Below are 66680 nucleotides of genomic sequence, written 5' to 3'. Positions count from 1 at the left end.
ACTGCAAATGCCTTCCCTGAAAGACATTCCAAGTGGGAATGATGCCTCCCAGGGCAGAGCCATCCCTGGCTGGGTGTTGTGGATCATCCTGGGACCTGGGAGCAGGCAGCAGAACCTCCTGGGGGGAAAGGAAGGATTCCTCCTGACTCCACTGAGCTGCAGCAGCTTCCAGGAAAGGAGGAGGTGGAAACCAATTCCATTTCAGTGCTGCAGTGAACCCCCAGGGATCCTGCTGCACCTGGGCTGGAAGCAGGATGAAGAGGAGGTTTAGGGCTCTCCAGTGGCTCAGGCTGGGAATACTGGAGGGGAGAATCCTCTCATGGAATCCCAGCGTGGGGCAGGCTGCAAGGGAGCTCTGGAGCTCACCCACTGCAGCCCCTGCCCCAGCAGGGCTCCCCCAGCAGAGCTCACCCAGCCCCTGCCCCTGCCCCAGCAGGGCTCCCCCAGCAGAGCTCACCCAGCCCAGCCCCTGCCCCAGCAGGGCTCCCCCACTCCAGCTCCTGCCCCAGCAGGGCTCCCCCAGCAGAGCTCCCCCAGCCCCTGCCCCAGCAGGGCTCCCCCAGCAGGGCTCCCCCAGCCCAGCCCCTGCCCCAGCAGGGCTCCCCCAGCAGAGCTCACCCACTCCAGCCCCTGCCCCAGCAGGGCTCCCCCAGCAGCTTGCCCAGGGGCACAGTGCCCAGGGGGGGTTGGAAGCTCTCCACCCCAGCAGACTCCACAACCTCTCTGGGCAGCCTGCTCCAGGCTCCAGCAGCCTCACCCCAAACAACTTTCTCCTCCTGCTCAGCTCCAACCTCCTGCCTGCCACTCTCTGCCCCTTGCCCCTGGGCACCACTCAGCAGAGCCTGGCCCCAGCCTCTTGCCCCCCACAGCTCCTTTAGCTCTTGCTGAGCATTGCTCAGCTGCCCTCTGGGGCTGCTCTGCTGCAGGCTCTCAGCCCCAGGGCTCTCAGCTCCTGCCAGAGCTGCTCCAGGCCCCTCAGCAGCTTCCCAGCCTCCCCTGGGCTCTCTGCAGCACTTCTCTGTCCCTCCTGAGCTGGGGAGCCCAGAGCTGGCCCCAGGGCTGCAGCTGTGGCCTGGCTGGGGCAGAGCAGAGGGGCAGCAGAGCCTCCCCTGCCCTGCTGGCCACACTCTTCTCCATGCCCCCCAGGACCCCCTGCAGCTCCTTGGCCATGAGGGCTCCTTGCTGGCTCCTGGGGACCTTGCTGGCCCCCAGCACTCCCAGCTGCTGCTCCTTGGAGCTGCTCTCCAGCAGCTCCCCCCTCAGCTGTGCTGCTGCAGGAGGTTGTTGCTGCCCAGGGGCAGTTTCCTGCCCTTGCCCTGGCTCAGCTTCCTCTCTCCCCCAGCTCTCAGCCTGGCCAGGTCAGGGAGGTCTGCATCAGCCTGGGGCCATTCAGCTTCATCAGGGACTTAGGGTCTGGAATGCTGGTGGAACTTCCCCCCTCCCTTTCCATTGTTTGGGTTTTACTTCATGGACTCTCTACTCACCAGCACAGGGAGCACCAGAGCCATGAACCCCCCACAGAACACAGCAAAGGCCACCACATAGGCCATGAGCAAGGGGAAGGTGGTGGCCAGAGGACACAGCAGGTTGGTGATGCCACAGAGGACAAGGTAAGCCACGTGGTAGTGATACTTCTTGGTCCAGTTCTGGTCAGCAATCCAGCCTGAGAGCAGCTGGCTGAGGGTCTCTGTGATGCCTGGAAGGGGAAGAGGAGTTCAGAGCCTCACAACAAAGGACCTTTCTCCCACTCTGGGCCCCTTCTCCCACTCTGAATCACCCAGGTTCCACCCAGGGCTCACAGAAGGAGACCACAAAGGGCTGGGGAGCTGCAGGAAGAGGTTTTGAGGCTGCTGTAAAATTGCTGCTGCTTGGTTTGTTCTTCTTCTCCCTCTGGGGGCACCAAGAGTGCTCTGGGAAAGGTCCTATCAGGGTTTTTATGCCCCAGGAGTGTTCTGGGAAAGGTCCTGTCAGGGTTTTTATGCCCCAGGAGTGCTCTGGGGAAGGTCCTGTGAGGGCTTTGTGCCCCCAGGAGTGCTCTGGGGAAGGTCCTGTGAGGGCTTTGTGCCCCAGGAGTGCTCTGGGAAAGGTCCTTTGAGGGCTTTCTGCCCCAGGAGTGCTCTGGGAAAGGTCCTTTGAGGGCTTTGTGCCCCCAGGAGTGCTCTGGGGAAGGTCCTTTGAGGGCTTTGTGCCCCCAGGAGTGCTCTGGGAAAGGTCCTTTGAGGGCTTTGTGCCCCAGGAGTGCTCTGGGAAAGGTCCTTTGAGGGCTTTGTGCCCCCAGGAGTGCTCTGGGAAAGGTCCTTTGAGGGCTTTGTGCCCCAAGAGTCCCCTGGAAAGGTCCTTTGAGGGCTTTGTGCCCCCAGAGTGCTCTGGGGAAGGTCCTTTCAGGGCTTTGTGCCCTCAGAGTGGTCTTGGGAAGGTCCTTTCAGGGCTTTGTGCCCTCAGAGTGGTCTTGGGAAGGTCCTTTCAGGGCTTTACTCTGGGCTTCCTTCTGTTTTCATGAGCTGAGGCTCAGAGCAGTGCTCACTGCCACCTAAGGTCTTGCTGACCTGTGTCCTGCCTCTTACCCTTTTCCACTGCTGCCATGGCAGCTCCATCCCCTTGATCCTAGCAGCAGTGCTGAAGGGAAATCAAACCCTCTTTTTCTGCAATAAAGTCTGGGCTGGTGACCATCAAAGACCCAAATTGTCCTTGGTTCTGAGCAGGGGCCTGAAAGGAGCCTGCAGGAGAGCTGGGGAGGGACTCCTGCCAAGGCTTTGGAGTGCCAGGGCAAAGGGGCAATGGCTTGGAGCTGGGAGAAGGGAGACTGAGGCTGGGGATGAGGAAGAAATGCTTGGCAGTGAGGGTGGGGAGAGCCTGGCACAGGCTGCCCAGGGAGGTGGTGGCAGCCTCCTGCCTGGAGGTGTTTGCAGCCAGGCTGGAGGTGGCTGTGAGCAACCTGCTGTGGTGTGAGGTGTCCCTGCCCATGGCAGGGGGTTGGGGCTGGCTGAGCCTGGAGCTCCCTTCCAGCCCTAATGATTCTATGCCCCAGGGGAAGGAGGCTTGGGGGCAGTGGAGGCTGCCCCTGGCTCCCCTGAGTGGCATCCCTGGCACCTGCAGTGAGCATCTCTGCTGAGACCACACCTGCAGTGCTGTGTCCAGCTCTGGAGCCCTCAGCACACTTGGAGCTGCTGGAGAGGGACCAGAGGAAGCTACACAGATGAGCAGAGGGCTGGAGAAACCCTCCCTGTGGGGCCAGGCTGGGAGAGCTGGGGCTGCCTGGAGAGGAGAAGGCTCCAGGGAGACCTCAGAGCTGCAGCTCAGGAGCTGCAGGCAGGCTGGGCAGGGACTGTTCAGAGGGGGCTGTGGGGATAGGACAAGAGGCAATGGTTTGAAACTGGAGCAGGGCAGAGTCAGGTTGGACAGCAGGAGGAAGCTGTGCACAGTGAGGGTAGGGAGACACTGGAACAGGTTGCCCAGGGGAGGTTGGATGAGGCCCCATCCATGAAGCCCTTCAAGATCAGCCTGGCTGTGGCCCTGGGCAGCTCCAGTTGGAGCTGTCCCTGCTGGCTGCAGGGGACAGGATGAGCTTGGAAGGTCCCTGTGAGGAGAGGCTGAGGGAGCTGGGGTTGCTTAGCCTGCAGGAGAGGAGGCTCAGGGGAGACCTTCTTGCTCTCTGCAACTGCCTGAAGGGAGGTTGGAGCCAGGTGGGGGTTGGGCAGCAGCAGAACAAGAGGACACAGTCTCAAGCTGTGCCAGGGGAGGTTCAGGCTGGAGGGGAGGAAGAAATTCTTCCCAGCCAGAGAGATTGGCCCTGGGGATGTGCTGCCCAGGGAGGTGGTGGAGTCCCCATCCCTGGAGGTGGTTAGGAAGAGCCTGGCTGAGGCCCTTGGTGCCATGGTTGGGTTGATCAGATGGTGCTGGGGGAGAGGTTGGACTTGGTGAGCTCTGGTTCCAACCTGGTTAATCCTATCCTCTCCCCTCTCCTCTCCTCTCCCCTCTCCTCTCCTCTCCCCTCTCCTCTCCTCTCTCCTCTCCTCTCCTCTCCCCTCTCCTATCCTCTCCCCTCTCCTATCCTCTCCCCTCTCCTATCCTCTCCTCTATCCCACCCCATCCCATCCCACTCTGTCCTGGGTCCCTGCTGAGTGCAGAGGGGAGGTTGGACAAGATGCCCTTTGCAGGGTCCCTCCCAACCCCCTGCCAGCCTTGAAGCTGGCCATTTCCTGGCAAGCTCCCTGGTGCTTTTCCTCCCTCTCTGTGCTGGCATCCCTGTGGGTAGAAGGGGGGCTGCCAAGAGCTCCTTCTGCCTACCAGCTGCTGCCATGAGGTAGGAGGCCTCCATGCCGCTGATGCCCAGCGTCCTGGCTCGTGCCACCAGGTGGAAGGTGGGCACGAAGTAGGCCAGGTGGCTGAACAGGAAAGACCAGGTGAAGATGGCAAAGACAGGATCCCTCAGTGGGGAGAGGTCGAGGAGAGGCTCTGGCTGCTCTCTTTCAGCTGCTGGAAGGCATCTGCAGCTTCTCCTGGCCTGGCTGCCTCTGCCTGGTGAGCTGCTCCCCACGGGGGGGTTCTCCAGGCTTGCAGCTGGAGCAGAGACCTCTCTGCCACAGGACATCTTCAGCCCCTCCAGGGAGGGCAGGTCCTGTGCACTGTGAGGCTGTGCTTCCCTCAGAGGGGTTTCACCTGAGCATCCACCAAGGCTTCCTGGATCCTCCTTTGGCCCTGCTGCCCCAAGGTCTGGGGGGCCAGCAGAGGAGGCTGGAGGGGGCTGGGGGCTGGCAGGTCTCAGCAGCAGGCTGGAAGGCACCAGGTTTAACATGATGCCTCCAAAAATCAGGAGGGTACCTGAGGGGGGGAGAGAAGATGATTTCTTCTTGGGGTGGGAAGGGAGGAGGGGTAGGAAATGGCCTTCCTAGAGCAGGGTGCAGCTGGCCTTGAGCGTGGAGCAGGCTCTGCCAGGAGGAGGAGATGTCCTGCAGGAGCTTCCATTCCTGTCTGCCTAGCTGGAAGTGGGGTGCAGGCAGCAAATCCAAAGCTGCTTCAGGGCTCCCAGCACCCCAGCCTGGTGCAGCTTGGAAGGAGCCTCTGGGCACCATCCAGCCCAAAGCCCTGGCTAAAGCAGGGCTCCCCCAGCAGCTTGCCCAGGGGCACAGTGCCCAGGGGGGGTTGGAAGCTCTCCACCCCAGCAGACTCCACAACCTCTCTGGGCAGCCTGCTCCAGGCTCCAGCAGCCTCACCCCAAACAACTTTCTCCTCCTGCTCAGCTCCAACCTCCTGCCTGCCACTCTCTGCCCCTTGCCCCTTGGCCTGGCCCTGGGCAGCACTCAGCAGAGCCTGGCCCCAGCCTCTTGCCCCCCACAGCTCCTTTAGCTCTTGCTGAGCATTGCTCAGCTGCCCTCTGGGGCTGCTCTGCTGCAGGCTCTCAGCCCCAGGGCTCTCAGCTCCTGCCAGAGCTGCTCCAGGCCCCTCAGCAGCTTCCCAGCCTCCCCTGGGCTCTCTGCAGCACTTCTCTGTCCCTCCTGAGCTGGGGAGCCCAGAGCTGGCCCCAGGGCTGCAGCTGTGGCCTGGCTGGGGCAGAGCAGAGGGGCAGCAGAGCCTCCCCTGCCCTGCTGGCCACACTCTTCTCAGCATCTTTGTGGCCCTCACTTGGACTCTCCCCAGCACTTCTCTGTCCCTCCTGAGCTGGGGAGCCCAGAACTGGACCCAGGACTGGTGGAGGGGGCAGTGGTCCAGCCAGGTACCCAGCAGGTCACATCCTGCATCCCAGCTGAATGGCTGCCACCACATCAAGTGCTGGGCTGCTAGTCCTCTGCTAACCCATGCCAAGAGCTGGCCAAAGCCAAGCCCCAAGAGCTGAACCATGACCTCTACCAACCCATGCCAAGAGCTGGCCAAAGCCAAGCCCCCAGAGCTGAACCATGACCTCCCCTAACCCATGCCAAGAGCTGGCCAAAGCCAAGCCCCCAGAGGTGAACCATGACCTCTACCAACCCATGCCAAGAGCTGGCCAAAGCCAAGCCCCAAGAGCTGAACCATGACCTCCCCTAACCCATGCCAAGCGTGACCAAAGCCAAGCCCCAAGAGGGCAGATCTCCTCAACCCCTTTCTGAATGACCCAATGAGAGGAGCCTGGGGCTGTCCTCACCTTGCCAGCCATAGAGGTGGATGAGCAGCTGGGTGAAGGGGGCCAGCAGGAAGGTCAGCCCCATCCCGGCGCGGGCCACGGCGTTGCAGAAGGCCAAGCGCGAGCCGCAGCGCTTGGCTGTCATCACTGCTGCCGCCTGGTACAGGCAGGCAAAGCCCAGCCCTGGGCAAGGGCAAGCAGGGCACAGGTCCACAGCCTGCAATTCCACCCCCAAACACCCTCCCCACCCCCTCTGGAGGTGTGCAAGGCCAGGATGGAGGAGGCCTCTTGGCCCCGGTGCTCGCATCCATCTCCACCCTCCCTCCGAGCCAGGGGGTCGGGAAGGGAGGGGTGGGGAAGGGAAGGGGAGGGGTGGGGAAGGGAGGGGTGGAGGAGAGAAGGGTGGAATTAAGCAGGTTGGAAGAGACCTTTGAGATCACCAAATCCAACCTCTCCCTCAGCACCATCTGATCAACCCAACCATGGCACCAAGGGCCTCATCTTCCTAAACACCTCCAGGGATGGGGACTCCACCACCTCCCTGGGCAGCACATCCCCAGGGCCAATCTCTCTTGCTGGGAAGAATTTCTTCCTCCCCTCCAGCCTGAATTTCCCCTGGCACAGCTTGAGACTGTGTCCTCTTGTTCTGGTGCTGCTAGCCTGGGAGAAGAGCCCAACCCCCACCTGGCTCCAACCTCCCTGCAGGCAGTTGCAGAGAGCAAGAAGGTCTCCCCTGAGCCTCCTCTCCTGCAGGCTAAGCAACCCCAGCTCCCTCAGCCTCTCCTCCCAGGGCTGTGCCCCAGACCCCTCCCCAGCTTTGTTGCCCTTCTCTGGACACCTTCCAGCAGCTCAACCTCTTTCCTGCCCTGAGGAGCCCAGAGCTGGCCACAGGACTCCAGCTGTGGCCTCAGCAGTGCTGAGCACAGGGCAGGATGAGCTCCCTGCTCCTGCTGGCCACACTCTGCCTGCTGCAGGCCAGGCTGCCCTTGGGAGGTTGTGGATGTCCCCTCCAGGCCAGGTTGGAAGAGGCTTTGAGCAGCCTGCTCTAGTGGGAAGTGTCCCTGCCCATGGCAGGGGGTTGAAGCTGGAGGATCTTTAAGGTCCCTTCCAACCCAACCCATTCTGTGCCTCTGTGTCCATCTCCTGAGAGCAGCAGCACCTGGGGACAGGCAGCAAAGCCCTGCAGAGAGGAGCTCCCAGGGAATGGAAGCCAAGCAGCTCCATGCCTGGGGTCTGGGGGGGTTTGGGGAGACTCTGGCACAGGCTGCCCAGGGAGGTTGTGGCTGCTTCCTCCCTGGGGGTGCTCAAGGCCAGGCTGGATGAGGCCTTGAGCAGCCTGGGCTGGTGGGAGTTGTCCCTGCCCATGGCAGGGGGCTGGAGCTGGCTGAGCTTTAAGGTCCTTTCCAACCCAACCCACCAGAACAAGAGGACACAGTCTCAAGCTGTGCCAGGGGAGGGTTAGGCTGGAGGGGAGGAAGAAATTCTTCCCAGAGAGAGAGATTGGCCCTGGGGATGTGCTGCCCAGGGAGGTTGGAGCTGGATGAGCCTCAAGGTCCCTTCCAACCCAGCCCCTTCTTGGTTTGTATGAGATTCCATCTGCCAGGGGCTGAATGGGATCAAGGTTGGGGGGGGGAATCTCTGCCCAGCTGTAGGTCCCAAGCTGCTCACCCAGCAGGAGTCCCATGGAGACACAGAGGAAGGGGACACTGGTGGCCTGGGTGCTGAGCAGGCAGCCCCCTGCCACCAAGCCGGCCCCGGTGATGGAGGTCAGCCTCTCGCCCAGCCTCCTGCAGACCACGGCCACCAGGGGGGCTGGAAAGGAAAGGGAAGAGAAATGGTGGCTTGGAAGTGGCCAAGGCTGCTGGGTAGGGCTTGGGGTCATTGCACCTGCAGGGGGTGGCTCAGGGGAGGGGGCAGTGGCATGCTGACCTGCTGGGAGGGGTCCAGAGAAGGGCAACCAAGCTGGGGAGGGGTCTGGGGCACAGCCCTGGGAGGAGAGGCTGAGGGAGCTGGGGTTGCTTAGCCTGCAGGAGAGGAGGCTCAGGGGAGACCTTCTTGCTCTCTGCAACTGCCTGAAGGGAGGTTGGAGCCAGGTGGGGGTTGGGCTCTTCTCCCAGGCACCCAGCACCAGAACAAGAGGACACAGTCTCAAGCTGTGCCAGGGGAGGTTTAGGCTGGAGGGGAGGAGAAAGTTCTTCCCAGCCAGAGAGATTGGCCCTGGGGATGTGCTGCCCAGGGAGGTGGTGGAGTCCCCATCCCTGGAGGCTGAAGGGCTGCCCCAAGCCCTGGGGAAGGCCAACTCACCTCCTAGGAAGCGCAGGGAGGACATGATGGAGCCAATCCAGCTGAGCTGCTCAGAGGAGCCCCCCACCTCCTCCTGGAAAGCCACAAAGAAGATCCCAAAGGTCTTGAGCATCCCCATCACGAGGACATTGACCTGGAGTGGGAGCAGATGGAGCTGAGGGGCTGCAGGGCTGGGGCAGCAGGAAGAGCTTTGCCTTCTGCTTGCCCTGGGTGTGGGTAAGAGCATGGAGTCCTGGCAGGGGTTGGGCTGCAAGGGACCTTAAAGCTCCTCCAGTTTCAAGCCCCTCCACCTCCCCCCAGCCCAGGCTGCTCAAGGCCTCATCCAGCCTGGTCTTGAGCACCCCCAGGAAGGAAGCAGCCACAGCCTCCCTGGGCAACCTGTGCCAGAGTCTCCCCAGATCCCCCCCCAGACCCCAGGCATGGAGCTGCTTGGCTTCCATTCCCTGGGAGCTCCTTTCTGCAGGGCTTTGCTGCCTGTCCCCAGGTGCTGCTGCTCTCAGGAGATGGACACAGAGGCACAGAGTGGGTTGGGTTGGAAGGGACCTTAAAGATCCTCCAGCTCCAACCCCCTGCCATGCCCAGGGACCCCTCCCCCCAGCCCAGGCTGCTCAAGGCCTCATCCAGCCTGGCCCTGAACACCTCCAGGCAGGAGGCAGCCACAGCCTCCCTGGGCAGCCTGTGCCAGGCTCTCCCCAGCCTCACTCAAGAATCTCTTCCTCATCTCCAGTCTCAATCTACCTCCCACCCAACACCTCCAAGCCCTCCCCAGCTGCCCCCTCAGGGGCTGGAGTCTCCACCACCTCCCTGGGCAGCTTGTTCCAATGCCTCCAAAGCAGCCTTTGCCTCTGGGGAGGGCAGGGGGAAGCAGCCTGCTGGCAGCACGGTGCTGGCCCAAGGCTCAGCAGCAGCTCAGTGGCTTGTGGGGAGGATGCTCAACCTGTTCCAACCCTCACTGCCCAGAATCTCTTCCTGATCTCCAGCCTGCATCTGCCCTCCTCAAGCTTAAAGTGCTCCTGAGATGCCTCCCCAGGGAGGGTAACTGGGGGTGCTGCCTGCACTCTGAGCTGCTCCCTGGGGACCCAGCTCAGCTCAGCTCTGCCACCCCCCCAGGCTGGGGTCTTGCCCCTGATGGAGGTCCAAGGCCTCCCCATGGGCTCTGACAGCCTGTGGGTGGTGAGTTTGGCCAGAGCAGAGTCACCTCCTGGCTGCCAGCTGCCTTTTGGCTCTGGGCTGCAGGCTGGGCACCCTCTGAGGTGCTCTCAGGTGGCATCTCCTGGGGTGGGGGGAGCTGTTGTCTGCTCAGCCCCTGCTGCTGGCACAGAAGGCTTTTGCCCTTAGCTCGGTGGCTGCAGCCCCTCCTTGGCCTCTGCTGTGTGGGACTGAGGCTCAGGGCTTTCCCCTGAGCCCCAGCAGGCTCTGGGGAGGTTTGGGCTGTGCTTACCAGGAAGAAGTGCAGCACCACTCCCCATGCCCACCCTGCTGGGCTCTTCCTGGCTGCTGCAGCCTCCAGCTCCTCCTCCTTCCTTTCCCCTGCCAGGGAGAATTTCAGGGCAGTGTCAACACTTTGCTCCTTGGCTGCTGCACTCCAGGAGCTGCTCCCTGGGGGAGGGCATCAGCTGCCTCTGGACCCCCCTGAGCTCCTCGGGCAGCAGGACTCTGCAGCCAGCTTGCAGAGCTGCCGGAGCAGCCCTTGGCCGGCAGGTGCTGAGTTTGGGCACCCTTGCAGCCTGCCAGGCAGTGCCAAATCCTTCCCTCCTTTCCCACCAGCCAGGGGAGCTCGGAGGGGGGTTGCAGTGACAAGCCCCTGGCTGGGGGCTGCTTGGCTGGCGCCAGGAGCTGTCTATTCACCTGGGAGCTCTCCCTCCCCTCTCCCTCTCCCATCCTCTTCCCCCATCCCACACCTCCAGCAGGGGCAGGAGTCTGCCCCGGGGAGCAGCTGGCCCCTGGGGCTGCTGGAGCTGAAGCTTTTCCTTACCCCCTTGCTGCTGCATGCTGGCAAACGCTCCCCGGGGCAGGCGGTGGTGGAGAGGATCCCTCCCTGCTTGCGCTCCGGGGACTGACTGCCCCCTTCCTGCCTTGGCCCCCCCAAGGTCTGCTCCTGCATTCCCCTCCGCGGAGGAGGAGGAGGATGAGGATGGTGTGTCCCTTGTCCCCGACAAGCCCTGAAGCAGGACCTGGAGCCCTGCCAAAGCTGGGACTGAGTGGACGGAACTCAGCCTCCTCCTCCTCCTCCTCCTCCTCCTCCTCCTCCCCCGGAGGCAGAGCTCAGCTTAAGAGGTCCCAAAGCCAGGAGTCCCTCCCCTTCGGAGGCTGGGAGCAGGAAAGCCAGGAGCAGGAACCCTGCCGGGAAGGAAGAGGAGGGGAAGCCTGCGAGGGCTGCAGCTCCAGGGCCGAGCCTGGGGCTCGCCGGGCGCTGAGCGGAGCAGCAGCTGGCAACGGCGGAGCGGAGCCAAGCCCGAAGCAGAGCTCAGCTCCTGCCTGTCCTGCCCTCCCTTCCCCCGGCCAGGGAAACCCACACCCGCCCGAGTCCCTCCCCAGCCTTCTCCTTGGCCTTCCAGGAGCTGCAGGGGGCTGCAGGAAAGCTGGGGAGGGATTTGGGAGGGGGTCAGGGAGGGATAGGGCTGGGGGGGATGGAGCAGAACTAGAAGTGGGGAGATGGAGATTGGCTGTGAGGAAGAAGTTGTTGGCCAGGAGGGTGGTGAGAGCCTGGCACAGGCTGCCCAGGGAGGTGGTGGAAGCCTCCTGCCTGGAGGTGTTTGCAGCCAGGCTGGAGGTGGCTGTGAGCAACCTGCTGTGGTGTGAGGTGTCCCTGCCCATGGCAGGGGCTTGGAGCTGGCTGAGCCTTGAGCTCCCTTCCAGCCCTGACAATTCTGTGATTCTCTGACACTGTGGAATTTAGCAGGGACCAATCTGGAAAGCTTCAGGGTTTGCAGGGCAGCCCTGAGCAGAGCTGGGAGCCCAGCAGGGTTTGCCTTGGCACAGTGCCCCTGGGATAAGTATGCACAAAGCCCTGGGCCAACACAGCCCTCATGCCCCCTGCCCCTGCTCCTGCCCCTGCTCCTGCCCCCTGCCCCTGCTCTTGCCCCTGCCCCCTGCCCTTGCCCCTGCTCCTGCCCCTTGCCCCCTGCCCTTGCCCCTGCTCCTGCCCCTTGCCCCTTGCCCCTGCCCCTACCCCTGCCCTGCCCCTGCCCCTGCCCCTTGCCCCTGCCCCTACCCTTGCCCCTGCCCCTGCCCCTGCCCCTGCCCCTGCCCCTGCCCCTGCCCCTGCCCCTGCCCCTGCCCCTTCTCCTGCCTGACCTCCCACCTCCAGCAGCCCCCCTGAGGCTTCTTGCTCTCTGCAACTCCCTGAAGGGAGGTTGGTGCCAGGTGGGGGTTGGGCTCTTCTCCCACACACCCAGCACCAGAACAAGAGGACACAGTCTCAAGCTGTGCCAGGGGAGGTTTAGGCTGGAGGGGAGGAGAAAGTTCTTCCCAGCCAGAGAGATTGGCCCTGGGGATGTGCTGCCCAGGGAGGTGGTGGAGTCCCCATCCTTGGAGGTGTTCAGGGGGGGCTTGGATGTGGCCCTTGGAGCCAGGGTTTAACTGTCAGGAGGTGTTGGGTGAGAGGCTGGACTTGCTGAGCTCTGAGGTCTTTTCCAACCTGGTTGATTCTCTGATTCTTCCTCTTGAAGGTTGTCCAGGCCTGGCCCAGGCTGCCCTGGGAGGTGGTGGAGTCCCCAGCCCTGGAGGGGTTTCTTGTGCTGGGGGGTCCCAGAGCTGGGCACAGTGCTCCAGGTGAGGTCTCAGCAGAGAGGAGCAGAGGGAGGAGAATCACCTGGGGAGAGGAGGGGTTTGAAAGCTGTGGTGCTGAGGGCCATGGTTTGGGGGTGCCCTGGCAGTGCCTGCCTGAGGGCTGGACTCCATGAGCTGAGATCTCTTCCCAACCAAAAGGATTCTGTGATTCCACATCAGGCTTGAGGCCAGCCCCAGGCCCAGCTCCTTTGCACTCCCTGATGCTGTGGAGTTTCCCTCCCATGCAGGATTGATTCCCCAGCTCACCTCTGAGAGGGGGGAGAGAGGCCTGGGCTCATGAGGAGGCTCTCAACCTCCATCCCCAGCTCAGGTGGGGACCAGGCACGTGGGGGGTTTGAACTTCAATCCAAGGCAGGGTAACCAAATAACTCTGGCACAGGACCTTGACCCAGGGGGAGGCTAAACATTGCCTAGGAGAAACTCCTGGGGAAGGGAATTTGTGCCCTGGAGCAGCCCTCATGGATTCAAGCCTTGATGCACTCCTCCTCCTAGACCTCAGAGCTGCATTTCAGTGTCTGAAGGCTGGGGAGGGGCTGTGGCCAAGGCTTTGTGGGGACAGGGTGAGGGGCAAAGGTTTGAAACTGGAGCAGGGCAGGCTCAGGTTGGACAGCAGGAGGAAGCTCTGCACAGGGAGGCTGGGGAGGCACTGGCACAGGCTGTGCAGAGAGGTGGTTGAAGCCCTAACCCTGGAGGCATTGAAGATCAGCCTTGATGTGCTCCTGGACAGCCTGCTCCTGTTGGAGGTGTCCCAGGTGGCTGCAGGGGATGTGGGCAAGATGACCTTCAAGCTCTAACCCTGGAGGCATTGAAGATCAGCCTTGATGTGCTCCTGGACAGCCTGCTCCTGCTGGAGGTGTCCCTGGTGGCTGCAGGGGATGTGGACAAGATGACCTTCAAGCTCTAACCCTGGAGGCATTTAGGATCAGCCTTGCTGTGCTCCTGGACAGCCTGCTCCTGCTGGAGGTGTCCCAGGTGGCTGCAGGGGATGTGGACAAGATGCCCTTGGAGGGTCCCTTCAAGCCCTAACCCTGGAGGCATTTAAGACAGGCCCTGGACAGCCTGCTCCTGCTGGAGGTGTCCCAGGTGGCTGCAGGGGATGTGGACCCTTGGAGGGTCCCTCCCAACCTTTTGCCACCTGTGAATCACAGAATTGTTTGGGTTGGAAGGGAGGCCTCTGAGATCCTCCAGCCCAGCACCAACCCAACCCCACCATGGCCAGGAAGCCACATCCCCTGTGGCCACCCCTTGCTTGCACACCTCCAGGCCTGGGGACTCCACCACCTCCCTGGGCAGCCTCTGCCAAGCCCTGGGCACTGAAGAAGGCACTGGGGGGAAGATCCTTCCCTTGGCTTTGGGGAGAAAGCAAAGCACCCAGAGGAGCCAAGGGGTTTGCAGGTCATTTATTGATCTCTCCAAGAAGCCAGGGCCACACACACACACACACACCCCCCTTGTAGCATCTGCTCATCACACCAGCTTGGCCAGTGGCTCCCATTTCATCCTCAGCAGCACAAGTGCTGAGGTGTGAGCTGCAGAGCAAGACCCTGCCAGCTGCAGAGGAGCTGTGGAGAAGAGGAGCCCAAGTGTGGGTCTGCAAGCAGAGGCTGGCACTGCAGCAGCAGAGGAGAGCTGGCTGTCCAGTGAGGAGGAGGGAGGGAAGCTGTGGGCAGGCTGCTGAGGGTCAGGATGCCAGCTTGTGCACTGCTACAGTGATGCTGTCGTGCTTCTGGATCATGATGTTCCTAGAACATGGAAAGTGAGGTGGTTGAGAAGCCAGCCAGGAGGAGGAGGAGGAGCTGGAGCTGAGGGGAGTGGAAACTGGACAGGAATAGCATTCTCAGGAGGCTCAGACCCCTGCCTGGCCATTGTGAGCCTGGGCAAGCTGCTGTGGGTGCCCTGCTTTAGCCAGGGGGGGTGGTCTGGATGATGCCCAGAGGTCCCTTCCAGCCCCACTCCATGCTGGGCTTGTGGCTGCAGCCACCCCCAGCTCTGCAGCAGAGCTGTCTGCCTGCTCCCATGAAGAGTGCTGGGGGAGCCTCTGCCTGCCCCACTGATGGCCACAGCTGAGCTTTGTGACCCATGAGGATCCCAAGAGTGGAAGGAGTACAGAGCTGCAGCAACCACCTCCCCCTGCAAGGTTTGCTGCTGCTCTCCCAGCTGCTGCTCCTCGAGCTCCCAGTGACCTCCAGCCTGTGGCAGTGACTGCCTTGTCCCCAGGGCTCCAGGGCTGAAGCTTCCTCCACATCCTCCAGTTCAGCTCAAGGTAGGAAGAGCTGCTCCAGGGCTCTGATGCTGGGGGGGAGCCCCAGGGCTGGGGGAAAGGCAAAGGGGGAGGGAAAGTGGCCAGCCCAGGGCTGGGAACTCACCCAGTGTCTGACTCCAGGCACACCACAGGCGTGTCAGTGGGGTCAGAGGTGAGCTTGGCTGCCTGCTGGGCCAGGACAGAGATGACCCCAGCGTGCTCATCTGAGAGGGTTCCTCTGCCTGTGGGAGGAGGGAGATGTTGGCTGAAGCCCCAGCTGCCATGCCAGCACTTTGCATGAAGCAGCCTCCCACCAGAGCCAAGGGGAGCTGCTCCCACCCAGGCCCACCTGCCCCTGCTGTGGGCTCTCCCCAGCACCTTCCCGGAATGCTGCCCTCAAAGCCCCCAGAAGCCTCAGCTGGAGTGGTTCTGCTTTGCTCCAGGGCATGCCACGGAGCAGCTGGGTCTGGAGGAGCCCCTGGGGACACCCAAAGGGGGTGGGGAGGGAAGGCTACAGCAGGGCAGGGTCTGGTGTGCTCCAAGTGTGGGGACAGCAGGAGCCTGGGACCCTCCAAACGAGGAGGGCAGGGCCAGGCACACCCCAGCCCAGGGCCCCCCAAACGAGGAGGGCAGGGCCAGGCCAGCCCAGCCCAGGGATCCTCCAAACGAGGAGGGCAGGGCCAGGCCAGCCCAGCCCGGGGTCCCCCCAGACGAGGAGGGCAGGGCCAGGCCAGCCCAGGGTCCCCCCAGACGAGGAGGGCAGGGCCAGGCACACCCCAGCCCAGGGATCCTCCAAACGAGGAGGGCAGGGCCAGGCCAGCCCAGCCCAGGGATCCTCCAAACGAGGAGGGCAGGGCCAGGCCAGCCCAGCCGGGGTCTCCGGTGGGGCAGGGCCAGGCACACCCCAGCCCAGGGTCCCCCCAGACGAGGAGGGCAGGGCCAGGCCAGCCCAGCCCAGGGATCCTCCAAACGAGGAGGGCAGGGCCAGGCACACCCCAGCCCAGGGTCCCCCAGATGAGGAGGACAGGGCCAGGCCAGCCCAGCCGGGGTCTCCGGTGGGGCAGGGCCAGGCACACCCCAGCCGGGGTCTCCGGTGGGGCAGGGCCAGGCACACCCCAGCCGGAGCCTCTGGTGGGGCAGGGCCTGCTGCCCCCTATCCTCAGAGGGACTGGGCAGGGAAGGGCACTCCCAACCCAGGGTCTCCAAGAGAGTAAGCCCCAGAGCGCCGCTCCCCTCAGCAGTCCCTGGAGGCCCTGGGCAGGCGCCGGCCCCCCCCAGCCCGTGGCCTCCGGCAGGGCAGGCCGCGCTGCTCGGCGGCTCCGGCTGTCCGGTGGGGCCGGCCCCCGGCGGTGCTCGCTTACTTACAGCCCAGGTTGAGCCCCTGCGAGTCGGTGCAGAGGACGCCCACCACGGCCGGGCTCTTCATGCTGCGGGGGGGGCAGAGAGCGGCGGTCAGCGCCGGGCCAGGCCCGCGCCGGGGCCAGCCCAGCTCCCTCCCCCCGCTCCCACCCCCCGGCCCCGCCCCGGCCTCGTCCCCAGGGTGCCCTGCTGGCCCTACGTGTCTTCCAGGTGCTGCTCCAGGGTGCCCTCCATGGCGCCGGGCCCCGCGCCCCCCCTTCCGCCCGCCGCGGCGGCTGCTGGCGGCGGCCTCACCCGCGCGGCGCGGCCGGACGGCGGCGCCGCAGGGACAAAACACTGCGTTCCGCGCAGGCACTGAGCCAGCGGCGTCGGGCGCGCATGGCCCGGCCCGGGGAGCCTGCCTGGGGTGCGGCGGGACGGGAAAGACAGTCTCACAGTAGCACTAAGGTTGGAAGAGACCTCGAAGATCATCCAGCCCAACCTGGCACCACAGACCTCATGACGAGACCATGGCTCCAAGGGCCACATCTAAGCCCTTCCTGAACACCTCCAGGGATGGGGACTCCACCACCTCCCTGGGCAGCACATCCCAGTGGCTAACAACTCTTTCAGTGAAGGACTTTCTCCTCACCTCCAGCCTAAACTTCCCCTGGTGCAGCTTGAGACTGTGTCCTCTTGTTCTGGTGCTGGTTGCCTAGCAGAAGAGCCCAACCCCCACCTGGCTACAACCACCTTTCAGGTAGTTGTAGAGAGCAATGAGGTCTCCCCTGAGCCTCCTCTTTTCCAGGCTAAGCAATCCCAGCTCCCTCAGCCCTCTCTTCAAGATCATCCAGTCCAACCTATCACAGAATTGAATAGAATAGAATAGCATTACCCAGGTTGGAAAAGACCTCAGAGATCACCAAGTCCAACCTCTCCCCCAGCACCATCTGATCAACTCACCCATGGCACCAAGTGCCTCATCCAAGCCTTTTTTGAACACCTCCAGGGATGGGGACTCCACCACCTCCCTGGGCAGCACATCCCAAGGGCAAACCTCTCTTTCTGGGAAGAATTTCTTTCTCCCCTCCAGCCTGAACCTCCCCTGGCACAGCTTGAGACTGTGTCCTCTTGTCCTGGTGCTGCTTGCCAGGGAGAGGAGCCCAACCTCCAGCTGGCTCCAACCTCCTTCTGTGATTCTCCTGTGGGAAGCTCCCCCCCCAGCACCGAGCTGCCAGCACAGAGGTAGGAGGTAATTGATGGTGGGTGGATGGCAGAGCTCGGTGGCACTAATAAGGTGCCTGCTGAAGCTGTGCCTGGCTGCTCCTGGTGATAGATCTTGCCTTGTCAGGTGGGAAAATTAAAATGTTATTGATGGGAGCAGGAGGATTTGTGAGCTCTGAGCTTTGCTTTGATTCTCCTTTCCCCCTTTTGGTTGAGCTGAGAGCTCTTTGGGCAGCAGCAAGAGGAGAGCACAAGCCCTGGGAGGAGAGGCTGAGGGAGCTGGGGTTGCTTAGCCTGCAGAAGAGGAGGCTCAGGGGAGACCTTCTTGCTCTCTGCAACTCCCTGAAGGGAGGTTGGAGCCAGGTGGGGGTTGGGCTCTTCTGCCAGGCAAGCAGCAGCAGAACAAGAGGACACAGTCTCAAGCTGTGCCAGGGGAGGTTTAGGCTGGAGAGGAGGAGAAAGTTCTTCCCAGCAAGAGAGATTGGTCCTCGGGATGTGCTGCCCAGGGAGGTGGTGGAGTGCCCAGCCCTGGAGGTGTTTAGGAAGAGCCAGGATGAGGCCCTTGGTGCCATGGTTGAGTTGATCAGATGGTGCTGGGTGAGAGGTTGGACTTGGTGATCTCTGAGGTCTTTTCCGACCTGGTTAATTCTATTCTATTCTATTCTATTCTATTCTATTCTATTCTATTCTATTCTATTCTATTCTATTCTATTCTATTCTATTCTATTCTATTCTATTCTATTCTATTCTATTCCATGGTTTTGAAACCCCTCCAGGGAGGGGACTCCACCACTCCAACCTAAACCTCCCCTGCTGCAGCTTGAGGCCATTTCCCCTTGTCCTGTCACTTGTTCCTTGGGAGAAGAGCCCAACCCCCACCTGGCTCCAACCTCCTTTCAGGGAGCTGCAGAGAGCCAGAGCCTCTCCCGGCAACCTCCTTTTCTCCAGGCCTTCCTCTGCCACCCAAAATCCCCAGGATACACCCCCCGGGGTGCTGTGGATGCCAGCTCACAGCTGGCACCGAGCCCCTACCCCACTCCTTGAAGGTAAACCTCCAGCCCGGCTGCTGGGGTCGGAGCCCTGAGCGCTGCGGCCGGCCAGGAGGAGCTGAGACGATGCCTCGGAGGCAGCAGCAGCTGCTCAGTTGCTGCCCAGCAGTTCAGTTGCTGTCCAGCGGCTCAGTTGCTGTCCAGCGGCTCAGCTCCTGCCCCGCAGCTCAGCTCCTGCCCCGCAGCTCAGGTGCTGCCCAGCGGCTCAGCTCCTGCCCCGCGGCTCAGCTCCTGCCCCGCAGCTCAGGTGCTGCCCAGCGGCTCAGCTCCTGCCCCGCGGCTCAGCTCCTGCCCCGCAGCTCAGCTCCTGCCCCGCAGCTCAGGTGCTGCCCTGCAGCACAGTTCCTGCCCCGCAGCTCAATTCCTGCCCAGCAGCTCAGTTGCTGTCCAGCAGCTCAGTTCCTGCCCCGCAGCTCAGTTGCTGACCAGCAGCTCAGCTCCTGCCCCGCAGCTCAGCTCCTGCCCCGCAGCACAGTTCCTGCCCCGCAGCACAGTTCCTGCCCCGCAGCTCAGCTCCTGCCCCGCAGCACAGTTGCTGCCCAGCAGCTCAGCTCCTGCCCCGCAGCTCAGGTGCTGCCCAGCAGCTCAGCTCCTGCCCCGCAGCACAGTTGCTGCCCCGCAGCTCAGCTCCTGCCCCGCAGCACAGTTGCTGCCCCGCAGCTCAGCTCCTGCCCCGCAGCTCAGCTCCTGCCCCGCAGCACAGTTGCTGCCCAGCAGCTCAGGTGCTGCCCAGCAGCTCAGCTCCTGCCCCGCAGTTCAGCTCCTGCCCCGCAGCTCAGGTGCTGCCCAGCAGCTCAGCTCCTGCCCCGCAGCACAGTTGCTGCCCAGCAGCTCAGCTCCTGCCCCGCAGCACAGTTGCTGCCCAGCAGCTCAGCTCCTGCCCCGCAGCTCAGGTGCTGCCCAGCAGCTCAGCTCCTGCCCCGCAGTTCAGCTCCTGCCCCGCAGCTCAGGTGCTGCCCAGCAGCTCAGCTCCTGCCCCGCAGCACAGTTCCTGGCCGCTCAGCCCCGCCGGGCACACAGGGGTTAGCCCCCCGGGCACAGGGGGACCAGTCCGGATCGCGGCTCTGCCGCCGCCGCTCCCTGGGGTCCCAGCAGCCGCAGCCAGGCTCAGCCCCAGCTGCGCTCCCGGCTCGATGCCGAGCGGCCAGCAGCAGGATTCAGCGGCGCCGCAGCTGCTCCTCGCACCGCTGCGCGGCCCGAGGGAGAGGAGAATCGATCGCAGGCTGATCCCTGCGTCAAAGCTCCGAGAGGAGCCGCAGCTTTTCCGCGGGCTTTTGACGCCGCTGGATCGGTGTCGGGCGGCGGCGGCGCCCTGGCTCCTGCCGCTCCTCTCCTCTGTGTCTCCGCAGGTGCCGTTCCCGGGGAAGCGGCAGCACCGCACCTGCCGCTGCTTGCCCAGCTTCACCTGCTCCAGGTCCCCGGACGGCCGCAGCCGCTGCTCCATGGACTTCAAGAGCATCTATTTTTAGGGTGATGCTCCCAGCTCTCCACCCCTGAGCCCCCAGTGCCCCTTTCTTGCCCATCCCTGAGCCCCATTGCCCCTTTCTTGCCCATCCCTCAGCCCCCAGTGCCCCTTTCTTGCCCATCCCTGAGCCCCAGTGCCCCTTTCTTGCCCATCCCTCAGCCCCCAGTGCTCCTTTCTTGCCCATCCCTGAGCCCCATTGCCCCTTTCTTGCCCACCCCTGAGCCCCAGAACCCCTTTCTTGCCCATCCCTGAGCCCCCAGCGCCCCTTTCTTGCCCACCCCTGAGCCCCAGTGCCCCTTTCTTGCCCATCCCTGAGCCCCCAGCACCCCTTTCTTGCACATCCCTGTGACCCAGCACCTCTTTCTTGCCCACCCCTGAGCCCCCAGTGCCCCTTTCTTGCCCTCCCCCATGGCCACCTGGTGCCCACAGAGCACCAGCCGACCTCCCAGGGCAGCCAGCGTGGGTAGAAGCTCTGTGCTCATGGGGAAACTGAGGCAGGCTCAGGCCCAAGCTGCTCCTCCACCTGTGGCTTAGCAAAGCTCTGCCCCAGGCCTGAGCAGGACCCAGCTCCAGCAGCCTCTGCAGAAGGGTGGATGGAAGCAGAATCTCTGTGGGGCAAAGGTGGCCTCCAAAGGCCCTCTGGCAGGGTGGTGTCTGCAGGGGGGGGATGCTCTTGGTTGGTGCTCACCTCCCTCCTTGGCTGCTCAAGGGCAGTCTGGGCACCAAAGGAGGAGCATTGCAGTGCCTCCTGCTGCAGCCTGCTGCTTTCCATCTGTGTCTCTTTTCTTCCCTCACTGGCTGATAAGAAACCATCTCATAGAATCCCAGAGTGGTTTTGGGTGCGAAGGGAGCTTCAAAGTCCCTCCAGGCCAACCCCCTGCAGTCCCCAGGGACATCTCTGAGCTGATTAGAAAGGGCTCTGTGAAGTGGGCTGGTGGAAGTGTGATTTATCCCCCTGAGCTCACCAGCCCTGGGTCACCCAGCCCCAAGAGGGAGACCCAACCCTGGCTTTGGGGCAGTTTGGGCTTTACCTCAGCTCCATCACAGGAACTCCCTCATGCAGAGGGAAGCACAGCTCTGAGGAGCAGCAGACCATGGAACAGCCCCTGCCAGGATGGACAGCACCTGCCAGGAGCACCCAGGGGCTGTAGCTGTGCCCATGGTGGGTGGAGGGTAGGAGAAGGAAGCTGTGTCCTTGTCCCATTCAGGAGCAGCAGGCCAAATGCTGGGCCAGGAGGCAGCTCCTGAATCCTGGAGCAAAGGAGGCTGAGCAGAGACCTCATTGCTCTCTGCAGCTCCCTGAAAGGAGGCTGAGCAGAGACCTCATTGCTCTCTGCAGCTCCCTGAAAGGAGGCTGAGCAGAGACCTCATTGCTCTCTGCAGCTCCCTGAAAGGAGGCTGAGCAGAGACCTCATTGCTCTCTGCAGCTCCCTGAAAGGAGGCTGAGCAGAGACCTCATTGCTCTCTGCAGCTCCCTGAAAGGAGGCTGAGCAGAGACCTCATTGCTCTCTGCAGCTCCCTGAAAGGAGGCTGAGCAGAGACCTCATTGCTCTCTGCAGCTCCCTGAAAGGAGGCTGAGCAGAGACCTCATTGCTCTCTGCAGCTCCCTGAAAGGAGGCTGAGCAGAGACCTCATTGCTCTCTGCAGCTCCCTGAAAGGAGGCTGGAGCCAGGTTGTTTTCTTCTCCCAAGGAACAAGTGACAGGACAAGAGCCTCAAGTTCACCAGAAGAGGTTTAGGTTGGCCATGAGGAACAATTTCTTCCCTCAAAGGGAAAATTGGCCCAGGCTGCCCAGGCAGGGCAGTGGTGGAGTCCCCATCCCTGGAGGGGTTTCAAAGCCCTGGGGATGTGGTGCTGAGGGCCATGGGCTGGTGGTGCCCTGGGGCAGTGCTGGGGTAAGGCTTGGACTGCGTGATCTGAAAGGTCTCTTCCAACCTCAGTCGTTCTAGGAGAGCATGGCCATGGCCAAAGGCTCCCTTCCCACATGCCATACAGACACAAAGCACCGGGAGGCTTCCGAACCTGCGCTGGAGGGAGAGGGCAGCACCTCGGGCCCGAGGCTGTCCCGGCAATGCCTATCCTGGGCTGCCATCTGGTGGCTGCCGTGCCAGGGCTGCTCGGTGCTGCAGGGACGAGCAGGAGAAAAGCTGCACCGAAGGATAGAATCAGAGAATCAATAAGGTAGGAAAGGACCTCAAGGATCAGCAAGTCCAAGCTGTCACCCAACACCTCCTGACAACTAAACTATGGCTCCAAGGGCCACATCCAAGCCCCTCTTGACCTCATCTTGAGCACTGCCTTCAGTTCTGGGCTCCCCAGTTCAAGAGGGACAGGGATCTGCTGGGGAGGGTCCAGCAGAGGGCAATGAGGATGATCAGGGGACTGAGCACTGCCCTGTGAGGAGAGGCTGAGGGACCTGGGGCTGTTTGGCCTGGAGAAGAGAAGACTGAGAGGGGATTTAATCAATGCTTATCAATATCTGAGGGCTGGGGGTCAGGAGGGAGGGGACAGGCTCTGCTCACTTGCTCCCTGGGACAGCACAAGGAGCAATGGATGTAAGCTGCAGCACAGGAGGTTCCACCTCACCATGAGGAGGAACTTCTGCACTGTGAGGCTCCCAGAGCCCTGGAGCAGGCTGCCCAGAGAGGTTGTGGAGTCCTCTCTGGAGACTTTCAAGCCCTATCTGGATGTGTTCCTGTGGGACCTGAGCTGGATGCTCTGGTCCTGCTCTGGCAGGGGGGTTGGACTCAATGATCTCTTTGGGTCCCTGGGATCCTGGGATTGCTGCCAGGGAGACACTCCCAGCGAGCCCAGATTCCTTATTTCCATCAGGCCAGGACTGAAATCCATTGAACTCCATCTCTCCTGGCTCCTTTCTGAATGAGATGGCAAAGCTGAGGCTGCTGGCAAAGGTTGTGTAAGGGTGGTGTGGAACCTGTCAGGGGGATGAGCCACCAGATGTGGGCTAAGCAGCTTGGATGTGTGGAGTCTGCAGGGAGAACCTGTGAGAGAATGTAGGCTGAAACATCAGAGAAAACAAACACAGAGCCAGGGGAAGAGGGAGGCTGGAACAAAATGTTTTTGTCAGAGGGAAACCTGCTGGCAGGAGAGAGAGAGAGGGAGAGCAGCAGAATGGTCTGTGGCTGCTTTGCTCCTACCTGGAATGCTGAAGGGAATTTGCATGGGTTAGGAAACCAAAAGTGACTTTAGAGAAGGGGAAGCAGAGCTGCAGGCAGCTGCCAGCCCTCAGCACCCTGCCACATCTGCAGCTACCTAAGGGGCAATGAATCCCCGAGGTGGTGGTGGCTGATCCCCCCGGGGCACTTGGACAGCAGGTAACCTGAGTTAGTGAATCCCAGAGCTCCAGCATGGTAAGGGTAGGAAGGGAGCTCTGGAGATCCTCTGCTCCAACCCCCCTGCTCCAGCAGGGCTCCCTCAGCAGCTTGCCCAGGGGCACAGTGCCCAGGGGGGGTTGGAAGCTCTCCACCCCAGCAGACTCCACAACCTCTCTGGGCAGCCTGCTCCAGGCTCCAGCAGCCTCACCCCAAACAACTTTCTCCTCCTGCTCAGCTCCAACCTCCTGGCTGCCACTCTGTGCCCCTTGCCCCTTGGCCTGGCCCTGGGCACCACTCAGCAGAGCCTGGCCCCAGCCTCTTGCCCCCCACAGCTCCTTTAGCTCTTGCTGAGCATTGCTCAGCTGCCCTCTGGGGCTGCTCTGCTGCAGGCTCTCAGCCCCAGGGCTCTCAGCTCCTGCCAGAGCTGCTCCAGGCCTCTCAGCAGCTTCCCAGCCTCCCCTGGACTCTCTCCAGCACTTCTCTGTCTCTCTTGTACCCAGAACTGGACCTCTCTTCACATCCTGGTTCAATGCTCCATCACCCTCACAGCAAAGCAGTTTCTCCTTAAGCTGAGCATTTTGCAGGAGCAATCAGAACAGAACAAGAGGACACAGTCTCAAGCTGTGCCAGGGGAGGTTTAGACTAGAGGTGAGGAGAAAGTTCTTCCCAGAGAGAGTTGTTCACCATTGGGATGTGCTGCCCAGGGAGGTGGTGGAGTCCCCATGCCTGGAGGTGTTCAGGGGGGGATTGGATGTGGCACTTGGGGCCATGGTTTAGTAGTCAGGAGGTGTTGGGTGCCACATCCAATCCCCCCCTGAACACCTCCAGGCATGGGGACTCCACCACCTCCCTGGGCAGCACATCCCAATGGCTCACAGCTCTCTCTGGGAAGAACTTTCTCCTCCCCTCCAGCCTAAACCTCCCCTGGCACAGCTTGAGACTGTGTCCTCTTGTTCTGCTGCTGCTTGCCTGGGAGAAGAGCCCAACCCCCACCTGGCTCCAACCACCCTGGGCAGCTGGGTACCACCAAGCAAAGCATCTCACATCACTCTGCCCTTTTTTATCCCCCACCCTTATTCAACAGCTGGGGGAAGTCTCTGTGTGTGAGGAAGTCCACCCTGACTCCATGGCCAGATGCTGGATGTCAAGCAGAGGAGCATCAGAGAAGAGGGAAGACAGCTCAGCAGGCTGCTGGGCCAGGGAGTGAGATAAGAAATGGTCTTTATTTGAGTAGCTGCAGGAACTCAGAGATTGGAAGATGGCTAAGAGAAAAAAAAATAAACAAAAGAAAGAAAATAAAGCAAACAAACAAAAAAAAACCCCAAATCAAACCAAACCCAACCAAAAACCTCCAACCAAACAAAAGCACAAAACCAGCAAGCAAAAAAAAACCCCAACCCCAACCCAAAAGTCCAAACCAAACCCGAACCCTGAACCAAAGCAAATGGAAACCAAACCAAACCAAATGAAACCAAACCAAAACAAAACAAAAAACAAACCCAACCCAAACCAAACCAAACCAAATGAAACAAACCCAAAACAAAACAAAACCCAAACCAAAGCAAAGCCAAAGCAAAGCCAAACCAAACCAAAACCAAACCAAAACCAAACCAAATGCAAAAAAGACCAAAGCAAAACAAAAAACCAAACCAAGACAAAACCAAAACCAAACCAAAGCCAAACCAAACCCAAAGCAAACCAAAACCAAACCCAACAAAACCAAAACCAAACCAAAACCAAGACCAAATCAAAACCAAACCAAACCCAAGACCAAACCAAAGCCAAACCAAAACCAAACCAAAACCAAAACCAAACCAAACCCAAGACCAAACCAAAGCCAAATCAAAACCAAACCCAACAAAACCAAACCCAAACCCAACCAAACCCAAGACCAAATCAAAGCCAAACCAAAACCAAGACCAAACCAAAGCCAAACCAAAACCAAAGGAAACCAAAACCAAACCCAACAAAACCAAGACCAAACCAAAGCAAATGAAAGAAACCCAAACAAACAAAAAACATAACCAAACCATACCCAATCCAAACCAAAACCAAACCAAAACCAAACCAAAACCAAACCAAACCCAACAAAACCAAAACCAAACCAAATGAAAAAAACCCAAACAAAAAACCAAACCAAACCAAAACCAAGACTAAACCAAAGCCAAACCAAACCCAAGCCCCCCAAACCAAAACAAATCCCAAACCAAAACGAAATCAAACCCAAGACCAAACCAAACCCAAAGCAAACCCAACAAAACCAAAACCAAACCAAACCAAATGAAAGAAACCCAACCAAACCAAAACCATAAGCAACCCAAACCCAAGACCAAACCAAACCCAAAGCCAACCCAAACCAAACCCACAACCAAACCCAAACCCAACCCAACCCCAAAACCAAATTCAAAACCAACAGCAAATCAAACCCAACCCAACCCCATCAAAACAAATCAATCCAAACTCAAACCCAAACCCAAAACCAAACCAAACCAAAGCAAAAGCTAAACAAAACAAAAGCAATCAAATGAAACCAAACCAAACCCAAACCAAACCAAACCAAAAGCTAAACAAAACAAAAGCAATCAAATGAAACCAAACCAAACCCAACCCCAAACCAAACCAAACCCAAAGCAAACCAAACCAAAAGCTAAACAAAACAAAAGCAATCAAATGAAACTAAACCAAACCCAAACCCAAACCAAACCAAACCAAAGCAAATGAAAACAAAACAAAACACCAAACAAACCAAAACGGAACCAAACCAAAGTAAACCAAACCAAACCCCCCCAAAAGAAGCCCCAAACCCCAACCCCAAAGCAGCAGCAGATTTGGTGTCAAAAGAAATCCCAGCTCAGAGCGTGCAGATGTTTGAGCCCCAGCCAAGCCGAGCCAGTCCCTGCCTCCACGGCCTGCCCCCCCTATCACTTCTTGGCCTTGTCCCGTGGGTAGCCTCCGTTGGTCTTGTTGAGGGACTCCATGCTGCCCGTGCCTGTGACCACGCTGGTGAGGATCCTCTCCACCTCCCCCGGCAGCATTTGCTTCTCCTCGTTCTCCGTCTCCCGGTGGTAGAAGTAGTTGAAGTTGGAGACGATGACCGGGACGGGCAGGGCGATGGTCAGCACCCCCGCGATGGCGCACAGGGTCCCCACGATCTTGCCCCCCAGGGTGGTGGGACACATGTCCCCGTAGCCCACCGTGGTCATGGTCACCACGGCCCACCAGAAGCCGTCGGGGATGCTGGAGAAGTGCGACTGGGGCTCGTCCACCTCGGCGAAGTAGACGGCGCTGGAGAAGAGGATGACGCCGATGAAGAGGAAGAAGATGAGCAGGCCCAGCTCCCGCATGCTGGCCTTGAGGGTCTGGCCCAGGATCTGCAGCCCCTTGGAGTGCCGGGAGAGCTTGAAGATGCGGAAGACCCGCACCAGGCGGATGATGCGCAGGATGGCCAGGGACATGTTCTGCTGGCCGTTGAGCTCGCTCTGCTGGATGAGCTCGGTGGTGAGGGTGACGAAGTAGGGGATGATGGAGACGATGTCGATGATGTTCATGATGTTCCGGAAGAACTCCGTCTTGCTGGGGCAGACGACGAAGCGGACGAAGAGCTCGAAGGAGAACCAGACGATGCAGGCGGTCTCGATGACGAAGAAGGGGTCCGTGAAGGTGCTGTGGGCCAGCAGGGTGTCCGTCAGGTTCCCGGAGAGCTCCTGGGCCGACCGGAACTCCCTTTCCTCCCGGAACTCCGGCAAGGTCTCCATGCAGAAGATGATGATGGAGATGACGATGACCAGCACGGAGACCAAAGCCACGCCCCGGGCCGCGCTGGAGCTCTCGGGGTACTCGAAGAGCAGCCAGAACTGCCTGTGAAAGTCATTGGTGGGCAAGAGGGTCTCGGGGTCCTTGATGAACCCTTCGTCCTCCCGGAACTGGTCCATGGCTTCGTCGCCCAGCTCGTAGAAGGTGATCTCGTCGGCGAAGACGTCGATGGGGACGTTGGCCGGGCGCCGGATCTTGCCCCCGGACTGGTAGTAGTAGAGGATGCCGTCGAAGCTGGGCCGGTTGCGGTCGAAGAAGTACTCGTTCCTCATGGAGTCGAAGTAGCGCATCCTCTTCTCGGGGTCCCCCAGCAGGGTCTCGGGGAACTGGTTGAGGGTCTTGAGCCGCGTCTCGAAGCGCAGCCCGGCGATGTTGATGATGACGCGCTGGTCGCCCTCCTCCATGCCCCCCCGCTCCCCCAGCAGGTGGTCGCCGAACTCGGGGGGGAAGCGGGAGAAGAGGGTCTCATTGTTGGCGTTCTCGCTGTTGATGAGGATCCGCAGGTTGGAGAGGAGGTTGGCGCAGCCGGGGTGGCCCTTCCGCGCCGGCCCGGCGGGGCTGAGCTCGTTGGGGTACGTGGGGTCCTCCACGATCTGATCGGCGTTGTCGAAGCTCACCAGAGCCACCTCCATCTCCTTCCAAGGGGCCAGGTCCATCATACACCGATCAGATCAGCCGCGCAGGTCCCCGGCTCGGGCGCCGGCCGGCTCGCCGCTGTCCCGCGCTAGGAGGCTCTGCGAGGGAAGGGAGAGGGAGGTGGGTAGGGCTGGACTGAGCTGCAAGGGGAGAGGGAGGTGGATTGGGCTGGACTGAGCTGCAAGGGAAGGGAGAGGGAGGTGGGTAGGGCTGGACTGAGCTGCAAGGGAAGGGAGAGAGGTGTCTTGGGCTGGACTGAGCTGCAAGGGAAGGGAGAGGGAGGTGGATTGGGCTGGGCTGAGCTGCAAGGGCAGGGAGAGAGGTGTCTTGGGCTGGACTGAGCTGCAAGGGGAGAGGGAGGTGTGTTGGGCTGGGCTGAGCTGCAAGGGCAGGGAGAGGGAGGTGGGTAAGGCTGGACTGAACTGCAAGGGAAGGGAGAGGGAGGTGGGTAGGGCTGGACTGAGCTGCAAGGGGAGAGGGAGGTGGGTAGGGCTGGACTGAACTGCAAGGGAAGGGAGAGGGAGGTGGGTAGGGCTGGACTAAGCTGCAAGGGCAGGGAGAGGGAGGTGTCTTGGGCTGGACTGAGCTGCAAGGGCAGGGAGAGGGAGGTGGATTGGGCTGGACTGAGCTGCAAGGGAAGGGAGAGGGAAGTGTGTTGGGCTGGGCTGAGCTGCAAGGGGAGAGGGAGGGAGGTGGGTAGGGCTGGACTGAGCTGCAAGGGAAGGGAGAGGGAAGTGTGTTGGGCTGGGCTGAGCTGCAAGGGAAGGGAGAGGGAAGTGTGTTGGGCTGGGCTGAGCTGCAAGGGCAGGGAGAGGGAGATGTGTTGGGCTGGACTGAGCTGCAAGGGCAGGGAGAGGGAGGTGGGTAGGGCTGGACTGAGCTGCAAGGGGAGAGGGAGGTGGATTGGGCTGGACTGAGCTGCAAGGGAAGGGAGAGGGAGGTGTGTTGGGCTGGGCTGAGCTGCAAGGGAAGGGAGAGGGAGGTGTGTTGGGCTGGACTGAGCTGCAAGGGAAGGGAGAGGGAGGTGTGTTGGGCTGGACTGAGCTGCAAGGGAAGGGAGAGGGAGGTGGGTAGGGCTGGACTGAGCTGCAAGGGAAGGGAGAGGGAGGTGTGTTGGGCTGGACTGAGCTGCAAGGGAAGGGAGAGGGAGGTGTGTTGGGCTGGACTGAGCTGCAAGGGAAGGGAGAGGGAGGTTGGTAGGGCTGGACTGAGCTGCAAGGGCAGGGAGAGAGGTGTCTTGGGCTGGACTGAGCTGCAAGGGGAGAGGGAGGTGGGTAGGGCTGGACTAAGCTGCAAGGGAAGGGAGAGGGAGGTGTGTTGGGCTGGGCTGAGCTGCAAGGGAAGGGAGAGGGAGGTGTGTTGGGCTGGACTGAGCTGGAGTTAATTCTCCTCACAGCATCCTCCCAGTGCTGTGTTCTGCAGCAGGAGTTGGTAGCACAGCAGGGCTTTGGCTTCTGTTGAATAAGTAGCCTGCAACTGTCCTCTGTACAGCTACCTGCCCAGTTCTGGGCCCCTCAATTTAAGAAGGACATTGAGACTCTTCAGCGTGGCCAGAGAAGGGCAACGAGGCTGGGGAGAGGTCTGGACGTGGCACTTGGTGCCATGGTTTAGTTAGTCATGGGAGCATAGAGCCTTAGAATCACCAAGGTTGGAAAAGACCTCAGAGCTCATCAAGTCCAAGCTGTCACCCAACACCTCCTGACTACTAAACCATGGCTCCAAGGGCCACATCCAATCCCCTCCTGAACACCTTGAGCTTGAGGTGACATTGCCAGGGGACGAGGGGACACCCAGCAGTGCCACAAGCAGCCCCATTTCCAAGCCCAGGAGGAGCTCCAGCCAGCTCCAGCAGATCACAGACTCACAGAGCTGGCAGGGCTGGAAGGGAGCTCCAGGCTCAGGCAGCTCCAAGCCCCTGCCATGGGCAGGGACACCTCACACCACAGCAGGTTGCTCACAGCCACCTCCAGCCTGGCTGCAAACACCTCCAGGCAGGAGGCTTCCACCACCTCCCTGGGCAGCCTGTGCCAGGCTCTCACCACCTTCCTGGCCAACAACTTCTTCCTCACAGCCAATCTCAATCTCCACACTTCCAGTTCTGCTCCATCCCCCCAGTCCTGTCCCTCCCTGATACCCTCCAAAGTCCCTCCCCAGCTTTCTTGCAGCCCCCTGCAGATCCTGGAAGGCCACAATTAGGTCTCCTCAGAGATCAGGTTGCTCACAGCCACAGCCAGCCTGGCCTTCAAAACCTCCAGGCAGGAGGCTTCCACCATCTCTCTGGGCAACCTGTGCCAGGCTCTCACCACCCTCCTGGGGAACAACTTCCTAACATCTAAGAAGATGAAGACTAAACCCTCAGGTCACTTGGAGAGCATCTTTCAGGCCAGAGGTGTTTTTTCCTCCCAGACTGGCTTCAGCAGGCACTCAGCAATGGACACCAGGTCCCCTAAATACCCCTGACTGTCCCCAGCACATTGCTGGGGACAAAGAGGAGGCCAAGCTGTGGAGCTGGGACATGACCTCTCCTGCCCCAGGGAGAAGCATGAACAGAAATCAGCTGCTAACAGGGAAAGCCCTGGAGGGATTTGCCCCCAAATGCCCTTCCCAAGGAAGTTCACTCCCCTGATTCATTTTCCCCTCCAGCTCTTTGCCTAACAAACAGAACCTCCAGCCAGGAGAAGCCACAGCAGGAGGTGGGAGAGCTGCTCTGCATGACCAAGGGCAAGGAGGTTGAGAGAGAGGGAGAGAACAAACCCTACTGCCCTGAGCTGCCAAGAATAGCAACACAATTGAGGCCACATCTGCATGGAGCAGCAGCAGGGCTGGGGTGAGGATGCTCTCCAGGCTGGGTGAGGATGCTCTCCAGGCTGGGGTGAGGATGCTCTCCAGGCTGGGGTGAGGATGCTCTCCAGGCTGGGGTGAGGATGCTCTCCAGGCTGGGGTGAGGATGTTCTCTGGGCTGGGGTGAGGATGCTCTCCAGGCTGGGGTGAGGATGCTCTCCAGGCTGAGGTGAGGATGTTCTCTGGGCTGGGGTGAGGATGCTCTCCAGGATGGGGTGAGGATGTTCTCCACCACAGGCTGGGGTGAGGATGTTCTCCACCACAGGCTGGGGTGAGGATGTTCTCCACCACAGGCTGGGGTGAGGATGTTCTCCAGTCTGGGGTGAGGATGTTCTCTGGGCTGGGGTGAGGATGCTCTCCAGGCTGTGGTGAGGATGTTCTCCACCATGGGCTATGGTGAGGATGTTCTCCACCTTGGGCTGGGGTGAGGATGCTCTCCAGGCTGGGGTGAGGATGTTCTCCACCTTGGGCTGGGGTGAGGATGCTCTCCAGGCTGGGGTGAGGATGTTCTCCACCTTGGGCTGGGGTGAGGATGCTCTCCAGGCTGGGGTGAGGATGTTCTCCACCTTGGGCTGGGGTGAGGATGCTCTCCAGGCTGGGGTGAGGATGTTCTCCACCATGAGCTTTACTTTGTGCAACCAGTGCTGGGAAGGGCTCCTGCCCATGGGGGCCAAGCTTCACTTGCTGCCTCAACCTCCCTAGTTAACTGAAGCCCTCTGGGGCTCTGAAGTTTCTCTTCCCCTGCTCCCCAGAAGTGGCCTCACCCATCTGTGAGGGTGGGTAGGACAAGATAGAAGCCCAAATCTGCTGCAGAAGTTGAAGTTGACATCCCAGCTTGCCATGAACCCTCCCTCTCCTGCCTTTGGCATTAAGACCCCCAAATGCCAAACCTCAGACACGAGCCAGCATCCATATCCTTGCTCCTCCCTCAGCAGAGCTTCTGGATCTGGGGCCAAGTGCCCCTCTGAGCTACAGCAGAGGTCCTGCTTCCTTGCTTTCAAAAGGCCATGGAGCATGGCTGTTCTATAAAGCTGCTCCTGGCTGGGGTGGTGCTGATTTGCTCACTTGAGGACACCTAGAGAGGACCATTAGGGACAGCAGGGCAGAAGTGATGCCTGGGAAGGAAGCAGCAGCAGTGTGGTCCCAGAACACTGAGAGCCTGGCACAGGTTGCCCCAGGGAGGTGGTGGAAGCCTCAGCCCTGGAGGTTTTGAAGGCCAGGCTCTAAGCAACCTGCTGTGGTGTGAGGTGTCCCTGCCCACGGCAGTGGGGTTGGAGCTGGCTGAGCCTTGAGCTCCCTCCCAGCCCTGACAGCTCTGTGATTCTCTGAATGGTTTGGGTTGAAAGGGACCTCGAGGCTCATCCAGTACCAACTCCCCTGCCATGGGCAGGGACACCTCACACTGCAGCTGCATCCAGCCTGGCCTTAGAAATTCAGGTGACAGGGACCACAGTACATTAGAGGGTTGGAAAGGACCTACAGAGGTCATTGGGTCCAACCCCCCCTGCCAGAGCAGGGTCACCCAAGGTAGTTCACAGAGGAATGCATCCAGGTGGGTTTGGAATATCTCCAGAGAAGGAAACTCCACAACCCATCTGGGCAGCCTGCTCCAGGGCTCTGTGCCTCAAAGCCTTGGGCTGAAGCCATCCTACCAAGCAAGGGCTGGGGAACATTCTTGCCCGTGGTGCCAGCGTGCAGCATTAGGAGTGGAGCTCACTTAATGCTTAAAACACTCAGATCATCTCCTGGCTTGGCTCAAGAAGCAATTTCACCACCAGCTTTAGCTGCTCCTACTCTGTGTCACTCTCTGGAGGAGCTCCTGAGCTCCTCTGGGCTCCCCCAGCAGGGTAGAGAGAGTTGGTGTGGGGTGGCTCAGCTCAGCTCAGCTCAGCTCAGCTCAGCCATCCAAGCACTGAACACCAACCAAAACACTAAGATCATCTCCTGGGTTAGCTCAAGAAGCAATTTCACCAGCAGCTTTAGCTGCTCCTACTCTGTGCCACTCTCTGGAGGAGCTTCTGAGCTCCTCTGGGCTCTCCCAGCAGGGCAGAGAGGGTTGGTGTGGGGTGGCTCAGCTCAGCTCAGCCCAGCTTAGCCACCCAGGCACTGAACACCAAGCAAAACACTAAGATCATCTCCTGGGTTAGCTCAAGAAGCAATTTCACCACCAGCTTTAGCTGCTCCTACTCTGTGCCACTCTCTGGAGGAGCTCCTGAGCTCCTCTGAGCTCTCCCAGCAGGCCAGAGAGGGTTGGTGTGGGTTGGCTCAGCTGGGGCCCTGGGTGACCTGCCCTGGCTGCCCCTGCTCTGGCAGGGGGCTTGGGCTGGAGGTCCCCACTCAATGAACCCTGGAGCCCCCAGATAGCTTCACCTTGAAGCCTTCAAACACATCAAACTGAGCTCCCCCCACCTTGACATCATCCTTCCTGAGGACACTGAGGCACAGATTTAAGAGGGGACAATTCACAAGTCATGGTCAGGGCTGGGAGAGGAGAGTGGAGCCATGGGAAGCTGCCTTGTAGCTGTGATTCAACCCCTTGGGGCAGCTGCCCGAGGGGTGCAGGGCTCCCACTTTCCATTTCCAGCCTTCAAAGCCCCCCCAGACATGCTGACATCTGCCTGGCCCCATCACTGGAGAAGGTAGGAGCCCCATCCCTCCCCCCCCATTGCTCCCCACACCTCCAGGCCAGCCCCATCCATCCCACTCAGAACCAAATGGCACTGCCCAAAGCCACAGAGCAACCTCCTGAAGCTTTGCAAGTGAGCTCCAGAGGGGAGGCTTGAACCAGAAAGTTGAGTCTTTCCCCCCCCCTAAATCACCTAACATCTGCTTCTCAGAAGCTGATTAACTAATATCCTTCAGCTGAAATCCCTGCCTGGGGAAAACAATGACAGGGAAAAAAATCCCAGAGGAGGGAGAGAGCAGAAGAGAAAGGTCATTTGCAGGGAGAGTTTGCCTGTGGCATGGCAGGAAACAGGGGGCTGTGGTTTCCACCTGCCCCTCTGCACCCTGGCTGCAGTCCCCCTCTGCTCCTCACCCATCCTCTGCCATCCCCCTCTGCTCCTCACCCATCCTCTGCCATCCCCTTCTGTTCCTCACCCATCCCCTGCCATTCCCTTCCCATCCCCTGCCATCCTCCTCTGCTCCTCACCCATCCCCTGCCATTCCCTTCTGCTCCTCACCCATCCCTTCCCATTCCCTTCTGCTCCTCACCCATCCCTTCCCATTCCCTTCTGCTCCTCACCCATCCCCTGCCATTCCCTTCCCCTCCCCTGCCATCCCCTTCTGCTTCCCACCCATCCCCTGCCATTCCCCTCTGCTCCTCACCCATCCCTTCCCATCCCCCTCTGCTCCTCACCCATCCCCTGCCATCCCCTTCTCCTTCCCTCCCATTCCCTGCCATCCCCCTCTGCTCCTCACCCATCCCCTGCCATTCCCTTCCCCTCCCCTGCCATTTCCCTCTGCTTCCCACCCATCACCTTCCCATCCCTGGCGACCTCTCCCCGGGGGACCATCAACGACCATTCCCGAGGCTTTCCCAGCGAATCCCAGCTGCTGAGCTTCTCTTTCCCCTTGCTCCCCTCCCCACCACCCTTCTGCTGGGCTGAAAACCGGAGCTGGTTCCTTCCCCTGCCCTCCCCAGCGCCATCCCCTACCGGGACTTACCCGCACAGGGCAGGGGAGCGCCAGGGCTGCCGGCATCGGGGCAGAGAGTCGTTAAGCACACGCAGGGATGCGCAGGGAAAGAGGAGGCAGAGGAGAGGGGGGAAAGAAACCCAAGCCAAGTGCAGCCATACCCTTGCTTGGGGCTAAAGCAGGCAATGTCATCGAGGAGGCTGCTCTCGCTTTGAGTCTCTGTGGAATTGGCAGCCCGGCAGGCCGGGGAAGGGCTTTGGCAGGCGCCGCGGCGGGATCCGGCACGCTGCGGAGCCTCGGCCCTGCCATCGCCCCGCCGGCCCCCGCCGGCCCCCTGCCGCCGCCCCGGCAGCCCTAACACCAGCCCGGGGGCCATGGGGAAAGAGGCATGCGGGGGTGCAAGGGACGGGACCCTACCCCCGTGCCCCACTCAGCCAGGGGAATTGAGGGGGGGGACACACACACACAGAGGACTTGGCCGCCCACCTCCTGCCCCCTCCCGCTCGTGGGCGAGGGAGGCAGGGGAGGACGTCCCTTTAATCCCCAATAATGCTCCGGATGGGCCAGCCAGGACAAGACCTGTCTGTGACGTGCTGAGGTCTGAGCTGGGCCCCAGGAGGGAGGTGGAGAGGGGGGCCAGGGACCCACACGCTGCTGGCAGCAGGAGGGAGGTTGGCGGCAGGCGAGGAGGCTCCTCGTGGGGAGATGGAACTCACAGGTTGGACCCTCAAAGGTCATCCTGTCCAACCTCTCCCTGCAGGGGCACCCCAAAGGTCATCCTGTCCAACCTCTCCCTGCAGGGACACCCCAAAGGTCATCCTGTCCAACCCCTCCCTGCAGGGACACCCCAAAGGTCATCCTGTCCAACCCCTCCCTGCAGGGACACCCCAAAGGTCATCCTGTCCAACCTCTCCCTGCAGGGGCACCCCAAAGGTCATCCTGTCCAACCTCTCCCTGCAGGGACACCCCAAAGGTCATCCTGTCCAACCCCTCCCTGCAGGGACACCTCAGAGGTCATCCTGTCCAACCCCTCCCTGCAGGGACACCCCAAAGGTCATCCTGTCCAACCCCCCCCTGCAGGGACACCTCAGAGCTCATCCTGTCCAACCCCTCCCTGCAGGGACACTTCAAAGGTCATCCTGTCCAACCCCCCCTGTAGGGACACCCCAAAGGTCATCCTGTCCAACCCCTCCCTGCAGGGACACCCCAAAGGTCATCCTGTCCAACCCCTCCCTGCAGGGGCACCCCAAAGGTCATCCTGTCCAACCTCTCCCTGCAGGGACACCCCAAAGGTCATCCTGTCCAACCCCTCCCTGCAGGAGGTGCAGCCAGCATAGCCCTTGGGAGGACATCAGCGAGGGACAAGGGAGAGAGGGATGGTGCCAGCCTCTGGCTCGGCCCCAGTGCCCCTGGGCTTGTCAGCTCCACTAATGAAGTCATCAGAGTAGGCCCTGGCTGGCTGGGACTGGGCAGGGTGGCACAAGCCCCTGGATTTGGAGAGTTAGCCCCCACCCTTCCTCCCTCCTTCCTTCCTTCCTTCCTCCCTCCCTCCCTTCTTCCCTCCCTCCCTTCCTTCCTCCCTTCCTTTCCTTCCTTCCTTCCTTCCTTCCTTCCTTCCTTCCTTCCTTCCTTCCTTCCTTCCTTCCTTCCTTCCTTCCTTCCTTCCTTCCTTCCTTCCTTCCTTCCTTCCTTCCTTCCTTCCTTCCTTCCTTCCTTCCTTCCTTCCTTCCTTCCTTCCTTCCTTCCTTCCTTCCTTCCTTCCTTCCTTCCTTCCTTCCTTCCTCCCTCCCTCCCTCCCTCTCTCCCTTCCTCCCTTCCTCTCTCCCTTCCCTCCCTCCCTCCCTCCCTTCCTTCCTTCCTCCCTTCCTCCCTCCCTCCCTTCCTTCCTTCCTTCCTCCCTTCCTGCCTTCCTCCCTCCCTCCCTGGAGCTTGCTGCACTTGTGAGCATCCTCACCTTGGGTGGCTTCATCTCTGGTGGGTGGCCTCCCACAGAGCTGAGTCCTACCTCTACCTTCACCCAAGGGACCTTGGCCTGGGAGGGTTAAGTTGGAGCTGAGGAAGAATCTCTTTGCTGCCAGAGTGGTTAGGGGTTGGCAGAGGCTGCCCAGGGGGGTGGTGGACTCCCCATGCCTGGAGGTGTGCAAGAACCCTGTGGGGCAGGGTGGTGCTGGGCTGCTGGTTGGACTGGATGACCTTAGGAGGCTTTACCAACCCAAACAATTATCCTATGACCTCCTCCATCTCCTCCTAGGCCTCCTCCACATTTGGGGGGGGGTAGGGGGGAGCAGAGGAGGGGGTGGCACATTTCCACCCACATGCTCCAGCCTGAATTCCTCCACGCTGACGTTCCTTTGCTCCTGAGGGAGGCAGTCACCTCGATTTCCACCCACCCCCACCTCCAGCAGCCTTTTCTGTCCTCTGAGCTATTTCTCCCTCTGTGATGTTAATGAGCAAATTAAACTGCTCTGTCCCGGAGGAAAAGCTCAGGACCCTCCAGCTTGGAGCACTTCACACTCAGCTCCAACCATTCCTGGTGGAAACAGGACACAGCACCATCCAGCCCTTTGGTCAGGCCCTTCAGGGTGGATGGGAATCATTTCACACCCCCCCTCTGCACCCCTACAGACCACAGTGCTTAGAGTTACCCACCCCAGGGAGGTAATTTGGGACCTAGTGACCTAGAGGTGCTCCTGGCACCTCAATCCAGCCTCAGCTTGGAGCACCTCACACTCAGCTCCAGCCATTCCTGGTGGAAACAGGACACAGCACCATCCAGCCCTTTGATCAGGCCCTTCAGGATGGGGGGAATCATTTCACACCCCCTCTGCACCCCTACAGACCACAGTGCTTCCACTTAACCACCCCAGGGAGGTAATTTGGGACCTAGTAACCTTGAGGTGCTCCTGGCACCTCAACCCAGCCTCAGCCCATGCCCATCTCCCCTCCAAACCCAGCTGTGGGATGGCTTTGACCACCAGGTGCTGGTGGCAAAGGGGTTTGGGGGCAAAAGGTGACCTCTTCTGGCCTTTTCTTTTTGGTCCTCCAAAGCTTCTTGGTGCTAAGCAGGATCCCATCCTGGGACCTGGGCAGAAAGGATCTGTGGCTGATGGGTGCTAAGCAGGATCCCATCCTGGGACCTGGACAGGAAGGATCTGTGGCTGATGGGTGCTAAGCAGGATCCCATCCTGGGACCTGGGCAGAAAGGATCTGTGGCTGATGGGTGCTAAGCAGGATCCCATCCTGGGACCTGGGACAGGAAGGATCTGTGGCTGATGGGTGCTAAGCAGGATCCCACCCTGGGACCTGGGCAGAAAGGATCTGTGGCTGATGGGTGCTAAGCAGGATCCCATCCTGGGACCTGGGCAGGAAGGATCTGTGGCTGATGGGTGCTAAGCAGGATCCCACCCTGGGACCTGGGCAGAAAGGATCTGTGGCTGATGGGTGCTAAGCAGGATCCCATCCTGGGACCTGGGCAGGAAGGATCTGTGGCTGATGGGTGCTAAGCAGGATCCCATCCTGGGACCTGGACAGGAAGGATCTGTGGCTGATGGGTGCTAAGCAGGATCCCACCCTGGGACCTGGACAGGAAGGATCTGTGGCTGATGGGTGCTAAGCAGGATCCCATCCTGGGACCTGGACAGGAAGGATCTGTGGCTGATGGGTGCTAAGCAGGATCCCATCCTGGGACCTGGGCAGGAAGGATCTGTGGCTGATGGGTGCTAAGCAGGATCCCACCCTGGGACCTGGACAGGAAGGATCTGTGGCTGATGGGTGCTAAGCAGGATCCCACCCTGGGACCTGGACAGGAAGGATCTGTGGCTGATGGGTGCTAAGCAGGATCCTGGGACCTGGACAGGAAGGATCTGTGGCTGATGGGTGCTAAGCAGGATCCTGGGACCTGGACAGGAAGGATCTGTGGCTGATGGGTGCTAAGCAGGATCCCACCCTGGGACCTGGGCAGGAAGGATCTGTGGCTGATGGGTGCTAAGCAGGATCCTGGGACCTGGACAGGAAGGATCTGTGGCTGATGGGTGCTAAGCAGGATCCCACCCTGGGACCTGGGCAGAAAGGATCTGTGGCTGATGGGTGCTAAGCAGGATCCTGGGACCTGGACAGGAAGGATCTGTGGCTGAGGGGAACCCCAGGGTGTGAAAAGCATCTGCAGGAGCTGATGGCTTGGGCTTGAGCTTGGGCTGGGCTGAGAAAGCCAACTCCAGCTAGAACCTGCTGCCAGGAGGGTGGTGGCCCAGGGGGAGCTGGAAGCTGGGGGAGATTCCTGCAATAACATCATTGCCTCCAAGAAAAGAGGGCAGTTACACAACTCACCCCCCTCTGGAGATTTCAGCTCCCCCCTGGACACCCTCAGGAAAGTTCTGCCTCTGCCTTCAGCCAAGGTGACTCCAAACACACTTTTGGCCCCCAAGGAGTTAGCCACCCCAAGGATTTAGCCACCCCCAGGCTGCTCCAGGCACTCCCCCTGCAGCTCTTTGCCTCCAATCCCCTGCTCCAGGCTCCTGCCATCGCTGGGTTTGCTGGGATTGGAGCCCCAAAGGTGCCCTACATCTGGGCTGGAGATGCAGGCACTGGTACAGGATGGCTCTGCCCAGCACAGCTCTGAGCTGGAGGGCAGATCAAACCCAGCCAGGGTGAAGAGAGATCAGCTGGCCAAGGAGGGGCAGCTCTTGCAGCAGGTCCCTGAACTGCTGCTTGGCCTCCTGGCTGCATGAGGGGCAGAGGACTGAGCAGCTCATCACACTCATTGAGCTGACATGGGAGGGACTGGAGCAGGGTGAGAGCAAGAAGAGGGCAGCAGGGGTCCTGCAAGCCTCAGCTGCCATGGGATGAACTGGAACAGGATGGGAGCAAGGAGGAGAAGGCAGGAGGGGTCCTGCAAGCCTCAGCTGCTATGGGATGAACTGGAACAGGATGGGAGCAAGGAGGAGAAGGCAGGAGGGGTCCTGCAAGCCTCAGCTGCTATGGGATGAACCAGAGCAGGGTGAGAACAAGGAGAACCAGGAGGGGTCCTCAGCTGCTATGGGATGAACCAGAGCAGGGTGAGAACAAGGAGAACCAGGAGGGGTCCTGCAAGCCTCATCTGCTATGGGATGAACCAGAGCAGGGTGAGAACAAGGAGAACCAGGAGGGGTCCTGCAAGCCTCAGCTGCCATGGGATGAACTGGGACAGGGTGGGAACAAGAAGGAGAAGCCAGGAGGGGTCCTGCAAGCCTCAGCTGCCATGGGATGAACCAGAGCAGGATGAGAACAAGGAGGAGAAACCAGGGAGGGTCCTGCAGCTCTTTACCACGAGGCACTGGGATGGGTTAAGTTGTTTAAGGCCAGGCTGGATGAGGCCTTGAGCAACCTGGGCTGGTGGGAGGTGTCCCTTGCCCATGGCAGGGGGGCTGGAACTGGAGGAGCTTTGAGGTCCCATGAAGGATTCTATGAGGTCTCCTCTGGCCTGAGATGAATGGGAGCAAGGTGGGAACAAGGAGGCAGCACACGAGGGGTCCTGCAGACCCCAGCAGCACTCCTGGCTCCCAAGGCAGCAGCACTTAATTGGATTTCCATCCAATTCTCCAGCAGAAGGATGCCCACAGAGACCTCCTGCAGAGCAGCACCTGGGCCAGGCCCTGCTCAGAGCAATTAAGCACCAGAATGAGCCCCCACTCCCTCCCCCTCTTTCTGAGCAGAATTAATTAGCTGGGGTCCAGTGGAGGCTCTCAGATGGGGCTGAGTTTTCTCCAGAGCACCTCTGTGGCCACTTCAGCTGCTGGGGGAGGGGGAATGGTTCTTATTTCTGAGCCCTGTGTGAGGTGCCCCTCAGTTTGCACACCCTCCCCACACCTCCCAGTACCAGAGAGGGATGGATTTGGATCTGGGGGGGGGGGGGGGGGGGGGGGGGGGTTCCAGGAAACAAAAGCACACCCCCAACACCCTTCAACAGCTTGGATCTAGGCCAGGTTCCACCTGGATGGGCTGCCCTGGCTCTGGGGCTAATGGGAGGAGGGGATGGTGAGAATTAAAGGAGCATGGCCTGGAACTGTGCCTTAGGTTGGAGGTTGGGAAAGATTTCTGCATTGGAGGAGTGGTCAGCAACTGGAACAGGCTGCCCAGGGGGGTGGTGGAGTCACCAACCCCTGGAGATGTTCTGGCACTTGGGGCCATGGTCTGGTGGCCATGGTGGGGTTGGGCTGATGGTTGGATCTCAGAAAGCTTTCCCAGCCCAAACAGTTGTAGGATCTGAGCTCTGATTCCAGCACAGAGCATCCTGAGAGGCTTCAGGAGTTGGAGGGGGGATTTGCCACTGCTTGGGAGCAGGGCAGGAACTGTCCCCTGGAAGGAAAAAGCTCAGAAGGAGCTTCTGAGGTTGCTGCTGGAGAAGATCCTGGAAGAGTTTGCAGCTCATCCTCTTCCTTGGAGGGGGAATTGGAGCAAACTGAGCTCTTCAGATTCAAGGCAGATCTGTGCAGCTGTGAGGGGAGAGCAGCAGGAGGGGAGATGCTGGTAGCTCAGGAGGGGAGATGCTGGTAGCTCATGAGGGAGATGCTGGTAGCTCATGAGGGAGATGCTGGTAGCTCATGAAGGAGATGCTGGTAGCTCATGAGGGAGATGCTGGTAGCTCATGAAGGAGATGCTGGTAGCTCATGAGGGAGATGCTGGTAGCTCAGGAGGGGAGATGCTGGTAGCTCAGGAGGGGAGATGCTGGTAGCTCAGGAGGGGAGATGCTGGTAGCTCAGGAGGGGAGATGCTGGTAGCTCAGGAGGGGAGATGCTGGTAGCTCAGGAGGGGAGATGCTGGTAGCTCATGAAGGAGGTGCTGGTAGCTCATGAGGGAGATGCTGGTAGCTCAGGAGGGATTGAAAAGTTAAGACAGACTACTTTGAGCCTTTGAGGGGATGAAAAGAGTCTGGGGAAAGCTGCCTCTCCAGTCCTCAGTGTGGGAACTGAGGAGAGCTGGAAATGGGGCCAGAAGAGGCTGAAGAGCTCAGAGCAGCCAGGGAGGTTCTCCTGCCCCATGGCAGGCACCAAGGGAGCCCAGAGCTCAGCAGCAGCCCAGCCTGAGACCCCCACACGAGACCTTTGCTTTGAAAAGGAGAAGTTAAAGAGCATCTTAGGCAAAGGGGAGCAGGATGAACACCCCCCCCCCAGTCCCTAACCCCCTCCCCCCCCAAAAAAAACCCCACACCAGCAAAGAAATGATCATCCTGAACCAGCTGCCAGTGACTCCAAGGGGCTCCTTCCACCCCTGGGCCTCAGTTTCCCCAGAGCTGCTGGCAAGCTCCAGAGCCAAGCAGGAGCCCTGGGGGGAAAGCTGCACAAGGGGAAGCCCCCAGAGTGGATTCCTGATGCTGGGATGGGAAGGGTCCCTTACTGCTGACCCCCTCCCCCCCGTGGCAGCACCCAGCCAGAGCCTTTTAGTCCTTCCCCAACTTTGCAGACCTCAGCTCTGATTTTTTTTTTTTCCACCCCTATTTTTTGTTGTTGTTTTAATATTTAAGGGGGAGGGGGTGGGGGGTGGGAGGGGTGGAAATCAGATTAAGAGAGCACCCAGGACATAGAGTACACACCATGAGACAGATGAAAGCCTTCTGCTGCCCAGCCCCAGAGTCCAAAGTTAATCAGCTCTGGATTAACCGGGGCAGGATGGCATTTAATAACAAAGTCAGGGCAAGCCCCCGCTAGGAGGGAGCCCAAGCGGTCCCCCAGCAGGTGCCCCCCCGTAAAAGCTGCCGCAGACCAGCGCAGGTAGGAAGAGGAGAAGCCAGGCGGGGTGAGATGAGCTCTGCGGAGGTGCAGGCTGCTGCCCGAGGGGAGCTGCCGAGAGCTGGGGGCTGGCCCAGGCTTCCTTGCCGCTGAGCCTCCCTCGACTTCCAAGGGTTTGAAGCCTGATTCGGGGCCAAGGGGATGCGGAGCGGGCTCGGGGAGCCGCTGCCCGCCGGGCTCCGCGGGGCGCTCACCGCTGCGAAGCGTTCGGCGCCCGTCGGGGAAGCGGCTGCGGGGCGGACGGACGGACGGACGGACGGCAAAAGCGCTGTTAAAGGGCTTTGCTTAACCTGCGCTAGCAGAGGTGGAGGGAAGTGTGGGGAGGTGTGTGTGGGGGGTGGAGGTGATCCCTTTCCCCTCGAGCATTCCCGGCGCCGGGATGGGGCCGGCGGGGAGCGGCCGCCCTGCGGCTCCCCCCGCTGCTGCTTACGGCGGCGGTAAGGCGATCGAGACAACTCGAGCCCCGATCGATGCGAAACTTTCCCGCTCTGCCCAGAAGCGCTGGGATAGAGGCAAAGCCTCCCCTCCGACCCCCTTCCACCCCCCCGCCCTGAGCCAGCCTCCGGAGCTCAGCGCTGTAACCTCAGTCTGCTCCTAGGGACAGGGAAATGACTTTGGCCCCCCCTCAAAATCCGCACTGGCAGCAAACCCTGGGAGGCTCTGCCGGCTGGAGCCGAGAAAGGCAAAGCCATAGGAAAGCACTAATGGGGTCAGAGGATACCTTCATTGATCCCCCGGGTTTGCAGCAACAGCAGCTAAAAAGGGCCAGTGGCAGGGCTTGGGGTCCCAGTGCCAGGGTCTGGGGTCCCAGTGCCAGGGTTTGGGGTCCTGGTAGGAAGGTTTAGGGTCCCAGTGGCAGGGCTTGGGGTCCCAGTGCCAGGATTTGGGGTCCCAGTGCCAGGGTTTGGGGTCCTGGCAGAGTAGGGCTTGGGGTCCCAGTGGCAGGGCTTGGGGTCCCAGTGCCAGGGTTTGGGGTCCCAGTGCCAGGGTTTGGGGTCCCAGTGCCAGGGTTTGGGGTCCTGGCAGTAGGGTTTAGGGTCCCAGTGGCAGGGCTTGAGGTCCTGGTGGCAGAGTTTAGGGTCCCAGTGACAGGGCTTGGGGTCTTGGCAGTAGGGTTAGGGTCCCAGTCCTGGGTTTGAGGTCCTGGTGGCAGGGTTTGGGGTCCTGGTGGCAGGGTTTAGGGTCCCAGTGCCAGTGTTTGGGGTCCTGGCAGAGTAGGGTTTGGGGTTCCAGTGGCAGGGTTTGGGGTCCTGGTAGTAGGGTTTAGGGTCCCAGTGCCAGGGTTTGGGGTCCCAGTGGCAGGACTTGGGGTCCTGGTGGCAGGGCTTGGGGTCCTGGTGGCAGGGCTTGGGGTCCCAGTGGCAGGGTTTGGGGTCCTGGCAGTAGGGTTTAGGGTCCCAGTCCTGGGTTTGGGGTCCTGGTGGCAGGGTTTGGGGTCCTGGCAGTAGGGTTTGGGGTCCCAGTCCTGGGTTTGGGGTCCTGGTGGCAGGGTTTGGGGTCCTGGCAGTAGGGTTTAGGGTCCCAGTCCTGGGTTTGGGGTCCTGGTGGCAGGGTTTGGGGTCCTGGCAGTAGGGTTTGGGGTCCCAGTTCCAGGATTTGGGGTCCTGGTGCCACCTGGGGCTTCATGTGCTGAGCCAGAGCCACTGCAGGGAAGGGGCCAGCTCCCCCAGGCACCTCACAGCAAGCCATGGACCACAGGGTCCTGCCCAGGTGAGGACATCGTCACGGGGGGCTTGGCAGCAAAAAGCAATTAAGACTTCAAAGGCCTGGGGGGGGGGGGGGGGGGGGGGGGTGCCAGTGGGACCCTCTGGCTGCCAGCAAAGCCAGGGCTGCTTGCAGCACACACCTGGGGATCAGGAGGGCTTCACCCTCCCTTTTCCTCCAAGGACAACCTGAACTTCTCCCCTGGTCACCAGCACCAGCCCAAGGCCAGCCAAGGGAGCAGAAGGGGCAGCGGCCAACCTCCCCGAGCCCACCTGCCAAACCCTCCTCTCCTCCCCCCCAACCTCCCCCTGGCCCCCAAGGCTGCTGCAAAGAATCAGGGAGCAACAAACCCGGCTTCTGCACCATCCTCATCCTCCTCCAGCACGTGGGGCTCTGGGTCCCCCTGTCTCCATCCTCCTCTTCCTCCCTCAGCCGGGCTGGCCGGGGGCTGCCTCTGGCGGGCTCATGGCCGCGGCAGTGCTGGGACTCTGCTACCCCTCCTGTGCCGGGAGGAAAGGTGATGCTGGTACCCACGTGAGCCCGGTGGGACTCCTTGCCCTCATTCTCCTTGTGCCTGAAATGGGTTTTGGGTTTTTTTTTTCCCTGTGTTCCCAGGCTGGGTCCTGTCCAAGAGCAGCAGCAGCAGCAGCAGCCAGGACTCCAACCTCCCGCTTCGGCCTCCGCAAATGGCCTTGGGCCGGGGGAGTGAGGGTGAGGAAGGAGCAGCCCAGAGCAGAGGAAGAGGAGGTGATGCTCAGGCATGGCCCTTCCCGACCCCTCCATGCAGAGCTGCTGGCTGGGAGGCAGCTGGGACAGTTCCCATTGAACAGGGATCCTGTTTGCTTGAAAGGAGAAGGAAGGGGGAAACCCAGGACCCTCTGGTGCTGCTCACCGAGGGACCTGCTAGGGGGAGGCCTCCAGGGCTCTGCTGCCCGTGGACCCCCTTGGCTGGGCACTTCCTTGGCTGCTGCCAACCTCTGGGCCTGATTTGGCTGCAGTGCATGGGGAAAGTCCTCCATTCCTGGGGGCCTGTGGTTGCCATGAGGGGAGACCCCAAACTGTCGAAGCTTTGGGGGCAGGAACTGCCCCTGAGAGGTGCTTTTCCCAGCTTGGTTCTTTATTTAAGGCCAAAGGGTACCCCAGAGAAGCTCTGCAGGGGGACTCACACCTTGTCCATACCTCTCTGAGGCCTGGCCACACCCTGGACAGAGCCAAGGGCAACCCCAGCCTGGGGCAGAGCAGAGGCTGCTCAGGATACCCTGCTCTGCCTGGTGGGGTTGGACTCGATGCTCTCCAGAGGTCCCTTCCAAACCCTACCATTCTGGGACTCTGTGGTGCTGGATTTGGCCATAAGGCCTCAGTTAGCCCCCAAAAGCCCTGGGGGCTGGGAGCATCACCTCCTGCCTTCAGTGAAGGCATCTGAGCTGCCATCTCACTCCCCTACCCCTTTAGCTGGCAGGAGCAGATGAAACTGCAGCTATTTCCCTTTCCATCTCTCCCCTCCCTGCCCCACAACTCCACAAGCAGAAACAAGCCCAGGAGCATCACCCTGGGAAGGGAACCAGCACACAGGAATGGGGAGAGGGCCAGCCAGGACTTTCACCTAGCTGACCTCCAAATGCTGTCCCCAGCATCCCAAATCTTCCTGCCAGCAGCTTGGGAAGCTGAGCCTTTCCCTCGAGCTTTATTCCAGGCTGTGTAACTGGGGCAGGTTTCCACGCTGTGCTGTGCAATTCAGAGAGGAAAAGAGAGAGAGCAGCCTGCCCTGAGCCCTTCAGCAGCAGCCCAGCAGTGGGTGGGCAAAGGCAGGGGCTCCTGGAGGGGCTGCTCAAGAAGAATTCTGAGGCAAAGAAAAGAGAAAGAAAAAGGGAAAGGGGAAAGGGGAAGGAGAAAGAGGAAAGGAGAAGGAAAGGGGGAAAGGGAAAGGGGGAAAGGGAAAGGGGAGGGAAGGGGAAAGGGGAGGGAAGGGGAAAGGGGGAAAGGGAAAGGGGGAAAGGGAAAGGGGGGAAGGGAGAAGGGGGAAAGGGGGAAGGGGGAAAGGGGGAAAGGGGGAAGGGGAAAGGGGGAAGGGGAAAGGGGGAAGGGGAAAGGGGGAAGGGGGAAAGGGGGAAGGGGAAAGGGGGTATGGGAAAGGGGGAAGGGGAAAGGGGGAAGAGAAGAGAAGAGAAGAGAAGAGAAGAGAAGAGAAGAGAAGAGAAGAGAAGAGAAGAGAAGAGAAGAGAAGAGAAGAGAAGAGAAGAGAAGAGAAGAGAAGAGAAGAGAAGAGAAGAGAAGAGAAGAGAAGAGAAGAGAAGAGAAGAGAAGAGAAGAGAAGAGAAGAGAAGAGAAGAGAAGAGAAGAGAAGAGAAGAGGGAACAGGGCACAGCAAAGCACATCCTGGGAACTCAGGTCTGGAAAGTCACCTCCCCACCTCCCCACCCCCAGCTCTGGGGCAAAGGAGATCTCACAGCTCAGCCAAAGCGAAAAGCTTTGTCCCTTGGGGTCATCTTCCCCTGGCAGCCCCTGGTTCCTCTCACCCAGCTGGAGCCGATGGTGCTTTGGAGCTGCTCTTTGCCTCAGAGCAATTTCCCAATCTCCTTCCCACGACCTTTGGAAGCAGCTACAGCCGAGCCCCACGGCAGCAGAGCCCAGAGGGCTGCGCAGCTCCCCCGGGGTTGGGGTGTCCTGGTGCCCCTCTCCCTGCCCAGGGCAGCACTTTGGTGAGCACGGCGGAGCTGTGGTTTTCTTCCCAGCTGGATTTCATCTTGGGATGTACTGGGAAATGATTCAGGGGACACAGACACACGATCTGGGCTGTAAGAGTCGCAGCTTTCAGCCCCTCCGGGGTTGGAGGAGCTGCAAAGGTTCAGCTGAGGAAGCTGAACTGGGCTGCTCGGGGAATCAGCAACGCAACCACTTCCCTCCCCCCTCTTCTCCCATTAACAATGAAGGTTTTCTGGGGTGAGGCTTTGCTGCTGGGGACATCTCCACAGTGCCTGCAGAGCCTGCCCTCCCCTCAGACCACGAAACTCAGCACCTAGCGAACAGGAATCAAGTCCCGCGGAGTCACTCCGGGCTGATGCTGGCTTGAACAGCCCGACCCTGCCCTCCAAAAGTCTCATGGGACCCTTTCTGTGCTCTTCCAGCCAACCTTTAGCCCCAGCCCCCTGCTTTTCTTTTTGACCAGCCCTTGGGGGATGGAAATGCTCAGAGTGGAAGCCCCTGGGGGGATGGAAATGTTCAGAGTGGGAGTGCTGCAGCGGCGCTGCCCCGGCGCCGGGACCGCTCCAGCTGTGCTCCTGCACGGCCCCAGCACCACCAGGGACCACAGCCTAAGGAAAAAACCTCTTGTCCTTCACCCCTAAAATGCAAACCGAGTGGAATCCACTGGGAGCAGAAGCAGGTTGTGCCCCAGCCTTGCCATTAACCCTCCCCACAGCTGCTGAGTCTCACGGGGAGGAGCGCTGCCCAGAGGGAATTCCCACACTCGGTCCCCCCGGGAGCAACCCAAAGCATCCTTTTGCTCTCTCCAGGTGACACCAAGCCAGCCTCAGAAGCAAGAGTCCATTAAACTCTGATCCCTACAGCCTGAGCTGGGTGCTGTCCACTTCTCCCTCTCATCCTCTCCCCTCCCCCCCTACTGAATCCACCCCTGGATGCTCTGCTGGGGTTTAAGTGGCTGCTTGGCAGCCACAGATTCCAGCCTGGCAGACAGGCTGATGAATTCTTTCACCCCCCCACGGTCCTTCACGGCTCAGGCTGAAGCCAAACTAATGTTTCCTCAGGTGCATTTCGATGCCTTCCACCTCCCTGGCCCAGGGCTCCACCACAGCAGCTTGCTGGCAGCTGATGGTTGGCTAATGGAAGGCTCACAGAAGCCGTTTGAAGGCTCACAGCCAAAAGGAAGGACTTTATTGAAGGCTTGGAAGGGAAACAAAGGCTGCAAGTGCTCAAAGCACAGAGGGGATCTGCCTGGCTTCAGCCCCCAAAAACTCCTGGATCAGCAGCCCAGCTTGGAGCCCAAGGCAGAGGTGAATGGAAACCTTCTCAAGCAGGTGACTGCTCCACATCCTCCTGCTGATCAGGCCAAAGAAAAGCAGGGGCTTGGGGGGGAATGGGACCTTTTCCACGGGGTGCTGGGCTCAGTTCTATTGCCACTAGATCACCAGTGCTGCACAGACCTCCCTGGGCACAGGAAATGAAGTTGAAGGCCAGTCACTCACCTGCAGCCCCCTTGCAGCCAGCCTGGACTCCAGCCCTTCCTCAAGCCAGCAGAGGATCCTGGGTGGTTCCCTCCGGGGCCGCTGCTTACTCTGCCTCTGACACACAGGGAAGGATTAGAAAGAGTTTGTCTCAGGAAAGACTCAGATTCAGAAATCCAACACCCCTGTGAAACCCTACCTGGCCTTGCTGTCCTTGGCTTAAAGGAAACCCAGGGAAGAAGCAGGGCTGCTGCACGCAGGGCTCCGCTGCATGCTCACACCCTGGGGGGAGCCACTGCCCCCAGCAAAGCCAAACTCGCCAGCAAGCAGCCCCAAGTGAGGGCTGTGGCCCCAAGAGCTCAGCTTCTGAGCTGCCCACCCTCTGCTGAGGGCTTTGTCCCCATCACTACTCCATGGGCAATGTGAACATGCAGTGAGGAATACCCAAACCAGCCCCAAGTGAGGGCTGTGGCCACAAGAGCTCAGCTTCTGAGCTGCCCACCCTCAGCTGAGGGCTTTGTCCCCATCACTGTTCCTTGGGCAACGTGAACATGCAGTGAGGAGTACCCAAACCAGCCCCAAGTGAGGGCTGTGGCCACAAGAGCTCAGCTTCTGAGCTGCCCACCCTCAGCTGAGGGCTTTGTCCTCATCACTGTTCCATGGGCAACGTGAACATGCAGTGAGGAGTACCCAAACCAGCCCCAAGTGAGGGCTGTGGCCCCAAGAGCTCAGCTTCTGAGCTGCCCACCTCAGCTGACAGCTTTGTTCTCATCACTGCTCCATGGGCAGTGTAAACATGGGCTGAGGGACACCCAACCAGCCCCAAGTGAGGGTTGTGCCCCCAAGAGCTCAGCTTCTGAGCTGCCCACCCTCAGCTGAGGGCTTTGTCCCCATCACTGCTCCATGGGCAACGTGAACATGCAGTGAGGAGTACCCAAACCAGCCCCAAGTGAGGGTTGTGGCCCCAAGAGCTCAGCTTCTGAGCTGCCCACCCTCAGATAACAGCTTTGTCCCTATCATTGCTCCATGGGAAATGTAAATGTGGGGTGAGGAGTACCCAAACCAGCCCCAAGTGAGGGTTGTGCCCCCAAGAGCTCAGCTTCTGAGCTGATCTCCTTCAACTGATAGCTGTGCCCCCATCCTTGCTCCATGCCCCATGGGCTGAGGGAGTCCCCTTCCCATTCAGAGCTTCCCACCTGGCAGCAGGCCCTGACTGAAGACTACAAGGCACTAAAGAGCCCAGCAGCAATCCCCTTCCCAGGTGAGGGCTGGGGTCCAGTCTCTTGGTCCCACCAAGGCACACTGCTGCCTGAACAAGAGGCACCCCTGCCCTTCCCTGTGCAGTGCCTAAGGCCAGTACTTTGGGGTCTGGTTGACTTGTGGCCTTTTACCTGTCCCAGAGAGATGCTGGGAGCCCATCAAGGGGTTCTCCAGGAGATTCTGAGCATCCCAGCCTGTGGGAAAGCTCAAAGCCTGGCACTCAGCTCTGAGAAGCAGCATCAGGCAGTGCCAGGGCAGAGGTGATGCACCACGAGGCCACAGAAGGCTCTTCCCATCAGCAGTGACTCACTTTGACCCCTGAGACATCCAGAAGCAGCTGTTGGAGACTTCAGCTGCTCTGATGGATCCTTCCAAGGCCAAGGTACGGTGTCCTGGTCAGCACTGTACAAAGGAAACAGGGGAGGGGAGGGGAGGGGAGGGGAGGGGAGGGGAGAGGAGAGGAGAGGAGAGGAGAGGAGAGGAGAGGAGAGGAGAGGAGAGGAGAGGAGAGGAGAGGAGAGGAGAGGAGAGGAGAGGAGAGGAGAGGAGAGGAGAGGAGAGGAGAGGAGAGGAGAGGAGAGGAGAGGAGAGGAGAGGAGAGGAGAGGAGAGGAGAGGAGAGGGAGAGGAGGGGAGGGGAGGGGAGGGGAGGGGGAGGGGACGGGAGGGGAGAGGAGGGAAGAGGAGGGGAGCGGAGAGGGGAGGGGAGGGGACGGAGGGGGAGGGGAGGGGAGGGGAGGGGAGGGGAGGGGCGGGGCGGGGAGGGGAGGGGAGGAGAGGAGAGGTTCGGAGAGGAGAGGAGAGGTTCGGAGAGGAGAGGTTCGGAGAGGAGAGGTTCGGAGAGGAGAGGAGAGGAGAGGAGAGGAGAGGAGAGGAGAGGAGAGGAGAGGAGAGGAGAGGAGAGGAGAGGAGAGGAGAGGAGAGGAGAGGAGAGGAGAGGAGAGATCAAGTCCAACCTCTCCCCCAGCACCATCTGATCAACTCAACCATGGCACCAAGGGCCTCATCCAGGCTCTTCCTAAACACCTCCAGGGATGGGGACTCCACCACCTCCCTGGGCAGCACATCCCAAGGGCCAATCTCTCTTTCCATGAAGAACTTCTTTCTCACCCAGCCTAACCCTCCCCTGGCACAGCTGGAGGCTGTGTCCTCTTGTTCTGGTGCTGGCTGCCTGGCAGAAGAGCCCAACCCCCACCTGGCTCCAACCTCCCTGCAGGCAGTTGCAGAGAGCAAGAAGGTCTCCCCTGAGCCTCCTCTCCTGCAGGCTAAGCAACCCCAGCTCCCTCAGCCTCTCCTCCCAGGGCTGTGCCCCAGACCCCTCCCCAGCTTGGTTGCCCTTCTCTGGTCCAGTCCTGCAGTGAGCATGGACAGCAGGTGAGGGAAGAACAGGTATAGGATCATAGGCTGCCAGGGGTTGAAAGGGACCTTTGAAGATCATCAAGTCCAACCCCACTAGGACAAGGAAGCTGTGAAGGGCCTGGAGAATGAATCTGATGAGGAGCAACCGAGGGAGCTGGGGCTGTTTGGTTGGGAGGAGAGGAGGCTGAGGGGAGACCTCTCTACAGCTACCTGAGAGGAGGTTGTGGAGAGGTTGGTGCTGGTCTCTTCTCCCAAGTAATTAGTGATAGAACAAGAGGCAATGGCCTCAAGCTGCCACTGGGAAGGTGTGGGGGGCTGTGGGGGGCTGTGGGTTGTGGTGGGCATAGCCTAAAACCATCACAGAAGGCCAGCAGGAAAAAGAGAGGTCAGGGATTGGAATGAGCTGCCCAGGGAGGTGGTGGAGTCACCACCCCTGGAGGTGTTTGGAGGGGGTTTGGATGTGGTGCTCGAGGGGCTATGGTTTAGTGCTGACCCTTGCAGAGCAGGGTGGTCCTCAGGCTCCCTTCCAACCTGAATGGTTCTGTGATGCTGTGCCCATGGCCTTGCCCAAGCCATGGAAGCAATGAGGCTGGAAAAGACCTCAAAGATCACCAAGTCCAAGCCATCAGCTGCCCTTTAACCCAGCTCACAGGGAAGCCTCCAAGACCTGCCTCATCCTTCAAGCCCCCATCCCCCTCCCCCAAAAGCCAGGCTTGGGCCTCACCCCTAGGAGGTGGCAGTGCCTCTGTGGGTGTTCCCCAGAGGTTAGGGTTACAGGGCAGGGATGGGGGAACCTCATTAATTACTCCTGCAGCTGAATGGTGCTAACGAGGGCTGGGGACATATCAAGAATCATGTTAGCATGGCAAGTGGCACAGGGACACCCAGGAGGGTGATGCTCTGCAGAAAGGCCTCAAGTTGTTACAAGGACGTGGGGAGACTTGATACAAAGGCACAGCTCATCAATAGCTAATGGGCACATGAATTATGCACCCAGCTGGGGGGCATTGGGTTTCTCCCTCCCCATGGCACCCTGCTGTATCCATCACCTCCTTCCCCTGCCCATCGTGGTGCTTCAGCTTTTATTTCCCCATCTTGGAATGGAATGGAGTGGAATGGAGTGGGATGGGATGGGATGGGATGCAATGGAATGGAATGGAATGGAGTGGCATGGAGGAGAAGAGAAGAGAGGAGAAGAGAAGAGAGGAGAAGAGAAGAGAGGAGAAGAGAAGAGAGGAGAAGAGAGGAGAGGAGAAGAGAGGAGAGGAGAAGAGAGGAGAGGAGAAGAGAAGAGAAGAGAAGAGAAGAGAAGAGAAGAGAAGAGAAGAGAAGAGAAGAGAAGAGAAGAGAAGAGAAGAGAAGAGAAGAGAAGAGAAGAGAAGAGAAGAGAAGAGAAGAGAAGAGAAGAGAAGAGAAGAGAAGAGAATTAACCAGGTTGGAAGAGACCTTTGAGATCACCAAGTCCAACCTCTCCCCCAGCACCATCTGATCAACTCAACCATGGCACCAAGGGCCTCAGCCAGGTTCTTCCTAAACACCTCCAGAGATGGGGACTCCACCACCTCCCTGGGCAGCACATCCCCAGGGCCAATCTCTCTGGCTGGGAAGAATTTCTTCCTCCCCTCCAGCCTAACCCTCCCCTGGCACAGCTTGAGACTGTGTCCTCTTGTTCTGCTGCTGCTTGCCTGGCAGAAGAGCCCAGCCCCACCTGGCTCCAACCTCCCTTCAGGCAGTTGCAGAGAGCAAGAAGGTCTCCCCTGAGCCTCCTCTGCTGCAGGCTAAGCAACCCCAGCTCCCTCAGCCTCTCCTCCCAGGGCTGTGCCCCAGACCCCTCCCCAGCTTTGTTGCCCTTCTCTGGACACCTTCCAGCAGCTCAACCTCTTTCCTGACCTGAGGAGCCCAGAGCTGGCCACAGGACTCCAGCTGTGGCCTCAGCAGTGCTGAGCACAGGGCAGGATGAGCTCCCTGCTGCTGCTGGCCACACTCTGCCTGCTGCAGGCCAGGCTGCCCTTGGCCTTCTTGCCCCCCTGGGCACACTGCTGGCTCCTGTTCAGCTGCTCTCCCCCACTGCCCCCAGGTCCCTCTCTGCCTGGCTGCTCTCAGCCACTCTGCCCCCAGCCTGTGGCACTGCCTGGGGTTGCTGTGGCCAAAGTGCAGCCCCTGGCACTTGGCTGTGTTCAATCTCCTGCCCTTGGCCTCTGCCCCTCTGCCCAGCCTGGCAAGGGTTCTTCTCCTTTTTGTTCCCTGCTTTGTGGGGCTCTGCTCTGTGTTTGTTCACCACTGAAGGCTTCCAAGCTGCAAGCTCTGAGCCCAGGCTTTTGTGGAACTCACAGAGCCATGAAGGCTGGGAAAGATCTCCAAGATTCACAGATGGCACTGGGCTGGGAGGGAGCCTCAAAGGTCATCTTGTCCCAACCCCCCTGCAGGCAGCAGGGACATCTTAAACTGGAGCAGGCTGCCCAGGGCCACAGCAAGGCTGAGCTTGAATGTCTCCAGGGGTGGAGCCTAAACCACCTCTCTGCTTCCAGGGAAGTGCCTCTGTGGGCATGGGGCAGCTGAGAGCAGAGAGCAACACATAGAGGGCGAGGAGCCAGGTTTGGGTTGGGTGAGTGCTGGGAAGTCCTTCAGCTGAGGTCTGAGCCTGCAGCTTTGTCACAGAGCCACAGAATGCACTGAGCTGGAAGGGACCTTCAAAGCTCATCCTGTCCCCTGCAGCCAGCAGGGATCTCTCCACCTGGAGCAGGCTGCCTGAGAAGTCTGACCTTGCATGTCTCCAGGGCTGGGAGCCCAGGCAGCCTGCTCCAGTGTCTCCCCACCCTCACTGTGCAGAATCACAGGATCAATAAGGGTGATCAATCAGGGATCATCAAGTCCAACCTATCACCCAACACCTCCTGGCAACCAAACCATGGCTCCAAGGGCCACATCCAAGCCCCTCTTGAACTCCTCCAGGGATGGGGACTCCACCACCTCCCTGGGCAGCACAGCCCCAGGGCCAATCTCTCTGGCTGGGAAGAACTTTCTCCTCCCCTCCAGCCTAAACCTCCCCTGGCACAGCTTGAGACTGTGTCCTCTTGTTCTGGTGCTGCTTGCCTGGGAGAAGAGCCCAGCCCCCACCTGGCTCCAACCTCCCTTCAGGCAGTTGTAAAGAGCAATGAGGTCTCCCCTGAGCCTCCTCTGCTGCAGGCTAAGCAACCCCAGCTCCCTCAGCCTCTCCTCCCAGGGCTATGCCCCAGACCCCTCCCCAGCTTGGTTGCCCTTCTCTGGACACCCCCTCCTGATGTCCAACCTAACTCTCCTCTGCTCCACTTCCAGACCATTGCTCCTCATCCTGCTGCTACAAGTTGGAGCAGATGACCTCGAAGGTCCCTTCCAACCTAAGCCCCTCTGGGATGATTCTGTGATTCATTAACCCACCAAGGCCACCACTAAACCATGTCCCTGAGCTTACCACCTCCCAGATGGACACAAATGCTGGAGAATGAGAACCCCTGTGGTGTTTTACCAGGTAGGAAGCATCACTTGTAGAGACCACCAGGGTCTTGGCTGCCCACATCCAGCCAGAGCAGGGGCAGGGCTCCCTAAGCCACCCCAAGGAGGCTCAGACATCACCCCCGGGGCTGCTCCTGCTCCCAGACATCTCTCAGCACCCTGGAGCTGCCCAACCTGAAAGAGAAGCTTCTAAGGCAGCACAACAAAAGCTTCTCAGGGTGGCTTTCTCCAGGCTGCTCTGCAGGGTGTGACCTGCCCTGCCTGCCATCTGCCTGGCCCCAGCAGGACCAGCCTGAGCTGCCCGGAGCCCAGCGCCAGCAGCTCAGCGCCAGCCACGCTCCAGCAGCTCCCTGGCAGCAGAGAGGGAAGGGGAAGGCTGGGCCAGGGCCTGGGCAGCCTCAAAGGTTAGCTAGAGATGGAATCATGGAATCAATAAGGGTGGAAAAGACCTCAGAGCTCAGCAAGTCCAAGCTGTCCCCCAGCACCTCCTGACTAACCAAACCATGGCACCAAGGGTCTCAGCCAGGCTCTGCCTGAACCCCTCCAGGGATGGGGACTCCACCACCTCCCTGGGCAGCACATCCCCAGGGCCAATCTCTCTGGCTGGGAAGAATTTCTTCCTCACCTCCAGCCTGAACCTCCCCTGGCACAGCTTGAGACTGTGTCCTCTTGTTCTGGTGCTGGCTGCCTGGGAGAAGAGCCCAACCCCCACCTGGCTCCAACCTCCCTGCAGGCAGTTGCAGAGAGCAAGAAGGTCTCCCCTGAGCCTCCTCTCCTGCAGGCTAAGCAACCCCAGCTCCCTCAGCCTCTCCTCCCAGGGCTGTGCCCCAGACCCCTCCCCAGCTTTGTTGCCCTTCTCTGGACACCTTCCAGCAGCTCAACCTCTTTCCTGACCTGAGGAGCCCAGAGCTGGCCACAGGACTCCAGCTGTGGCCTCAGCAGTGCTGAGCACAGGGCAGGATGAGCTCCCTGCTGCTGCTGGCCACACTCTTCCTGCTGCAGGCCAGGCTGCCCTTGGCCTTCTTGGGCCCCTAGGCACACTGCTGGCTCCTGTTCAGCCTACAATGGCTCTGCCTTCCCTGTCCCTGTGTCCTCAGTTCCCCTTTGCCCACCACTCTCCACCTTCTCCCATCTTTTCTTACCACCTTCTCTGCCCACTCTCCTTTGCCCAGGCTGTGCTATGCTATCCCTGCTGCTGGCTGGGGCTGGGCAATCTGATCCCCACCCCCAACCCCCCCCCCATGCTGGCTGTGACCACTGGCCCCAATCACCCCTGACCCTAAGGAAGTTCCACCCTGGGGGGGGGTCTTCATTGCCCAGCTGGATGCTGCCCCAGCCTGCAGCAGGCTCCAGTTCCACTCCTGCCTCCCCCTCAGCAGCTTTCCATGCCCCCAGAGCCACGTCATGGCAGCTCCTGCTCGCCCAAATCAGGCTATTCTGTATCAGTAATAAGAAACTCTCTGCACCTCTGACCACTGCAGCTATCTGCTCACTCCCTTGCTGCTTCCCCAGGGAGAGCAGCACCTCCCCTCAGCACCCTGGAAGGTTGCCACCAGAGCATCCAGCTCCAGCCCCTATTGAACACCCCCAGGGCAGCTTCCTTCAGCAAGCTCCTGGCCAAGCTGGCAGCCCCTGGCTGGGACAGCAGCTCTCTGAGCTGGGTCAGGAACTGGCTGGAGGCTGAGCCCAGAGAGTGGTGGTGAATGGTGCCACAGCCAGCTGGCAGCCAGGCACCAGTGGGGTGCCCCAGGGAGCAGTGCTGGGCCCCAGCCTGATCAATATCTTCATTGATGATCTGGAGGAGGGGATGGAGTCCAGCAGCAGGGAATGTGCAGAGGACACCAAGCTGGGGGCAGGAGCTGAGCTGTCAGAGGCCAGGAGAGCTCTGCAGAGGGACCTGGCCAGGCTGGGCAGAGGGGCAGAGGCCAAGGGCAGGAGATTGAACACAGCCAAGTGCCAGGGGCTGCACTTTGGCCACAGCAACCCCAGGCAGGGCCACAGGCTGGGGGCAGAGTGGCTGAGAGCAGCCAGGCAGAGAGGGACCTGGGGGGAGTGGGGGAGCAGCTGAACAGGAGGCAGCAGTGTGCCCAGAGGGCCAAGAAGGCCAAGGGCAGCCTGGCCTGCAGCAGGCAGAGTGTGGCCAGCAGCAGCAGGGAGCTCATCCTGCCCTGTGCTCAGCACTGCTGAGGCCACAGCTGGAGTCCTGTGGCCAGCTCTGGGCTCCTCAGGTCAGGAAAGAGGTTGAGCTGCTGGAAGGTGTCCAGAGAAGGGCAACAAAGCTGGGGAGGGGTCTGGGGCACAGCCCTGGGAGGAGAGGCTGAGGGAGCTGGGGTTGCTTAGCCTGCAGGAGAGGAGGCTCAGGGGAGACCTTCTTGCTCTCTGCAACTGCCTGCAGGGAGGTTGGAGCCAGGTGGGGGTTGGGCTCTTCTCCCAGGCAAGCAGCACCAGAACAAGAGGACACAGTCTCAAGCTGTGCCAGGGGAGGTTCAGGCTGGAGGGGAGGAAGAAATTCTTCCCAGCCAGAGAGATTGGCCCTGGGGATGTGCTGCCCAGGGAGGTGGTGGAGTCCCCAGCCCTCTCCATACCTTGCTGAAGGCAAGCTTCTAGCTGGGGAAACTGAGGCACAGAGCACACAGGAGGGCTGGGCTGGCAAAACAGCAGCTGAGGGAGGTGCAGGGCTGCTCCCTTCCCTCCAGGCTGCTTCCTTTCCTCCAGGCTGCTCCCTTCAATCCAGGGCTGCTCCCTTCCCTCCAGGCTGCTCCCTTCCCTCCAGGCTCCTCCCTTCAATCCAGGGCTTCTCCCTTCCCTCCAGGGCTGCTCCCTTCCCTCCAGGGCTGCTCCCTTCCCTCCAGGCTGCTCCCTTCCCTCCAGGCTCCTCCCTTCAATCCAGGGCTTCTCCCTTCCCTCCAGGGCTTCTCCCTTCCCTCCAGGGCTGCTCCCTTCCCTCCAGGCTGCTTCCTTCCCTCCAGGCTGCTCCCTTCAATCCAGGGCTGCTCCCTTCCCTCCAGGCTGCTTCCTTCCCTCCAGGCTGCTTCCTTCCCTCCAGGCTGCTCCCTTCCCTCCAGGCTGCTTCCTTCCCTCCAGGCTGCTTCCTTCCCTCCAGGCTGCTCCCTTCCCTCCAGGCTGCTTCCTTCCCTCCAGGCTGCTTCCTTCCCTCCAGGCTGCTCCCTTCCCTCCAGGCTGCTTCCTTCCCTCCAGGGCTGCTCCCTTCCCTCCAGGCTGCTTCCTTCCCTCCAGGGCTGCTCCCTTCCCTCCAGGCTGCTCCCTTCCCTCCAGGCTGCTCCCTTCCCTCCAGGCTGCTTCCTTCCCTCCAGGGCTGCTCCCTTCCCTCCAGGGCTGCTCCCTTCCCTCCAGGCTGCTTCCTTCCCTCCAGGGCTGCTCCCTTCCCTCCCCTTTCCATCCCCAGGCAGAAGCTGGAGGCGCAGCCCTTTCCTGCTCAGGTTCCTCCACCTGAGCCTCCACCCCGGGTCCCTGCCAGCAGCTAAAGCCTGGCAAGAGCACCAAGCAGTCCCTGCTGGTGCCTCCAGAGCAGCTGCTGCCGTCCGCTCCGCGCTTCCTCGGCTCTTGCTGGCTCGGGGTGGCCCTGAGAAGATGCCCGAGGGAATCCAAGTGGCTGGCAGCGACCTTCAGTTCCCCTCGCAGGGGAATTTGGGCCCCTCCCGGAGAGGCTTCAGCGGAGCACGAAGCCCAACGACGGCAGCCGAGGGGCTGAGAAGCTCTCGCAGCAGCACTGAGGTCCAACAGCGCCCCTGTCCGGGGGGATGGAGGCAGAGCAGCTTAGTCCCTCGCTGCCCTGCCGCAGCCAGCCGCAGCCCTTCCTCCGGCCTCCCCAGGGTGGGGGTTAGCCCCCACGGGCTGCACCCAGACGTCCTCCCCACCCCCAGCTGCCCGAAGCCAGCTCAGTGCTGCAGCTGGGACCCCCCCCCAGACATCCCATCCTCTGCAGCAGGGAGGGGGGCAGGTGGTGCAAGGCAGATTGGTGTGAGGCTGAACACAGCCAAGTGCCAGGGGCTGCCCCTTGGCCACAGCCACCCCAGGCAGGGCCACAGGCTGGGGGCAGAGGGGCTGAGAGCAGCCAGGCAGAGAGGGACCTGGGGGGAGTGGGGGACAGCAGCTGAACAGGAGGCAGCAGTGTGCCCAGGGGGCCAAGAAGGCCAAGGGCAGCCTGGCCTGCAGCAGGCAGAGTGTGGCCAGCAGCAGCAGGGAGCTCATCCTGCCCTGTGCTCAGCACTGCTGAGGCCACAGCTGGAGTCCTGTGGCCAGCTCTGGGCTCCTCAGGTCAGGAAAGAGGTTGAGCTGCTGGAAGGATGTGCTGCCCAGGGAGGTGGTGGAGTCCCCATCCCTGGAGGGGTTTAGGCAGAGCCTGGCTGAGGCCCTTGGTGCCATGGTTGAGTTGATCAGATGGTGCTGGGGGACAGGTTGGACTTGGTGAGCTCTGAGGTCTGCTCCAACCTGGTTAATTTCCCTTCCCTTCCCTTCCCTTCCCTTCCCTTCCCTTCCCTTCCCTTCCCTTCCCTTCCCTTCCCTTCCCTTCCCTTCCCTTCCCTTCCCTTCCCTTCCCTTCCCTTCCCTTCCCTTCCCTTCCCTTCCTTCCCTTCCCTTCCCTTCCCTTCCCTTCCCTTCCCTTCCCTTCCCTTCCCTTCCCTTCCCTTCCCTTCCCTTCCCTTCCCTTCCCTTCCCTTCCCTTCCCTTCCCTCCCCTCCCCTCCCCTCCAGCTGGCTCCTGGGCTTGCTGCTCTCTCACTGCTGCCCTGACAAACACCCACTGGAGGGCTTTAAGGAAAGCTTGGCTGTGGCACTTGGTGGCCATGGTTCAGCTGATGTGGTGGTGTCAGGTCACAGGCTGGGGCTTGATATCTCAGAGGTCTTTTCCAGCTTCAATCAGTCAGTGATTCTGTGGAAGAAAGGTTTCCCCCACCTCCATCCCCATCCCCACCCCCACCCCCACCCCCATCCCCACCCCCACCCCCACCCCCATCCCAACCCCATCCCCACCCCTGCTGCTGCTGCCAGCTCAGCAGCCAGCTCCTCACCCCCTCCCTGCTGCTGTGTGCCCTGCAACCAGGCAGCAGAAGCCACTGGTGTGCAACAAAGCCACCCACGGGAGCCCACCCCTCCCCCAGCCTTCCCTGGGAACAAAGCCTTCCTCCCTGCACCCCTCGGGGGAGGAGGAGGCAGGCAGGAGCTGCCAGGGAGCTGTCACAACACTGCTGTGTGTGAGGCAGGGATCCACACCCTGGGGGACTCACTCCTTGGGCTTGGCTGCTGCCTGAGAGGAAGCTGGGGCCAGAGTTTTGAGCAGGGCCTCTGGGCCATGGCTTGGGACTAAAAGAGGAAGATTCAGAGTGGATGGCTCAGGATGGGGTTGGCTTGGAAGGGATCTGGAAGCTCAGGCAGCTCCAAGCCCCCTGCCAGGGGCAGGGACAGCTCCCACCCAGCCCAGGGTGCTCGAGGTCTCATCCAAGCTGGGTCATAGGATCATAGAATCAATAAGGATGTGCTCTGTGCCTCAGTTTCCCCAGCTAGAACCTTCAGCAAGGTATGGAGAGGCTGAGGTTGGCCTCAGCACCCTGCAAACCAGCAGTGTCCACCTGGGATGGATGTTGCCAGAGCTCCAGAGCCACCTCCTCACCTTCCTCCTGGCTGTCCCCATCATGTGCAGGGAGAAGAAAGGATCTGCAGGGGGTTGGGCTGGGTGGCCTTTGAAGATCCCTTCCCACCCCAAGTCCCTCTGTGGTTCTGTGGCTCCTGGCTGCTGGGAAGTGGCCAAGCAAAGTGCAGTCCATGAATCATAGAATCAATGAGGCTGGAAAAGACCTCAAGGGTCAGCAAGTCCAAGCTGTCCCCCAGCACCTCCTGACAGCCAAACCCTGGCTCCAAGGGCCACCTCCAAGCCCCTCCTGAACCCCTCCAGGGATGGGGACTCCACCACCTCCCTGGGCAGCACATCCCCAGGGCCAATCTCTCTTGCTGGGAAGAACTTTCTCCTCCCCTCCAGCCTGAACCTCCCCTGGCACAGCTTGAGACTGTGTCTTCTTGTTCTGGTGCTGGGTGCCTGGGAGAAGAGCCCAACCCCCACCTGGCTCCAGCCTCCCTTCAGGGAGTTGCAGAGAGCAAGAAGGTCTCCCCTGAGCCTCCTCTCCTGCAGGCTAAGCAACCCCAGCTCCCTCAGCCTCTCCTCCCAGGGCTGTGCCCCAGACCCCTCCCCAGCTCTGTTGCCCTTCTCTGGACACCTTCCAGCAGCTCAACCTCTTTCCTGACCTGAGGAGCCCAGAGCTGGCCACAGGACTCCAGCTGTGGCCTCAGCAGTGCTGAGCACAGGGCAGGATGAGCTCCCTGCTGCTGCTGGCCACACTCTGCCTGCTGCAGCCCAGGCTGCCAAGCACCAGGGTGCTTTGAACACCTCCAGGCTTGGAAGCTTCTCTGGGCAACCTGTTCCATGTTCTCCCCCACCCTCATGGGGACTCCAATGTGAATGCAGCTTCCTGCAGCTTGAAGCCATCCCTCCTTCTCCTGCCCTCCCAGGCCTTTGCACAAAGCCTCTCTGCAGCTCTCCTGCAGCCCCCTTCAAATCCTGCAAGGCCACCAGGAGCTCTCCCTGGAGCCTTCTCCTCTCCAGGCTGCACAACCCCAACCCTCTCAGCCTGGGCTCCCAGCAGAGGGCTTCCAGCCCTGCCAGCCCTGCTGTGACCTCCTCTGTTCCTGCTCCCCCAGGTCCCTGTCTGTGCTGAGGGCTCCAGAGCTGCCCCAGCACTGCAGGGGAGGGCTCAGCAGAGCACAGCAGAGGGGCAGAATCCCCTCCCCTACCCCTGCTGCCCACCCTGCTGGGGCTCAGCCCAGGCCAGGCTGGGGCTTGCTGCTAAGGAAGACATTTCTGACCCTGAGGGTGGGGAGAGCCTGTGCCAGGCTGCCCAGAGAGCTGGCAGCTGCCCCATGCCTGGCACCACTGCAGCTCAGGTTGCTTGGGGCAGTGAGTAACCTGCTCCAGCTGCAGAGGTCCCTTCCAAGCCTATGACTCTAAGTCCCTGCTGAGTGCAGGGGGTTGGACTGGCTGGGCTGTGAGGGTCCCTTCCCACCCAAAGCAGTCGATAATCACAGCAAACCCAACCTCTGCTCCCTCCCAAACTCTGCCTGGCCTTGCCCAGCTGCTTTAAGCCGAGCACAGAGCACCTCTGGCTGTCCCAGCCCCTCCAGGCACCTTCCCAGCCTGGTCTGCCTCTGCCAGAGGTCCTTCTCTAAGCTCAGGCAGGTGGAGCTGCTCACCACATTATCAACCTCATTCCTCAGGTGCCCTTCCCAGCCCTCAGCTTTGGAAGGCTGCTGCTCCCCAGCTGTTTGCCTGCTGGCCAGGAGCAGATGTGCCAGCTGGGCTGAAACTGGGGGTGAGAACCTGGGGACTGGGCAGGGAATGGGAAGGAAAAGGATCCTGGTGGTGCTCAGCACCCTGGGGGAGCCCAGCTTTAAGCCCAGTATTAAACCTTTCCCCCCTCCACTAGGAAATGCAGCACTGGAAGCCTGAGGAGAGGCTGAGAGGCCAGGGGTTGGCTTTGGGGGTGGGGGCTGAAATTCCACATCAAGGCAGAGCTGCCTCTGGCTTGGACACAGGCACAGGGAGAGCCCTTGGGCAGCTGCCTGGGCATGATCCATCCTGGCTGGCAAGGGGAAGGATGAAGTAAGGAAAGGCCTTTTGGGGGCCAGCATCTCCCCCAGGGCAGGGCACAGGGCAAAGCATCCAGGTGGGGCTTGAGTGTCTCTGGAGAGGGAGACTCCACAACCCCTCTGGGCAGCCTTTGGAGCTGCCCAGGCTGGGCTCCCGGTCTGCCCGGTGCCAGGGATGCCCCAAAGCGATGGCAGAAGGCTGAAAGCCCTCTGGAAGCCACCAGGTGGCTGCCAGCATCCCCTGCACAGGGACCACAACCTGCAGTCATGTCCCAAAGTGACGGCAGAAAGCTGAAAGCCCTCTGGAAGCCACCAGGTGGCTGTCAGCAGCCCCTGCACAGGGACCACAACCTGCAGTCATGCCCCAAAGCGATGGCAGAAGGCTGAAAGCCCTCTGGAAGCTACCAGGTGGCTGCCAGCAGCCCCTGCACAGGGACCACAACCTGCAGTCATGCCCCAAAGCGATGGCAGAAGGCTGAAAGCCCTCTGGAAGCTACCAGGTGGCTGCCAGCAGCCCCTGCACAGGGACCACAGGCTGCAGTCATGCCCCAAAGCGATGGCAGAAGGCTGAAAGCCCTCTGGAAGCTACCAGGTGGCTGCCAGCAGCCCCTGCACAGGGACCACAACCTGCAGTCATGCCCCAAAGCGATGGCAGAAGGCTGAAAGCCCTCTGGAAGCTACCAGGTGGCTGCCAGCAGCCCCTGCACAGGGACCACAGGCTGCAGTCATGCCCCAAAGCGATGGCAGAAGGCTGAAAGCCCTCTGGAAGCTACCAGGTGGCTGCCAGCAGCCCCTGCACAGGGACCACAGGCTGCAGTCATGCCCCAAAGTGATGGCAGAAGGCTGAAAGCCCTCTGGAAGCTACCAGGTGGCTGCCAGCAGCCCCTGCACAGGGACCACAGGCTGCAGTCATGCCCCAAAGCGATGGCAGAAGGCTGAAAGCCCTCTGGAAGCCACCAGGTGGCTGCCAGCAGCCCCTGCACAGGGACCACAGGCTGCAGCCAGGGCATCCCCCCGTGCCCAGCCCCCCCAGGCAGGGTGCTGGCTCCTCCTGCATGCCCATCCTGCTGGCACTGGGCTGCCTGTGCAGGCACTGCAGCACCTCCTGCACATGGAGACCTCTGGCAGCGGGGGCCAGGAGCATCAGCAGGGCATCAGTGTGTCCTCCTCTGCCAGCCCTGTGCCCCTCAGAGGTGCCAGGAGGAGAAAGTAACCTCTTGCATCAGGGCCAGCTTCATCTCACCCTGCCCTCTGGCTGCCCACTCGCCTTCCCCTTGGCCACCACGAGACCCTCCCTCCTTCCCCAGAGACCCCATCCCTCCCCAGAGACCCCATCCCTCCCCAGAGACCCTCCTTCCCTTCTCCCTCCTTCCCTTCCTCCCCAGACACCTGACCTCCCTACCCCCTCCCCAGAGATCTCCCTCCCTCCCTTCTCCCCTCTCTCCTCAGAGATCTCCCTCCCTCCCTTCTTCTTCCCTCTCTCCCTCCTTCCTTCTCCCTTCCTCTCTCTCTCCCCACCTCTCCTTCTCTGTCCCCCCTCCCCAGAGACCTCCCTTCCTCCCTTCTCCCTCCTTCCCCAGAGATTTCTCTCCCTCCTTTCTCCTTCCCTCCCTCTCTCTCCATCCCTTCCTTCTGTCTCCCTTCCTCCTTCCTTCCTCAGAGACACTCCCTTCCTCCCTCCCCCCTTCCCAAAGACCCTCCCCAGAGACCCTCCCTTCCCAGAGACCCTTCCTCCCTCCTTCCCCCCCAGAGACCCTTCCTCCCTCCCTCCTTCCCCAGAGACCTCCCTCCCTCCCCAGAGATTTCCCTCCCTCCCTTCTCCTTCCCTCCCTCTCTCCATCCCTTCCTTCTGTCTCCCTCCTTCCTTCCCTCCTTCCCCAGAGACCCTCCCTTCCCAGAGACCCTTCCTCCCTCCTTCCCCCCCAGAGACCTCCCTCCCTCCTTCCCCAGAGACCTCCCTCCCCAGAGACCTCCTTCCCTCCCTTCTCCTTCCCTCCCTCTCTCTCTCCATCCCTTCCTTCTCTCTCCCTCCTTCCCTCCCTCCCTCCCTCCCTCCCCACAGACCCTCCCTTCCCATGGACCCTTCCTCCCTCCTTCCCCCCCAGAGACCCTTCCTCCCTCCCTCCTTCCCCAGAGACCTCCCTCCCTCCCCAGAGATTTCCCTCCCTCCCTTTTCCTTCCCTCTCTCTCTCCATCCCTTCCTTCTGTCTCCCTCCTTCCTTCCCTCCTTCCCCAGAGACCTCCCTCCCCAGAGATTTCCCTCCCTCCCTTCTCCTTCCCTCCCTCTCTCTCTCCATCCCTTCCTTCTCTCTCCCTCCTTCCCTCCCTCCCTCCCTCCCTCCCCACTGACCCTCCTTTCCCAGAGACCCTCCCTCCCTCCCCACCGTCCCAAGCAGCTTCTCAGCCCCTTTGCCGGCCGCCTGCCCCGGGGGGACCCTCCCTGCTCCCCAGGAGGGCTGCTGCCAAGATCCAGGCCAGGCTGTGAATAATTCATGGCCCAATCTCCTTCCCCACCGGCTGCTGTAAATATTTAAGTAGCACCAAGATGTCTGAGGCTGAACTTCAGGAGGAGGAACCTGAGCAGAGCTGCTGGCTGGCTGGGGGGAGCAAACCCCCCGGAGGGCAGGGGGCTGGGGATGGTGCAGGAGGAGGCTGGGAGATGCCCCCTGGGGCCAGGGTGAGGCTTTTGCTTTGCTGGGGTGGGAGCAAAGGGAGGCCCAGGGGACAAATCCTGCTTTAACCTCCTGCAAGGCTTCCCCCAAGCCCAGCAGCCTATGAGGCAGAGATTCTGGGGGGTTCCCAAAGGAATGCTTTGAACCCTCCAGATCTCCCTCCTCATCAGTAAACTGGCAGAGGACAGCAAGCTGGGGGCAGGAGCTGAGCTGTGAGAGGCCAGGAGAGCTCTGCAGAGGGACCTGGGCAGGCTGGGCAGAGGGGCAGAGGCCAACAGGATGGCATTCAACAAGTGCCAGGGGCTGCACTTTGGCCACAGCAACCCCAGGCAGTGCCACAGGCTGGGGGCAGAGCGGCTGAGAGCAGCCAGGCAGAGAGGGACCTGGGGGTGCTGATTGACAGCTGCCTAAACATGAGCCAGCAGTGTGCCCAGGGGGCCAAGAAGGCCAAGGGCAGCCTGGCCTGCAGCAGGCAGAGTGTGGCCAGCAGCAGCAGGGAGCTCATCCTGCCCTGTGCTCAGCACTGCTGAGGCCACAGCTGGAGTCCTGTGGCCAGCTCTGGGCTCCTCAGGTCAGGAAAGAGGTTGAGCTGCTGGAAGGTGTCCAGAGAAGGGCAACAAAGCTGGGGAGGGGTCTGGGGCACAGCCCTGGGAGGAGAGGCTGAGGGAGCTGGGGTTGCTTAGCCTGCAGGAGAGGAGGCTCAGGGGAGACCTTCTTGCTCTCTGCAACTGCCTGCAGGGAGGTTGGAGCCAGGTGGGGGTTGGGCTCTTCTCCCAGGCACCCAGCCCCAGAACAAGAGGACACAGTCTCAAGCTGTGCCAGGGGAGGTTCAGGCTGGAGGGGAGGAGAAAGTTCTTCCCAGCCAGAGAGATTGGCCCTGGGGATGTGCTGCCCAGGGAGGTGGTGGAGTCCCCATCCCTGGAGGGGTTCAGGAGGGGCTTGGATGTGGCCCTTGGAGCCATGGTTTGGTTGTCAGGAGGTGCTGGGGGAGAGGTTGGACTTGATGAGCTCTGAGGTCTTTTCCAACCTGGTTAATTCTCTTCTCTTCTCTTTTCTTTTCTCCTCTCCTCTCCTCTCCTCTCCTCTCCTCTCCTCTCCTCTCCTCTCCTCTCCTCTCCTCTCCTCTCCTCTCCTCTCCTCTCCTCTCCTCTCCTCTCCTCTCCTCTCCTCTCCTCTCCTCTCCTCTCCTCTCCTCTCCTCTCCTCTCCTCTCCTCTCCTCTCCTCTCCTCTCCTCTCCTCTCCTCTCCTCTCCTCTCCTCTCCTCTCCTCTCCTCTCCTCTCCTCTCCTCTCCTCTCCTCTCCTCTCCTCTCCTCTCCTCTCCTCTCCTCTCCTCTCCTCTCCTCTCCTCTCCTCTCCTCTCCTCTCCTCTCCTCTCCTCTCCTCTCCTCTCCTCTCCTCTCCTCTCCTCTCCTCTCTTCCCCTCTCTTCTCCTCTCTTCCCCTCTCATCCCCTCTCATCCCCTCTCTTCTCCTCTCTTTTCTCTTCTCTTTTCTCTTCTCCTCTCCTCAGCTCCCTGTGCTCTGCTTCCCACCTGGCAAAGAAGAAAACAACTTCTGGCATCACTACAACAACTGGACTGCTGCTGGTGCAGCATCAAAGCTGGACATGAGGGACAGCTAGGAGGATGTTTACCCCATCCCAATGGATTTGAAGCATCTAGGAGCTCAGGGCAGGAAGCAAGGATCCCCTCCAGGGGCAAAGCCCACAGAGTCAGAATGGTCAGGGTTGGAAGGGACCTCAAGGCTCAGCCAGCTCCAGCCCCCTGCCATGGGCAGGGACACCTCCCCCCAGCACAGCTTGCTCAGGGCCTCATCCAGCCTGGCCTTGGACACCTCCAGGCAGGAGGCAGCCACAGCCTTCCTGGGCAGCCTGTGCCAGAGCCTCCCCAGCCTCCTCACTCTCCACAATCTCTTCCTCATCTCCACTCTCAGTCTCCCCTCTCCCAGCTCAAAGCCATTGTTCCTCATCCTGTCCCTCCCAGCCCTTGTCCCAAGTCCCTCCCCAGCTCTCCTGGAGCCCCTTCAGGTGCTGGAAGGCTGCTCTAAGATCCCTCCAGAGCCTTCTCTAGGCTGAACAGCCTCAGCTCCCCCAGCCTGTCCCTACTGGGGAGGTTCTCAGCCCTCTGCTCATCTTGGTGGCCTCCTCTGGAGCCACTCCAGCAGCTGCAGGTCCTCCTTGTGCTGGGGGCAGCAGAAGTGGAGGCAGTGCTGCAGAGATCTTGGAGTCCAAGCATTTCCCTCCCAGCTGCAGGGAGCTGCTCCCTGGTACCAGCCAGAAGAGTTTGGAGAAGTTTCCATTGAAGCCAAGGAAGAGCTGGGGTGGGGGGTGGGGGGTGGGGGTGGTGAGAGGCCAGGAGCTGGAGGGCAGGGCCCAATCAATGCACTCATCATTTATTGATCAGCACAGCAGCAGGCAGCTGCAGGCATTGCTGGAGGCTTTTTGAAGCAAAAAAATGGACAACTGAGGCAATATCTTCCCCAGGAAGGTCTTAGCTGGAGGGTCTGATCAATAGAGAGAACCACCCTAGGAGCCTTCTTGTCTCTCCCAGGGCTGCTGAGCCTCATCCCAGCCTTCCCAAAGCTTTTATGCAGCAAGCAGGAAGTCACTCAAGAGAAGTGGCTTTGCTCCAGGGGGGGAAAGATCTCCAGGACTGTGCTGAGAAGGATGTTTGTCACTCCTGAGGTCCTTGGCTTCAGCCCAGTCTCCCTCATCAGGTCCCTTGCAGTATCTTTTGCTCCTCTGTTGGGCCAGGGAAGTCCTCTTGCAGGGAGGTTCTGTGGTGAGGACACATCAGCTTGGCCTGGGGATGGAGCTT

General features: G+C 60.6%; 3 protein-coding genes across 3 annotated transcripts in view; all 3 read right to left on the bottom strand.

Annotated features, from left to right (window-relative positions):
• SLC16A4 (solute carrier family 16 member 4) overlaps positions 1 to 10395 on the bottom strand; it is a 14293-nt gene extending 3898 nt beyond the window's left edge. Inside the window, exons 1-7 of the mRNA XM_054176560.1 lie at positions 10380 to 10395; positions 9846 to 9934; positions 8405 to 8537; positions 7769 to 7912; positions 6122 to 6283; positions 4288 to 4821; positions 1485 to 1696 (exon numbers count right to left, since the gene is read on the bottom strand). Coding sequence (XP_054032535.1) covers positions 1485 to 1696; positions 4288 to 4821; positions 6122 to 6283; positions 7769 to 7912; positions 8405 to 8537; positions 9846 to 9934; positions 10380 to 10395 — 1290 coding nt within the window. The remainder of the gene's footprint in view (positions 1 to 1484; positions 1697 to 4287; positions 4822 to 6121; positions 6284 to 7768; positions 7913 to 8404; positions 8538 to 9845; positions 9935 to 10379) is intronic.
• Positions 10396 to 13631: 3236 nt separating this feature from the next.
• LAMTOR5 (late endosomal/lysosomal adaptor, MAPK and MTOR activator 5) lies at positions 13632 to 16056 on the bottom strand. The gene is made up of 4 exons (XM_054176572.1): positions 15997 to 16056; positions 15804 to 15865; positions 14563 to 14680; positions 13632 to 13938 (listed from the first exon to the last, which is right to left on the bottom strand). The coding sequence occupies exons 1-4, from the start codon at positions 16029 to 16031 to the stop codon at positions 13878 to 13880; spliced, it is 276 nt and encodes a 91-aa protein (XP_054032547.1). The 5' UTR covers positions 16032 to 16056; the 3' UTR covers positions 13632 to 13877.
• A 9714-nt stretch (positions 16057 to 25770) lies between these two features.
• KCNA10 (potassium voltage-gated channel subfamily A member 10) lies at positions 25771 to 43728 on the bottom strand. The gene is made up of 2 exons (XM_009896017.2): positions 43593 to 43728; positions 25771 to 27396 (listed from the first exon to the last, which is right to left on the bottom strand). Exon 2 carries the CDS (start codon positions 27319 to 27321, stop codon positions 25771 to 25773), a length of 1551 nt encoding a protein of 516 aa, XP_009894319.2. The 5' UTR covers positions 27322 to 27396; positions 43593 to 43728.
• Between the last annotated feature and the right edge of the window lie 22952 nt (positions 43729 to 66680).

Source organism: Dryobates pubescens, chromosome 35 (assembly GCF_014839835.1).
Source record: "Dryobates pubescens isolate bDryPub1 chromosome 35, bDryPub1.pri, whole genome shotgun sequence".
Lineage (NCBI taxonomy): Eukaryota > Metazoa > Chordata > Aves > Piciformes > Picidae > Dryobates > Dryobates pubescens.
Note: the sequence above shows the minus strand (reverse complement) of the source record. Positions and strands in the feature narration are given on the sequence as shown.

Bases quoted from the DNA above. Each gene is read 5' to 3' on its own strand.
- LAMTOR5 (XM_054176572.1), bottom strand. From the start codon at position 16,031: ATGGAGGGCACCCTGGAGCAGCACCTGGAAGACAC. The intron at 14,681-15,803 runs GTAAGTAAGCGA...CTCCTCCCACAG, and splicing joins GCAGGGGCTCAACCTGGGCT to GCAGAGGAACCCTCTCAGAT. The intron at 13,939-14,562 runs GTGAGTTCCCAG...TCCATGTTCTAG, and splicing joins TGCCTGGAGTCAGACACTGG to GAACATCATGATCCAGAAGC.
- KCNA10 (XM_009896017.2), bottom strand. From the start codon at position 27,321: ATGATGGACCTGGCCCCTTGGAAGGAGATGGAGGTGGCTCTGGTGAGC.